General features: G+C 33.9%; 6 protein-coding genes and 1 long non-coding RNA gene across 16 annotated transcripts in view; 4 read left to right on the plus strand and 3 right to left on the minus strand.

Moving 5' to 3' along the window:
* The first annotated feature begins 1,748 nt into the window (after positions 1–1,748).
* On the plus strand, positions 1,749–5,766 carry LOC112695625 (uncharacterized). Of its 8 annotated transcripts, none has more exons than XM_072196603.1 (6): positions 1,749–2,490; positions 3,569–3,628; positions 3,754–4,086; positions 4,612–4,762; positions 4,895–5,242; positions 5,316–5,766. In XM_072196603.1, exons 1-3 carry the CDS (start codon positions 2,254–2,256, stop codon positions 3,856–3,858), a joined length of 402 nt encoding a protein of 133 aa, XP_072052704.1. In that variant the 5' UTR covers positions 1,749–2,253; the 3' UTR covers positions 3,859–4,086; positions 4,612–4,762; positions 4,895–5,242; positions 5,316–5,766. The 8 variants fall into 8 exon arrangements, with proteins under 8 accessions (XP_072052704.1, XP_072052705.1, XP_072052710.1 ...); XM_072196604.1 differs by having other exon boundaries at positions 1,754–2,490; positions 3,754–4,385; XM_072196609.1 differs by having other exon boundaries at positions 1,760–2,490; positions 3,569–3,642; positions 3,754–4,385.
* A 19,256-nt stretch (positions 5,767–25,022) lies between these two features.
* Positions 25,023–26,424, minus strand: LOC140173559 (uncharacterized). Its single transcript, XR_011862837.1, has 2 exons — positions 25,480–26,424; positions 25,023–25,371 (listed from the first exon to the last, which is right to left on the minus strand). It is a non-coding gene; the product is annotated as an uncharacterized lncRNA (long non-coding RNA).
* A 1,140-nt stretch (positions 26,425–27,564) lies between these two features.
* On the minus strand, positions 27,565–28,777 carry LOC112695626 (hydrophobic protein LTI6A). The gene is made up of 3 exons (XM_025748039.3): positions 28,604–28,777; positions 28,420–28,515; positions 27,565–27,997 (listed from the first exon to the last, which is right to left on the minus strand). The coding sequence occupies exons 1-2, from the start codon at positions 28,688–28,690 to the stop codon at positions 28,432–28,434; spliced, it is 171 nt and encodes a 56-aa protein (XP_025603824.1). The 5' UTR covers positions 28,691–28,777; the 3' UTR covers positions 27,565–27,997; positions 28,420–28,431.
* A 2,557-nt stretch (positions 28,778–31,334) lies between these two features.
* On the plus strand, positions 31,335–33,458 carry LOC112695627 (putative pentatricopeptide repeat-containing protein At5g52630). The gene has a single exon (XM_025748040.3). It carries the CDS (start codon positions 31,335–31,337, stop codon positions 33,456–33,458), a length of 2,124 nt encoding a protein of 707 aa, XP_025603825.1.
* Positions 33,459–41,881: 8,423 nt separating this feature from the next.
* On the plus strand, positions 41,882–46,312 carry LOC112695628 (transcription factor PIF3). Of its 2 annotated transcripts, XM_072197919.1 has the most exons (8): positions 41,882–42,964; positions 43,066–44,350; positions 44,454–44,549; positions 44,672–44,737; positions 45,118–45,183; positions 45,273–45,776; positions 45,899–46,014; positions 46,101–46,312. In XM_072197919.1, exons 1-7 carry the CDS (start codon positions 42,870–42,872, stop codon positions 46,007–46,009), a joined length of 2,223 nt encoding a protein of 740 aa, XP_072054020.1. In that variant the 5' UTR covers positions 41,882–42,869; the 3' UTR covers positions 46,010–46,014; positions 46,101–46,312. The 2 variants fall into 2 exon arrangements, with proteins under 2 accessions (XP_072054020.1, XP_025603829.1); XM_025748044.3 differs by having other exon boundaries at positions 41,920–42,964; positions 45,899–46,312.
* Positions 46,313–53,706: 7,394 nt separating this feature from the next.
* On the plus strand, positions 53,707–55,312 carry LOC112695629 (uncharacterized). The gene is made up of 2 exons (XM_025748045.3): positions 53,707–53,941; positions 54,058–55,312. The coding sequence occupies exons 1-2, from the start codon at positions 53,809–53,811 to the stop codon at positions 55,008–55,010; spliced, it is 1,086 nt and encodes a 361-aa protein (XP_025603830.1). The 5' UTR covers positions 53,707–53,808; the 3' UTR covers positions 55,011–55,312.
* A 15,003-nt stretch (positions 55,313–70,315) lies between these two features.
* Positions 70,316–72,089, minus strand: part of LOC112695630 (pectin acetylesterase 12) — a 3,707-nt gene continuing 1,933 nt past the window's right edge. For both annotated transcript variants that reach the window (XM_025748048.3, XM_025748047.3), the window contains 4 exons: positions 71,422–71,499; positions 71,134–71,239; positions 70,913–71,058; positions 70,316–70,838 (listed from right to left, as the gene is read on the minus strand). In XM_025748048.3, the coding sequence (XP_025603833.1) occupies positions 70,728–70,838; positions 70,913–71,058; positions 71,134–71,239; positions 71,422–71,499 (441 nt within the window). In that variant the 3' untranslated portion in view covers positions 70,316–70,727. The remainder of the gene's footprint in view (positions 70,839–70,912; positions 71,059–71,133; positions 71,240–71,421; positions 71,500–72,089) is intronic.

A 72,089-nucleotide genomic window follows, 5' to 3' on the forward strand; every position in this document is an offset into this window, starting at 1 on the left:
TGCCCATCTCCACAGAACCCTAGTAGACCAAGGAAGCTCGGCGGACATTCTTTTCAAGCCTGCTTTCGACAAGCTAGGGTTAGATGAGAAAGAGTTAAGAGCCTACCCCGACACCCTATATGGATTAGGGGACACGCCAATAAAACCACTGGGATTTTTGCCCCTCCACACCACTTTTGGAAAAGGGAAAAAATCAAAGACTCTGAGCATAGACTTCATAGTCATAGATGTAGGGTCAGCATACAATGCTTTGATCGGCAGAGCTACCCTTAATCGACTCGGAGCAGTGGTATCCACTCCCCACCTCTGCATGAAATTCCCGACCTCAGCGGGAATAGCAACGGTAAGGGGAGATCAAAAGTTGGCAAGAAAATGCTACAACGAAAGCCTAAATCTGAGAGGAAAGGGCAAAGAAGTTCACACAATAGAGCTCGGCGGCGCAAGGGCCAGAGAAGAGCTGCGACCACAACCGGGAGGAAGAACCGAGGAGATACAGGTCGGTAACGAGGAAGGAAAAAACACTTATATAGGAGCCAACCTAGGGGAAACTCTAAAACAAGGGCTGGCTGAACTCCTAAAAGATAATTCCGGCCTCTTCGCACTACAACAAATATGGCCTTTAGCAACGCCAAATTTCGCAACGCCTTAAAACCGTTCTCTTAGATAGGTTTAGACAACGGTTTTTTAAAGTGTTACTGTTAAATTCAGTTTTTCATCAATTTCTAGCAATAAAATAAAATCGTTCTCTTTGATTATTTTAAAGAACGGTTTTATAACCGTTACCATGATTTGGCTTTAAACAACGGTTTTTTATTGTTGTTTAAAGAATTGTACAAAAGAAACGCATTAAAACCGTTGCCAAAATGCTACACTTTAAAACCGTTCCATTAGATGGTCTTAGACACCGGTTTTTATAGTGTTGTTGTTAAAGTTCATTTTTTCATTATGCTATAGTAACAAAATAAAACCGTTCTCTTTGACTATTTTAAAGAACGGTTTTACAACCATTACAACAATTATTTATGAAACAACTATTTTCTAATATTATTTAAATAATTGTACAAATTAAACAATACTAATAAAAATAATTTCAAATAAGTATATAAATTGAAACTATTTTTTCTATAAATACTGAATTTATAAAATACTCAAAAACTATTGTTATAGATAAATAACAAATATTATTTTTAAAAAATAAAACTAAAATAAATTTATTATAAATATTATATATTATTATAAATATATAAAAAATATTATATTTTGAACACATAATAATATATAAAAAATATTATATTTTGAACACATAATAATATATAAAAAATATTATATTTTGAACACATAAGGCTAAAATAAATTTATAATAAATATTATATATTTTTATTATAAATATATAATAAATATTAATATAAAGAAATAAAATTAAAATAATTTTAAAATAAATATTATATATCTATTATTGATTATTATATAGCAAATATTATTTTTGAAAAAAATAAAATTAAAATAAATTTATAATAAATATTATATATTTTTATTATAAATAATTATTTTGTTATAACAAATATATATTTTTTGTTAGAAATAATTATTTGAATTTTAGCAATAGATTGATAAATAATATTTTTAAATAATTTTAATATAATATATTAGATTTTTTTGGTGATTATAGTATATTAGATTTTAAAATTATTATTCTATCCATCCATTTTTATCAATATATCTATTTTATCTATATCCTCTTATAAAATCTCTCATTCCTAACTAAATTCCCAAATTAAATAAAAAACCCTAATTTCCAAAATTTAAAACCCTAAACACCCCCCCCACTGAGCACACAACCCCCACTCATAAACGTAACACATACACACACACGGACAAGAGAGGAGGAAGGAGAAGAGGACGCCGCCGGCGGGTTAGGTGCCGCCGTCGCCGTCGTTGCCAAGCCCGAAGGAGAAAGAGAGTCCGCAAAGGGAGAGTGAGGGACGGAGAAGAGAAGCCGCGCTAACCCCCCAACGCCACTGCGTCGTCGCCTCCGTTGAGCGGTCGCCATCATCGTGCGAGAAAGGAGAAGGAGCCGTCGAGGGGTCGCTGAGCCGCTGCCGTCGCCGTCGCGTTCGTTTCTGTCACAGAAGCTTCCATTTCCGTCACTTTCATGTTGCGGAGAGAAAGAACTACGCATGAGTCAGGGGCCAGGGAAAGGGAGCCACCGCCGTTGCATCCTGGCTACGCCGCCGTTCAATTCGTTGTTTCATCATGGCCATGGAGAGGAACGTGAATGGAAAAGGAAACAGGGAAGCTGCTACTTGGGATTTGAGGAAAACGGCTCTGTTCTGCCTCGCCTCTAGGTTCTGCAAGTTGCCGGAGTCCTCAGCCGCCGGGAACCAGCACTGGAGCTACCCAGAATCACTACTGCTGCTGCCATGGGAGCTGGTATTGGAACCACTGATGGAGCTGCTGTGTTTAGTGATTTTCGCGAGTTGTGACATCGAGGTAGGGAATATTTTATTAAATTAAATATTTTAAACTTTGAATGCTTGAAAAGTTTACTGGATTATTACGAATAGTTGAATGCTTCATATGTAATGGATTTTGGTTGTAGATTAAATGTGTGACTGGTTGTGCCTCTTGTTGATTTTACGATAGTAAGGTAGAACATGTTGATATGTGTATGCTGTAGTCTGCAAGAGTGTGTTGCGTGAGTACCATACGACTTTACAAGCAAAATCTCTGCAGATTTCTGGTGACTTTTGTGAGGTAATGAACATTGCCAGCATTACAAATCCAACATCATTCAAAGATGAGGTTTCTAGGTGGTTTATAAATGTGAGACATTCTTTGCCTTTGAGCTAGCTTTGGGGTTGAGTTAAAATAGGTTATAGATTTCCTGTCTCTTGGCAATTTGTCCATCAATTGTTGTTACTTTTACGTTTACAGTTGAGTTAAAGACTCCTGATATTATTCTTAATTTCTACTATTTACTTTGTTGTTGTCAAATGATGGCCTTATTCTGAGCTGTTTTATTAGTGCTGATTTGATTTTAGTGAGTTCATATGGGTTGATGTTGCTGTTTAGTGCTGCTTTATCCTTGTTAATGGCTGATTTCATGCCTTGTTTTGATTGAGCAATGATGATGATGGCCTTATTCTGAGCTGTTTTATTAGTGCTGATTTGATTTTAGTGAGTTCATATGGGTTGATTTTGCTGTTTAGTGCTGCTTTATCCTTGTTAATGGCTGATTCCATGCCTTGTTTTGATTGAGCAGTGATGCTGATGGCCTTATTCTGAGCTGTTTTATTAGTGCTGATTTGATTTTAGTGAGTTCATATGGGTTGATTTTGCTGTTTGTTTAAATTCAGAAACGTCCTATTTACTGCCATAATGTTGCCGAAATTTCTAAAAATTTGTGTGTTAATTGAATTTCAATTTGTGAATTGAATTTGGTAATTTGTTGCTTTAGTTTAATTTCTAAAAGTTACACGAGCATTCAATATGTTTGAATTGGGAATAAGACTAAAAAAATGATGAATTTTATGTTTTGTTAACTCTTGAGATATGTTTAAATTGGCAGATATCAAGTGAAGAAGCTATAGAAACTGCAAAGCAACTAATGCTTAAAGAAGGCCTGTTTGTAAGTTCCCTAATGTATGTGTATTAGTATTCTGTTGTGACACTAGTAATTTATTAACTTTATTGTTGATGCTGAACCTGTTGATTTTGAGAATAATGGAATTCTCTGGCTCCCTCCTGAACCAGAAGATGCAGAAGACGAGCGAGAAACTTTTTTGGTTGATGAAGATGATGAAGACAATGACGGGAATGGGAATGCCATTGGTGAGTGGGGATATCTGTGCAATTTAAACAGTTTTGGAAGTGGAGAGCATCGCCACAAGGGTAGGACAAGTGAGGAGCAGAAGAACAAGGATAGGACAAGTGAGGAGCATCGACGGCTGCAGATTCTCGAACCAAAATCAAGGGTTGATATCGGTTCTTTTCCCTAGGTCTCCACGTAGGGTTGATATCAATTCAATTTCAGTTTCCAGCAAAGGTTAAAAATATCTCTGCTTAGGGTTTTAGCACTTTACAAAGGTACTCTCCCAGGCTCCAATTCTCTTCTTTTTCTTCTTCACTGTGCTGCTCTTGTTTATATTTTTTTAATCTCCACCTTGTTCTTTCTTCATCTTTCGATTCAATTTATTGTTGTTTATATTTTTTAATCTCCGCACTTGACAAGTTGAGAATTATCTTGCTATGCTACCTATGATATTGATATATCTCTTTTCGTTTTGATTTTCAATCTGCTGGTTTTATTTCATTGGTTATTGCAAGGGTTTGATCAAGGAGCTTGAAATTTGATTGATAAATAGCTCTCTGAAACTAATAGTTAGGTAATGAAGCGTTAAAAATGGCTGGCTTTTGAATTTATGTTATTGATTAGGACAAGAACAATGAAATGATTTTATATAGTTTGAGTGTAACAAGCTGAAGTAAATAATTTTTCTTTCTGCACTTCTTTGTTTTTCGTCTCATATGTGTCGACAATCTGGTTTTTTGTTGTTGAAATACCATATATAGAACATAATAATAATAATCAAGGTTTACGGTTTACTTCAGGTTCCAACGATGGCTTTCTTTGGTTGAATTGGGAATTTACTCAGAAATGCTGCAAACAAGCAGATCAGTTCAGAATTGCTCCCATCCCCATCTATTCTCCAGGAAATACGGTGCATGTCATCTGCTCCAAACTCAAAACTGTTCATTGGAGGTGCATTGAAGTTTGAAATACCTTATAAGTTGCATCCATCATGTTTTATTTTTGGTGTAATGTAGCTGATACTAATAATATAATAGATATTGATATATGTATAGATACATATTAACATTTCCTTTGTTGCAGGTATTTCATATTCTACTGATGAGTAAGGTTTGAGGGAGGCATTTCAAGATATGGAGAAGTTGTTGATGGTACATACAATTACTCATTTTTTCCTATGCAGACTCGATCCATGGCAGGGAAACCCTTTTGTTTGAGGAGACTCGGAAAAAGCAGCATTGTTCTTATTCTGAAGAGTTTGCAACCCCCGAGAGAGCTTGAATGAACAAGACTCAGAATTTATAGGAAGAAATGCTGATTCTGGTTCAAACTTGAGGCCTCAGAATTTATAGGAAGCAGCATTGTTCCAAAAATATGATGAAGAAATGTCCCTCTTAGACAGAATTAGTGCACAGAAACTTGAGGAAACAGGTAACAATACATCATCCATAATTATTAAATTTAGAGTTTAATTCATTAACATAGTTGCCTAATCCATCTTCAGAGTATTTAAGATCCATGGAAGCCTCTCCAAGATCAATTTCAGAGCGTATTTGCATCAAGTGTGAAGAAGAAAGCATGTGATATAGGTCACAATAACCCATATGGTGAACTAGAGGCCGCTTATGTTGCTGGAATTATTGGGTGATTGTGTTGTGGATGTTGGAGCTATGTTGCAATAGCTACTATTATTATTCTCCATCTGGTTGAAGCTGCTGCAGGTTCCATCACTGACTACTGGAGAGGATGCTACTAATGTTGGCAACAATTGATGAAGAGTGAGGGTCTCTTGGCCGGAATTAGTCTATCACATTATAATAAAGCTTCCAGTTTAGTGTTTCAATAAACACTCTCACATTCTTTTGTTATTATATTTTTTGCAAACTTAGATGATATTGTGGATCTTACAACAATTTTTATAAATTTGATGGGAAATGTTCAATTTTTTTTCTTTAGTGACTTCATTCAAATAGTTTAGATTATTTATTGACATTAAATAATCTAAAAGAAATTGAAATTAAGTTCATTCACGAGAAAACTATTGTAAATAAAAAATTATATATCACAAAAAAATCGTTGTTAATAGTTACAAAAGACAATGGTGTTAAAACCGTTGCCAAAACACGACACCAAAGGTAACGCTTTAAAATCGTTGTTTTAGATGACTATAAAATGGCAATGGTATTAAAACCGTTGCTGAAAACGACATCAACAGTAACGCTTTAAAACCGTTGTCCTAGATGGCTATAAACTGGCAACGGTTTTAAAACCGTTGCCAAAACCTGGAGCCAACGGTAACGGTTTAAAACCGTTGGCTATGTGAATAATAAAACCACAACAGTTTAAAACCGTTGCCTATCCAGTTACGATTTTAAACCGTTGTCATGTTAATAGGAACGGTTAGAAACCGTTGCTTGTTGAGTAATGGATCAAAACCGTTGTCTAAAATTTTTCGTCAAAACCGTTGTCTATGCCACTAACTGTGGCAACGGTTTTTCTGTTACCGTTGCCTTAGGTAAAAAACCGTTGGCTTTGAGCATTGGCAACGGCCGCATATACCACAGGTCAAAAACCGTTGCCAAAGCGTTGCCTAAAGTTTTGGGAACGGTTTTTCAATCTACGACAACGGTTTTTTACCGTTGTGAAAAGCCTTGTTTGTTGTAGTGTCGCCTGGAAGGCCTCTGACATGCCTGGGATTGACCCCGAGCTCATGTCCCACAAGCTCTCGGTCTACCCAGGGTCCCGACCTGTACAACAAAGAAGACGCAAGCTCGGCCCAGAACGAGCCCTAATAGTAGAAGAGCAAGTACAGGCGCTCTTGGAAGCCGGCTTTATCAGAGAAGTCAAGTACCCAACATGGCTAGCCAATGTAGTGCTAGTCAAAAAACAGAATGGCAAATGGAGAATGTGTGTCGACTATACCGACTTAAATAAGGCATGTCCCAAGGACCCTTATCCCTTGCCAAGTATTGATACCCTAGTGGATTCCAGCTCGGGGTACCAATACTTATCGTTCATGGACGCCTACTCGGGATATAATCAAATCCCGATGTATGAGCCAGACCAGGAGAAAACGTCATTCATCACACCCAGAGCTAATTTCTGCTACGTGGTCATGCCATTCGGATTGAAGAATGCAGGAGCCACATATCAAAGGTTGATGAATAAAGTGTTTTCCCCTCACCTAGAGACCCTAATGGAAGTATACGTCGACGACATGCTGGTAAAAACCCAGAAGGAAGTCGACCTCTTGTCTAACCTCTCACAAGTCTTTGATACCATAAGGCTGCATGGGATGAGACTAAATCCCGCAAAGTGCGCCTTCGCGGTGGAGGCAGGAAAGTTTCTAGGGTTTATGCTAACATAAAGAGGGATTGAAGCGAATCCCGATAAGTGTAGAGCCATCCTAGAAATGAGAAGTCCAACTTGTTTGAGAGAAGTCCAGCAGCTCAATGGCCGACTTGCAGCCCTCTCCAGATTTTTGGCAGGATCAGCGCTAAAATCCCTCCCACTATTTTCCTTATTAAGAAAGGGACGCCAATTCGAATGGACTCCGGAATGCGAGGAGGCGTTCCAAGAGTTCAAAAAGTTTTTAAGCCAACCTCCTATCCTAACCCGACCAGTACCGGGGAAAGACCTCGTTCTGTACTTATCCGTAGCAAACGGGGCTGTCTCGTCAGCCCTGATAAAAGAAGACGAGGTTGGACAACATCCAGTCTACTTCATCAGTAAGGTTCTACAAGGCCCTGAACTAAGGTACCACAAACTAGAAAAGTTTGCCTACTCCTTAGTAATAGCCTCACGAAGGCTACGACCTTACTTTCAAGCTCACAGAATAAGAGTTCGTACGAACCAACCCATGAAGCAAATCCTCCAAAAGACGGATGTTGCAGGGAGAATGGTCCAATGGGCAATAGAGCTCTCCGAGTTCGATTTGAGATATGAAACTCGGACAGCAATTAAAGCCCAGTGCCTCGCCGACTTCGTGGCAGAATACGTAGGGGATCAAGAGGAAAAACCGACTACATGGGAACTCTATGTAGACGGATCCTCCAACAAAACGGGAAGCGGCGCATGCATAATATTGGTAGATGAAAGTGGAACCCAGATAGAGGTCTCCTTAAAATTTGAATTTCCGGCTTCAAATAATCAGGCAGAATATGAAGCCTTGATCGCTGGACTAAAGTTGGCAGAAGAAATCGGTGCTACAAAGGTGATGATATACAGCGACTCACAGGTGGTGACCTCCCAAATAAGCGGAAAATATCAGGCAAAGGACCCTAATATGAAGAGGTACTTGGAAAAAACTTTGGAACACCTTGGGCGCTTTGCAGAAACCGAGGTCAAACACATAACTCGGGATCTAAATAGCAGAGCGGATGCCCTATCCAAGTTAGCAAGTACCAAACCAGGAGGGAACAACAGAAGCCTGATTCAAGAAACCCTCCAAGAGCCCTCGGTAGAAAAAACAGAAGATAAGCAAGAGGTACTGGAGGTAATCGGTCTAGACCTCGGATGGATGAACCCCCTAGTCGAATACATGAAATTCGACATCCTCCCTGAAGAGGAAAAAGAAGCTAAAAAGATCCGAAGGGAAGCACAACACTACACCTTGGTGAGAAATATCCTCTACAGAAGGGGGATATCGACACCATTGTTAAAATGCGTACCGACCTCAAGAACCGCCGAAGTATTGGAGGAAGTACATAGTGGGATCTGCGGAAATCATCGCGGAGCAAGGTCACTAGCCAGGAAAGTAATCCGAGCTGGATTCTACTGGCCGACCTTGCAGAAAGACGCCACAGAATTTGTGAAAAAGTGTCAACCATGTCAGATACATGCAAATTTCCACGTAGCTCCACCAGAAGAGCTCATCAGTATCACTTCTCCATGGCGTTTTGCAAAATGGGGAATAGATTTGTTAGGTCCTTTTCCCCAAGCGCCAGGACAAGTCAAATACCTGATAGTGGGGATAGATTACTTCACAAAGTGGATAGAAGCAGAACCATTGGCCACCATCACCGCTCAAAGAAGTCGCAGGTTCCTCTACAAAAATATCATCACAAGATATGGGATACCTTATTCCATTACTATAGACAATGGAACCCAATTCACCGACGCCACCTTTAGAAGCTTAGTAGCCAGTATGAAAATCAAACATCAGTTCACCTCGGTAGAGCACCCACAAGCCAATGGGCAAGCCGAGGCAGCTAACAAAGTCATACTGGCAGGACTAAAGAAGAGACTGCACGAGGCAAAAGGAGCTTGGGCTGAAGAGCTCCCTCAGGTGCTATGGGCTTATAGGACAACCCCCCAATCCGCCACGGGAGAAACACCTTTCCGACTAGTCTATGGCGTAGAAGCCATGATACCAATAGAAATCAATGAGCAAAGCCCAAGAGTAATTCTCCATGACGAGGTCGGAAACGTACGAGGACACAAAGAGGAGCTCGACTTGCTCCCCAAAGTCCGAGAAGATGCCCAGATAAGAGAAGCGGCATTGAAACAAAGGATGACTACAAGGTACAACAAAAAAGTCATTCGAAGAACATTTGCCCCGGATGACTTGGTCTTAATCAGAAACGACATTGAAGTCAACAAATCAGGAGAAGGAAAGCTCGCCGCAAATTGGAAGGGACCATACAAAGTCAATGAAGTTTTAGGAAAAGGTTATTATAAAGTAACCGACCTGAACGGCACTGAGTTACCAAGGTCGTGGCATGCTTGTAATATGAAAAGGTACTACAGTTAAAAGCGAACTCTACTCCTTGATGTACTCTTTTCCCAACTTCATGATTTTTTCCCAAAAGGGTTTTTTCTGGAGAAGGGTTTTTAACGAGGCATCATAGTAGAGGCTAAGGGAAAATAGGCTATTAAGACCCTTAGTAGCAAGAAGGTACCTCCCAATTAATAAAGATCTTTTTCATCTACAATATCTCTTATAAAATCCTTTTTTATTTTTCTAAGTCTTTCTACTAAACGCGCCGACTTAAGCTCGACAAAACGTGAAAATCCCATGAACCGACCTAGATGGTCGTCAGGATAAAACGACGAGGTACAAGTCGGTGTAAAGAGGTTATATGAGTTGAACGTGAAAACTCGGGGACAATCCGACTCATAAGTCGGAATGAGAACCCGAGTAGAAAAGCTCGGAAATACTCCGACCCGTGAATCGGAGCGAAGAACCGAGTATAAGAGAAACGTATCGCAAAAATAACCTAAGTCATAAGAACTCGCTAAAACAAAGTTGAGTATAGGGGATAACAAAAAGAGATTGGAAAACTTAGGAAAGGTTTAAAGGCTGTCCCAAAGGTCCTTAAACAAGAAGCTCAAAAAAACAAACAAGCCAAAAGGGAAGGTTTGCAAGAAAAGATCAAGGGAACATCAAAAAATCAAAAAGCATGCATGCATAAGGCAATCCAAACCCTTATCCCAAAAGGGTATCCATTTTGTTAACTTAAAAACCCTCATCAAAAAGGGGTACTTTTAAAATATTTTGTTTACGGCCTGGGAAGGCCAGAAGAAATTGTTCAAATTACACAACTAAGAATAAATAAATAAAGAGTTTTGGGGGGCCCACAGGCCGGACCCCCAAATAGCCAAAGATCATTTTTTCACAGCAGACGGGTCACCACCACCAGAATCGGGAGGAGCGCCACCAGAAGCATCCATGGGAGATGAAGAGATCGGAGGAACCATTGAAGTACTTGGAGCATCTTTAGAGCGAGGAGGAGACTCAATAATCCTCTGCCCCCGAGTCTTGAACTCTGATTCAGAAACAATTACGGGGGCAGGAGGATCTACGATGGCACCATCAATGACAACTTTGTCAGGATGTAAAGGAGAAAGATCCAAGTCAGGAGCAATAACTCTGACCTGCTCCAGGAAGATCCTCCAAGACTCCTCGGCACCATCGGCAATGGAGTCCTCCAACTCCTCATATGCTTTCCGAGAATTCAACAGGTCAGTCTTCATAAACACAAGATCTTTGAATAAGCTTTGATAGCTGGCCTGCGCCGTTTTCCTCAAATCCATCTCCATGTTGCATTGGGCCTGCAAAGCCTTCCCTTTCTCCCGGAGGGTATCTCTCTCCTCCCTCAGCTTCGCAATTTCCTTCCTCAACTCTCCCTCATGCTCTTGATATGCGCGAAGCCTTCCTTCCAGCTCCTCGACCCTCGAGGTCGTCCCTAAAGAGCTGAGAGGGGCCCTCTCAAAGATATCCAAGAGCTTGCCACAGACCCCCGCCGCTTTGAGACTCTCCTCGATCATAGTGGTAAGGTGGCCCCGAACAGACATATCATCCATGCCTATACGAGCATGAGGATAGATATTCTTTCGGACGAATGCAAGAGCATCCGCTTTAACCTCCCCAGAAGAGCCAGACTCTAAGGTCTTGCGCTTCTTGGGATCAGGAGAAGGTCGGACGACGGAGGGCGGCTGAGAGGGAGCTGAAGAAGAAATCACCATGGGATTAGAAAGAGTCCCAACATTCCGAGGAGGAGGAGGAGGAGAGATAACCCTGGCACCACCAGACCGAGCGCGAGACTTAGCTTTAGCCTCCTGGACCCTCTGGAAAGATTCTTGAGCGTTTGTCTTTGCCATTTCTGAAAAAGAAAACAATAGCTAAAGAATCAAACAAGTCGGAATGATCAGTTAACAAGTCGGGAATCTAACAGACCAGGAAAAACTACCTAGCTGTGATTGGATAAAGGTCGGAGACCCTTGGAGAAACTTTTTAGTATCCAAATATGGGGCCCTCCCCCACACTTCTCGGAGGAACCCCACGACGGCAGCCTCTACTTCATCCAGGTCATCCAGACCATATTTCTCACAAGGGGAGGCCTCCAGCCAGTATAAAGGAAAGCGAGGAGAAGAATTATCATCCAGAAAAAAGGGGTGATGACCCTCTACATCTTGCACTTTGAAAAAGAAATTTTTAAAGTCATGAAAAGATTCATCAAAAAGGGTAAAAATCCTCCGACCTTGTATGGCTCGGAAGGAAACCCATTGTTGTTTATTGTTCAGCCCACTAAAAGGCTTGGTCATATGAAAAAGATGGAAAAAGATTTTCAGAGAAGTCGGGAAATCCAGAGCATGGCTAATAAATTGGTAAATTTTCAAGAAACCCCAAGAGTTGGGATGAAGCTGGGTAGGGGCAACCCGACAATGCTGCAAAACAGACATCTCAAAATCTGAAAAGGGCAGAAAGACGCCCAGACGGGTGATCATGCACTCATACATAAAGAAGAAATGGGGAGCCATTTCGTTGGCTCTCCCATGACAAACTCGGTCCTCTGAACCGGGAACAAGCAACTCATATTTAGGCTCGTCCTCCTCCGAAGTACAAATCCTGTGGTGAGTACGAAGATGAGTAATAAACTCAGCGTCGACCAAGGGTTCCTCCCCTAAGACCGTGACATCAACCCACTGAGAAAGAACATCTACGGAAGCCATTTTCTTTTTTCTTATGAAAGGTGACAGAAACCTACAAAAAGAAAAAAGAAAAGAAAAATAAAAAAACACGGTCTCTAAAGGGAGAAGATACGAAGCCAAAATCTACAGACCAACCTATCTACCCACAAAACAAAAGCATGCAAACACAAGGCATGTCGTGAAAGAAGAAAAACTAACCTTTATCCGAAAGTGAAGGTTGGAAGAAGCAGAAGTCTCCAAACGAAAGAATGCAGCACGAACAAAGAAAGAAGAAATTTGAAAGATTGCAGAAACGGAAAAATGAAAGAGAGGGAAAGTATTTATAAACATGCTAAGGGGCATAATGGTAAAAACGGAGCAGTCATTAATGAGAGTGCACCGTTACCAAAGCCATCAATCCCTAAGCGCATCCCTAACGGACACGACGCTTGAATAGACGTAACTGTCAGAAACAAAAGGTCGCGAAAATCACGTCGGTTTAAAAACCCGTATTTTCTCCAAGAAAGTCGGCTACGAACCCGAGTTAAATACTTGAACCCAAGCCCTAAAGAGATCTTGGGTTCAAGTAGGGGCACTGTTCCTACCCTGGCCCAATGATAAAAGCCCAGGCCCAAATAAAAGGCCTAATCCGAAGGATTAAGCCTAGCTAAGCACCGACCTTCATATAAGAAGTCGGTGTCGACTACGACTTACGCTAAAGAAGTCGGACATGAGATTAGCTGGCAGATAAACACTCATTCAAATGAGTAACCGCCCCTAAAATCTCTCTATCCGCTTCATCAAGCCATATCTTAACCTCTCTAAGATAAAGGGACGGTTAACACCCAAAAGATACGGCACTACTCCAACGGTGGTTATTGGCTCACCACTATAAATACACTAACACCTCTCAGGTACCACCCCCTCTCCTCGTACAAACAAGTCGGACGGAGTCACCCGAGTTGCACATTCATTCGGAAATCTCTTCCTCCACACCTTTGGGCCAACCAACGTCATCCATTCTATTAATCTCCGGTTACCCACCGTAACAATAACCTTTCTATACTCACTTGCTATAGTTCATTCCTAACTTAAAAAAAAAAAAACCTTGTTTTCAGTGAATATTTGCTGATTATTAATAAAAAACTTTTGTACTGTGGTCAGACCATGTTTTTTCTTTTACGCGCGCACGTATAATAAGATGGTAAAATGAATGTGGATCAAATGGAAGTATGGACCTTCACAAAAGATGTAATTTCTTATTGGACTTTGAGTTGGGCCTTGCAGAGTAGTATTGGACTATTGGTTATCATGTCACGTCTTAATAAGCTTTGCCTAACTACCACAGTATAACCAAGTCTAGCCCGATTGATAAAATAAAAAATCCAATCAAGAAGAGTTGTTCCTGAACAAAAAATAAAATAAAAATCATGAAGAGTTGTTGGAGGAACAACCGGCCAACCACGCAGCTAAAACGTAGCTCAATTGGTTAAACTATATATCTCTTAATATGCTGCACTAAAGTTCAAACTGTAGAGTGCATCAAATGTTAAATATAAACCCTCAAATGTTGTGTAAGTGAGTGTTTAGTATAGGTGTGTTGTGATTCCTGTTTCCTAAAATTGGGAGTTCCAATTTACTTAACTAAAAAAAAAATCTGCCAATCAACGATAGTTCAGATGGCATATGCTCGAGAGAGAGAGAGCGAGAGAGCGCTATCATCAACCAAAAAAAAAAAAAAAAAAAAAGAAGAGAGAACACATAATTTATATTTATCTCTAAAATTTTTTTTGTATGCTTCATGCATGACAAATAAAATTAAAATATTTTATTTATTTCAAATGTATACTTGATTCAATGAATAATTGGATACAATGTGGTTCTGAAAAGTAGGAAAACAACCAAAAGAGAAGAAATATAAAGAAATTAAAGAGAACTCCTATTTGAGAACTCTTCTACTGAAGTTATTTCAACAGAAACAATTTGTTGTGGACTTGTGGTGAAGTCTCGATCTACAAGCGTCTTTATTTATATTAATAAGTTTCTTGCCTTGCAAATTTACCAAATAAGAGAAGCAGTCCGTGAACATTTCTTCTTCCCTGTCTTTCAGGTCAAAGAGTTCCAGCCACCACTCTATAGTTCCTTTGAATCAGAATTCATCACTAGTGCGTGTCTAAGAAATCATTATTCATAAAATATATTTATTTTTAAAAATTTAATCCTAATTTACTCACAATATAAAACAGTATATATGTGTATTCAATTATGTAATATTACGTTAATAAATATAATTATTTTTTATATTAATCACGTATATAATTATTTAAAATAAGAACAGATATAATTGACGATGGTGTAAAGTAAAATATTTTACCTTGTGAGTACTTAAAAAAACCTCTATTTTTAATGCAATTCTGTTTTGTGTTATGAGATCGAATTGAACAAGTATGTATCTCCAACATTGTTAACGTGAGAGTGCTTTCGCGATTATTTATCGAAAATTTAAATAAAAGTGATATATATATATATATATATATATATATATATATATTTGATACACAGCTAAGTACATAAATAAATGATATTATGATATGTACTTTGTTAATAGCTAGAAATTTGATTTCATATGATATATATGCAATCCGAGTATTCAATTCCTTGCGAGAAGGGGCGGAGCTTGAACATCATTTTTGGAGGAGCAAAAATTTATTAGATAAAAAAAATAATTATTTAAATAATTTGGGTATAAATCCACTTTTAGAGTATTTTTCAAAATCTCATTTCAAATAATTAAAATTAAACTTACTATTAAATTCAATAATTTAAAAATTGTATCGTATTTTTTCATAAATTATTAGAATTGTAAAACTATCAATTAGAATTAACAATATTAAAGTTATATATATTTTTTAAATATTAGTCTTTTTCTTAAAAAAGTATTAATTTTTTATTATTACAGTGGTAAAAAATTTGAAATATATAAACTATTAAAATATTTAAAGTTATAATTAAAATAATAAATATTAAAAATTATAATAATTATCGAATATTTAAATGTCTTTATTTAGCAAAAAAATTGATAAAGAATAAATAAGATTAAGTTCAGTAGATAAAAAAAGTTTACAAAATTAAGAATTTAAAAAGTTTATGCGTTAAGTTTAAAGAATTAAAATAATTGTTAAGATAATGAATAAATATTATTAGATTATTTTTTTATATTGAATATTATTAAATTATTATTCAATTGTTTGTGTGATTTGTTCTGTTTAGTATGTAGGAATATAATTGAAATTGGCCCAATAAAAAATAAAACAAGACTAAATGACATCTAGCCCACACACATAATTATGGTCCAAGACTTATTTACTACTATCACAAATATTTTTATCAGAAAAGCAAGCATAAGGAAAGAAAGAAAGTGAGCCCATATCCATAGTCAAGCCCAAATAGTGATCCATTCCCAAACTCATTCTCTTAAGTACAAACTAATGAAATTTAATTTTATTTCATTTGAACCAATTCACTTTACATCACCAAAATCAAAACTCTCTTTTCTCTTTTCTCTTTTCTCTTTTCTCTCTTCTCTTTCACATCAAGTGAACTCTTTGAATTAAGAAAAAAGAAAAAAATTATGTAATTAGGACAAAATCAAAGATTAAAAAAAAAGAAGATTTCCAATTTCAAGTAAGAAGAGAAGGTCAAGAAGGTTAGGACAAAAGACAATATCACAAAAAAGAAGTTTTGCATTCGTGCTTAATTGAATCTCGACAAAAAAAAATCATCTCTTTGTACATATAGAAGTAGAAAATTAAAAATGTTGAAGATGATGGTACTCTACTGTGAATCAACGCTCAATAATTTGATTTGGAGCCGAAGCAAAAATACACGGTTCTAATTCAAGAGGCAAGATGAAAAAGGTTGAAAGAGAATATTGAAGGTATAGTTGCATGTTTGATTTGGTCAGTACTTCTACCTTTTCTCTCCTCTGTCACGCCGATGCTACTACTGGTTCTTGGAGAAGAAGACTAACAAGTGCTGAAACAAGATTCAATTTTATGAAACTTCACTCCTCTATTAAAAGGGGTGAACGGTCAAGGATTGAATAAAGGAGATAGAGCATTACGTTTGGATTTTCATAGTTCAGTGAGCTATTTATTCTTCTTTTTCATGGATTTCATTGAGTATCTCTTTTTTTCAGTCTAGCCTTTCTGTATTTCAATAGTACGGTAAAAGGTAAAATGGTGAGATTTTTAAGGAAAAGCCATTGAGTGAAAAAAGGCAAAGAGTTAGACTTAGAGAAAAAGTTATAGTTATTTCAAAAAAAATTTATAATTTTTTTGTTTTATTGCCATGATCCTAAGAAGATTTTCTTATGATGGTTTCAGTGGCTAAGAGAATGGGAGGTTGAATCTTAGCCCCCTTTTTCTTGATTACACTTTCTGGTCTTTGAGGAGACTTTTCTGTTTTTGTCTCGTCCCAAGCCACGAGACTTTTTACTTTTGTCTCGTCACTTAGCACGAGATATTTTTTATTTTAGCTCACATGTAGTAGAAACAGAAATGAAGAAGCAGAGAGAGAAGATTACACCCAGATATATCCTGGTTCAGCTGCTAAGTGCAATGCAGCCTACATCCAGTCTCCATCACAACAATGATGGAATTTCACTATAATCATCCAAATTACAAAGTGTAAAGTGATAACCCAACTTACAAGGGGATTCCCACAGAATCATGAAACACAACATAGATGAACAAAGGAACTCTAAGGACATCTATGGTTTTTTTCTTTTAATTTTGCACTCTCTGCCTTTTTCTGCTCTATGGCTTTTTCATACAAACCTCACTGTTTGCCTTTTTCCATGAGACTCAAGACATGACAAAATTAAACAGAAAAATTACAAAACAGAATACATTGAAGGAGAAGAAAATCTGTAAGTTTAGGTAGCTATGAGACTTCTGTGCCTTGCACTCTCACTTTCTTTCCTTGAATCAAACCGTGACTGTTCACCCCTTTTATAGAGAAGAGAAGCCTTCACAGTTGAAACAAAACCAAGCTTAACTTCCTTTCCTTCAAAACAGAACCGGTTCGGCCATAGGGAGAGAAGAGGAAACTCATGCAAAACCCAACATGCAAGTACCTCTAGTTCTTTCTTGGTCATCACTCTTCATCAATCCGAGCGCTCCATCCTTGGCTTGCTCTCCAAGATGGATTTCTGGCCCTTGATGCTTCATGATGATGATGACTTCATCTGCTCCAATCTCTGCCTCTTCCATCACTTCGCCACTCTAGCTACTTCCTGTGGTGGTTGAGCAGAATTAGAGACAAGCCATGCCTCTAAGAATCTCCTCCTTGCTGGCCGAATCTCCTTCTTTCTTTTTGAGTATGAAGGATCCGAGATTACCTCACCCAATCTTACCACTTTTGGTGATAATCTCAGTCACAGCATACTTTTCTTTTGTTATGTTTTCTTGCCATCATGATGGTCTTTAGGCGAGCCTTCTCTTCCTTTTGGTAGCTCATTTTTGCTTCCATGGTTTTCTGGGTATTGTCCGAAGAGAAGAAAGAGATGAGAGAGAAGAAACAATCTTGGAAGAAAAGCAATTTAATGAAGTAAACAAAATCAATTGAGAAAATGTTGCTTTTACTTCCCTTAGGTGGAGTAGCGTGAAGCATAATGATTCCCATCAAATCAAAGTCAAATTCTCTCTCATGTTTTCAATGCTAGCAAATTAAATTTGAAATCCATCTCTTAACAAGAAATGGAATCCGTTAGAAAGCATGGAGCCAATTTGCTTTCTTTCATTATGTATCGGACCAAGCATTGGATCTTTGGTTTGATATGGGATTAATGTTGAAGTTCAATAAAAATTGGCCCATTTATAACATTTGCTTTCCTGATGAATTTGATTTCAGATCAAGCATAGAAAACTTTCATCAAAATTAAATATGGGCTTGGTTGCAACAACATTGAGCTTGGCCCATTAATACAACAATTCAGCCACATAATAGAAAACATGTAGCAAGGCTGATTGTTGGTTTTAATTTGGGCTAGCAACATTTTATTTTCCGGCCCAATTAAAAACCTGCATCACAAAATTATTAATTAACATATGTTAAGTGAAAATCAATTTAATAATTTTGTAATTAAATATTTCAATAATGTTTGTTCATCATCAAAATTAAATTAGAGTTTTCCAAACTCATCAATCTCCCCCTTGATGATAAATATTATTAAAATTGAAATGGAAAGAAATTTAAAGATTGAGTAAAGAATACTCCCTTTGAATTTGAATTTCTCCTCCTTTCTAATTGTCACATAGCTCCCCTTTAATATATATTGTTTTTACTAAGGGAAGCACTAACCTGTAACAATTTTAATCAAGTTTCAAATAACAATGTTATTTAGCATATTTATTACATGATGCTAAATGCTTGATTTATGAGCAGAGTTGAATGATAATCAAAATTCATTTGTTATCAATAATTTGATTTTCTGCTCAATCCATAAAAACAATCAACCAAAATATTTTTGAAAAATAAATTGCTATTCAATATGTTTTAAAAACATTTTCCAATCAACAAATCAGAGCAAAGTAATTATGGTAAGGAAAATATTTTTAATCAAGATTGATCCTTTCAAACCATAGCAATTTTCAAACTTCATGTTTATATTACAGTGTAAAGGAACTGCCAAGGACAATTCAAAACAGCAATCATTTTATCAAGGTAAGTCAAATTCAACACAGTAAACATTTTACCAAGATAAAATTAAATTTCAAACTTCAAAGCTTCAATCATCAACTCAAAACAGCAAGCATCAATCAGATGCGTTATTAACATCAAACACATAACAAAATATTGAAACTTAAAACGAGGGAGGTCATGAATCCAAACAAGAATTTCATCCCTGTTTTGTTAATTTCAATTTTCAGCACTTTCTCCCCCTTTTGGCATCAAGGGGCATAGCAAAATAAATGAAAACAACATACAAAATGCAAAGTATTTATTTTTCACCAAAACACAATGGTGCAGTCAGCACACATGCATTTGAGCAAATGACAATCAAAGCTCAACTCGAAATCAATCTACTAACACAAAATGCTCAAAACAGAGCCAGATCAAAGCATAAAACAGAGCAAAACAGGTCTGCAAAACAGCACAACAAATCAATGAAACATAACAGTTTCAATTCAGCCTGAAACATAACAGTTTCAATTTAGCCTTTCTTTTTTTTCCTCCCCCTTTTGTCATCAAGGAAGGACCCTGCAAAAAATGAGGAAAAAACAATGCAGTCCATACTAATTCAAGACAAGTGAAAATAGTTCCTAGAATCAAGGGATGGAGGAAGGATAAAGATTTGATTTGACAACTTCCAAAAAGTATAATTTAAAAAAATGAGAAACGGGTCAGAGTGAGGTCAAAGAGATTTGGTGGGGCCCAAAATAATTAACTTCAGTTCAGTCTCCCCCTGTATCATGGCCCGTTCAACACATCCTGAAATTTGTCTCCTGCTTTCCTACGAGACAAAACCAAACATAATTAGAATTTCACAGATTTTCAACAGAACTTAAATCAAACATTCCCAAACTTTTTCTTAGAGAGCAGAATCTATCTTCATAGAGGGGTTTTGTAAAAATGTCAGCAAGTTGATCTTCAGATTTTACAAATTGAATATCAATAGTACCCTTTTGCACATGTTCTCTAATAAAATGATATTTGATTTCAATGTGCTTTGTTCTTGAGTGCAAAACAGAATTTTTTGAAATATTTATAGCACTCATGTTATCACAAAATAATGGTATACTATTGATTTTTAATTTGTAATCTTCCAACTGTGTTTTTAACCAAATTAATTGAGAGCAACATGCAGAAACGGATATGTATTCAGCTTCAGCTATGGATAGAGCTACTGTGGCTTATTTTTTGCTTGACCACATGTTGAGTGAGCTTCTAAGGAAGCAACACATGCTGGAGGTGCTCCTTCTATCCACTCTATCTCTAGCATAATCTGCATCACAAAATCTTACTGCACAAAAATCATCAGATTTTGGATACCACAAACCATAATCACATGTTCCCTTAATATATCTAATGATGCGTTTAACAGCCGAAAGATGAGATTCTTTTGGGTGAGATTGAAATCTTGAACATACACTCACACTTTGAACAATATCCGGTCTAGAGGAGGTAAGATACATTAATGAACCAATCATTCCCCTATACCGTGTTTCATCCACATCTTTGCCATTATCATCCTTTTCAAGTTTATTGTTTGGATGCATTGGTGTTCCCGTTGGTTTAGAATTTTCTAGGCCAAATTTTTTGATAAGTTCTTTTGCATACTTTTCTTGGTGAATAAAAGTACCATTAGGAGTTTGTTTAATTTGGAGGCCAAGAAAGAAAGTAAGCTCTCCCATTAAACTCATCTCAAACTCACTAGTCATGAGTTTTCCAAACTCTTCACACAAGGATTCATTGGCCGAACCAAACACAATGTCATCCACATAAATTTGAACTAGAAGAATATAATCATTAGATACTTTAATAAATAAAGTCATGTCTGTGGTACCCTTTTGAAATTGATTTTCTAATAGGAAGGCACTAAGCCTTTCATACCAAGCTCTTGGAGCTTGCCTAAGGCCATAAAGAGCCTTTGAAAGTTTGAAAACATGATTTGGAAAATCTTTATGTTCAAAACTGGGGGGTTGGGCCACATACACTTCTCTATCAATAAAGCCATTAAGGAAAGCACATTTGACATCCATTTGAAACATTTTGAAACCCTTATGGGCAGCATAGGCAAGAAGCAACCTAATTGCTTCCATTCTAGCTACCGGAGCAAAAGACGCATCAAAATCTATTCCCTCTTCTTGATCGTAACCTCGGGCCACTAATCTAGCCTTATTACGAACAACTTGTCCATCCTCACCAAGTTTATTTTTAAACACCCACTTAGTACCCGTAACTTTCTTACCATCCGGATGAGGTACTAATGTCCAAACCTCATTTTTGTCGAATTGAGTGAGTTCCTCTTGCATGGCCTTGACTCATGATGGATCTTCAAGAGCTTTCTTCACATTATTGGGCTCCATTTGTGACAAAAATGCAAAGTTGCTTGGTTCGGATTGTCTTTTGGTTGAGGATCTTGTTGTCACTCCTTGGGAGGGATCACCAATTATGAAGTCATGAGGATAACCCCTCATAGACTTCCATTCTCTAGGCTTCCTTTGTGGTGTTGAGCTTTGATGAGTTTCTGTTGGTCTTACTGTTTCACTTTCTCGTGCTATCTTAGGAGACAAAATGGAAATGTCTCCTCCAATCTGACGAGACAATTCTGGACTAGCAGATTCTTCAATTTGGGCAGACTTGGGATTTTCTTTGCTTGTTCCAGCTCCTTCACAATCTGAATCACTCTCTATCATAGTACTGGGAATTAAGTTAGAATCACAAAAAGTAACATGTATGGATTCCTCTATGGTTCTATGTTCTTTAAGGTAAATTCTATAGGCTTTGCTAGTGGTGGAATATCCAACAAACATTCCTTCATAAGATTTTGGATCAAACTTACCAAGATTTTCTTTGTTATTAAGCATAAAACATTTGCATCCAAAAACATGAAAGTACTTAAGATTTGGAGGGGTTCCTTTCCATAGCTCATAAGGAGTTCTTTTCAACCCTTTTCTAATTATTGTCCTATTCAAAATATAACATGCTGTATTTACAGCTTCAGCCCATAGAAATTTAGGAACTTCATTCTCACATAACATAGCCCTAGTCATTTCTTGAAGGCTTCTATTCCTTCTTTCAACAACCCCATTTTGTTGAGGTGTTCTAGGGCATGAAAAATTATGAGAAATTCCAAAGTCATCACAGAATTTTTCAAAGTCTTGGTTTTCAAATTCTTTTCCGTGATCACTTCTCAAATGAGCTACTTTTAAATCTTTTTCATTTTGAATTTTCTTGCAAAGGGTTGAGAAAGCATGGAAAGCATCATTTTTATGAGCAAGAAAAAATGCCCAACCAAATCTAGAGTAATCATCTACCACTACCAAACCATAGTGTTTACCTCCTAGACTTTGTGTTCTAGTTGGACCAAAACGATCAATGTGTAACATCTCTAATGGCCTTTTGGTTGAAATTCCATCTTTTGGTTTAAAAGAGGATTTGACTTGTTTGCCTAATTGACAAGCATCACAAGTAAGATCCTTATCAAATTTAATTTTAGGAATTTCTCTAACCAGATTTTTCTTCACTAGCTTAGAAATTTAGTACATGCTAGCATGACCCAACTTTCTATGCCATAGCCATTTTTCAGATTCAAGAGATGTAAAACATGTTACATTTTGTTCTTTCAAGTCCTCAAGAGTTAATCCATACACATTGTTGCATCTCTTAGCTTCAAAAAGAATATCCCCAGTTTTTTCACAAACAACCAAGCATACAAATTTTCTAAAAATTACTTCAAATCCTAAATCACACAATTGACTTACACTAAGTAAATTATGTTTCAAACCATTGACAAGAAGAACATCATTTATACAAGATGAAAGGTTTTTACCAACTTTTCCAACAGCCACTATCTTTCCTTTTCCATCATCACTGAAAGTGACAAGTCCTCCATCATATTCATCAAGCTTTATGAAGAAGGTTGTCTTTCCAATCATATGCCTAGAGCATCCGCTGTCCATGTACCACATATTTTCCTTCCTCTTGGATGCTAGGCATACGTACAAAGTAAGCTCAAGTGACCTTAGGTATCCAAATTTTCTTGGATCCTTTCACGTTAAACCATCTCTTATGTCCCAAATCATTGTAATAAAAAACAACCTTGTAAACTTTATCACCAATCATTCTTTCACCAAAGAAACATTGAACAGGAAAATGACCACTTCGGTTACACAATCTACAAAACCTTGGAGTTGCTGTTTTGTTAAAGTAGGTGGGATCTTGAAACCTTGTGTCATTGGATGAAGAAGCTTTATCTTTAAAAGAAGGTTTCCTATCAGATTTATAAAACCCCAAACCAGCTTTATCAAAGAGTGGTTTTTGACTAGCCAAAATTTGATTTAGATTTTCAGAACTTTGAGTAAATTTGGCTAGTTGACCCTTTTTAGCAACTCTTCATTTTCTTTAAAACAGTTTACATATGCAACTACAGAGTGATCACTTTCACAGCTTCTAAGTTGAGCTTTCATCTGCTTATTTTCTTCCACAAGATCACAAGCAGTTTCAGCCTCCCTTAGCTTTTCTTTGAGAAAATCATTTTCATCTTTAAGAATGAAAATTTATTGTTCAAGATCTTGATTATCAGTCAGAAAACATCTTATTTTTTCAGAAAGGTGATATATCATAAGATGAAGGTCTTCAGTGTCAGGGTTTTGAAAAAATACCTGATCTATATGATTTGCCATGAGGCAAGGCTGTGACTTGGTCTCAGATTCTTCATCACTGTCTGAGTCATTTTTCAAGTCTTCCCATGATGCCATCAGACCCTTATTCTTTCCTCCTTTTTTCTTCTCCTCCCTTTTTAACTTAGGACAATCAGATTTGTAATGCCCTATTTCCTTGCAGTTGAAACAAGTCACTTTGCTAAGGTCTTTCTTCATTTTTCTTGAGCTGCCGCCTTTGCCTTTGAACTTTACCATTTTTCTAGATTTTTTGGCAAACAACACAAATTCATTTTCAGAGGAGTTATCACTGGATTCATCATCCAGAGGGTTAGTTACAGAAGAAAATGCAATTCCTTTTTTTTGACTCTTTTTTCAAATAAGTGTTTTCAAAAGCAAGAAGGTTTCCTCTCAAATCATCAAGTGTCATGGAATCAAGATTACTACTCTCAGAAATAATTAAAGCTTTTGTTTCCCACTCTTTAGTGAGACATCTCTGCACTCTTCTCACAAGCACAGAATCAGAATGTGTTACTCCCATAGCATCCAAGCCAACAGTGATGGTGTTGAACCGTTCGAATAGTTCATCAATGGATTCTCCTTCCTTCATTGTAAACATTTCATATTCCCTGTTTAACATGTCTATCTGAGTCTTCTTTACAATGGTGGTTCCTTCATAAGTGATTTGTAATTTATCCCAGATTTTCTTTGTCGTTGTGCATCGTGATACCCGTCGGTACTCCTCGAAGTTGATAGCACAGTTGAGTAGATTTATGGCCTTGGCATTTAGCTCCACTTTCTTCCTATCTTCTTCGGTCCAGCTTGCTTCTAGTTTAAGAGTGACTACTCCTTCAGCACTTGTGTTAGTAGGAAACTGTGGTCCTTATAGGATGATCTTCCAAAGCCTGTAGTCTACTGCTTGCACAAAGATCTTCATTCTCTCCTTCCAATAGGTATAGTTTTTTCCATTGAAAAGAGGCGGTCTGTTGCTTGACTGCCCTTCTGTGAGATTGTATGATACCAGATTTGAGCCACTACTTTCTGCCATGAGGATCTTTTCTCCAAGCTGCAAAGCTTGATCTCTTTGAGACCAAGCTCTAATACCAATTGATGGTTTCAGTGGCTAAGAGAAGGGGGGTTGAATCTTAGCCCCTTTTTCTTGATTACACTTTCTGGTCTTTGAGGAGACTTTTCTGTTTTTGTCTCATCCCAAGCCACGAGACTTTTTACTTTTGTCTCGTCACTTGGCACGAGATATTTTTTATTTTAGCTCTTGTGCAGTAGAAACAGAAATGAAGAAGCAGAGAGAGAAGATTACACCCGGATATATCCTGGTTCAGCTGCTAAGTGCAATGCAGCCTACATCCAGTCTCCATCACAACAATGATGGAATTTCACTATAATCATCCAAATTACAAATTGTAAAGTGCTAACCTAACTTACAAGGGGATTCCCACAGAATCATAAAACACAACATAGATGAACAAAGGAACTCTAAGGACATCTATGGCTTTTTTCTTTTAATTTTGCACTCTCTGCCTTTTTCCGCTCTATGACTTTTTCATACAAACCTCACTGTTTGCCTTTTTCCATGAGACTCAAGACATGACAAAATTAAACAGAAAAATTACAAAAAGAATACACTGAAGGAGAAGAAAATCTGTAAGCTTAGGTAGCTATGAGACTTCTGTGCCTTGCACTCTCACTTTCTTTCCTTGAATCAAACCGTGACTGTTCACCCCTTTTATAGAGAAGAGAAGCCTTCACAGTTGAAACAAAACCAAGGTTAACTTCCTTTCCTTCAAAACAGAACCAGTTTGGCCACAGAGAGAGAAGAGGAAACTCATGCAAAACCCAACATGCAAGTACCTCTAGTTCTTTCTTGGTCATCACTCTTCATCAATCCGAGCACTCCATCCTTGGCTTGCTCTCCAAGATGGATTTCTGGCCCTTGATGCTTCATGATGATGATGACTTCATCTTCTCTAATCTCTGCCTCTTTCATCACTTCGCCACTCTAGCTACTTCCTGTGGTGGTTGAGCAGAATCAGAGACAAGCCATGCCTCCAAGAATCTCCTCCTTGTTGGCGAATCTCCTTCTTTCTTTTTGAGTATGAAGGATCCGAGATTACCTCACCAAATCTTACCACTTTTGGTGATAATTTCAGTCACAGCATACTTTTCTTTTGTTATGTTTTCTTGCCATCATGATGGTCTTTAGGCGAGCCTTCTCTTCCTTTTGGTAGCTCATTTTTGCTTCCATGATTTCCTGGGTATTGTCCGAAGAGAAGAAAGAGATGAGAGAGAAGAAACAATCTTGGAAGAAAAATAATTTAATGAAGTAAACAAAATCAATTGAGAAAATGTTGCTTTTACTTCCCTTAGGTGGAGTAGCGTGAAGCCTAATGATTCCCATCAAATCAAAGTCAAATTCTCTCTCATGTTCCCAATGCTAGCATATTAAATTTGAAATCCATCTCTTAACAAGAAATGGAATCCGTTAGAAAGCATGGAGCCAATTTGCTTTCTTTCATTATGTATCAGACCAAGCATTGGATCTTTGGTTTGATATGGGCTTAATGTTGAAGTTCAATAAAAACTAGCCCATTTATAACATTTGCTTTCCTGATGAATTTGGTTTCGGATCAAGCATAGGAAACTTTCATCAAAATTAAATATGGGCTTGGTTGCAACAACATTGAGCTTGGCCCATTAATACAACAATTCAGCCACATAATAGGAAACATGTAGCAAGGCTGATTGTTGGTTTTAATTTGGGCTAGCAACATTTTATTTTCCGGCCCAATTAAAAACCTGCATCACAAAATTATTAATTAACATATGTTAAGTGAAAATCAATTTAATAATTTTGTAATTAAATATTTCAATAATGTTTGTTCATCATCAAAATTAAATTAGAGTTTTTCAAACTCATCATCTTATAAGTTGGGTTAACACTTTGCTGTTGAAAAGTTAAGGAGAGCTCCTAGTCAAGTCTAGTTTGGGTTAGAAACTGAATTTGTCTTAGATAGGATTGGTGAATATAATTCTGTTGAAAAATAGTGAAATTCCATCACTGTTGTGATGGAGACTGGTCTTTGTTTCTGGTTCTACATTATAAGACCACTTGCACGTAACTCTGTTTTGACTCATACCGCGTCAAGAAACAAAATTATAGTCTCTCCTATTTTCAGCTCATTGTATCTCAACTAAACTCAACATTAAAAAGTAAAAATTAGTCATTAATATTTAAAAAGGAAAAATCTAGGAACCAACAACTTTTGTATTTTCTGGTCAGCACTTAACCATCAAAACAAAAGTGATAGATCTCCCACCATTAGATACTATTAGATGTAATCTCACACTATTAAAAATACTATTGATGGCCAATTAATGGTTACAAAACACCAAAATTATTGGCCCCTAACATTCCTCTTTTAAAAATGTAGACTAACATTTTTCATTTTAAAAAGGTTTTGTGGTTTTATATTTATTTAATTAAATGTTTTAGTTATTCAAAATTTTATTTAAGTTCATCTCATCTATTAATCTAATACATTGTATATTATTACAATTGAGTATAGATTTAAACCCAATTCTCTAAGATATTTGAGTTGAAAAAACCAAAAATATCAATCAATTGAGTAACTAATACTACATGTAAGAAAAGTACTAAGTTTTTTCCAAAAATTTTGGGGGACTATGACCCCGAAAGGAAGTTATACGAGAGTAGTTAAATTAAATAAACGGCTTCTTTGGTTATTTTCAAGAAAAAGACCGATATAAATGATACTAAAATCCATGATGGTGTTATCTGTTATTATCATTGCATGGTCCACCTTAACCTGTTTCTGTTTTGCATTGGCTATGGTTGCGGGACATGGCCAAAGCATAAATCATGTGAGCTCTAACAACTAACTATAATAAGGTGTAATGAGAATAAATGAATAATAATTGATAAATAAATCAATTTTATTAATTTGAAAATAATAATTGATAACTATTAGAACATTTTGACATGAATGAATACATTACTAATTAGGATTGAGGTCTAATACAAGTAAACGAAATTATTGACCCTGACTAGCAAGTACTATCTTTCAATTCATTCGGTTGTCCAAACTCCAAACAAGTATATTAGAGACCACATCAAGTCCCACTCTTGGTTGTTACATACAACAAAATAAAGCACGGAAAATAATAATAATTAATTAACACGTCACTAAAAAAGGGATATTGACAGTGATACACTGAGAATAAAACAAAAGAAGAAAAAAGAATCACTTTTTAATTAACCCGTGAAAGATAAAACGGCTACAGAAAAACAGGAATATCTGAACTGAAACACGCGGAATGCACTTGAGAACTATACTGTTCATTGGGCCACCTGTCAAAACATGAATTCATCTTCATAAGGTGAGTAAAATGTCCTACCTTGTAAGCAACTTCTTGTTAAAGGAACTTAATTATATATATTATTGACAAAATAGAAAGCAAAGTTGGTTACAAGTGGCCCATGAGTCACCTAATCAACATTATTTAGCATCAAATTAGTGGGAGTTATTGGACCTACATGTCCCTTTCCCATTTCTACTTTATATCAGAATCATATTCTAGTGACTGACGTGATTCTGAATTTCATTATTCTAAGGTAATAGCTTTTGCCTTCAATTATTTCTAAGCTACAATTTTATGTTATAGACAGGCTTAGCATATAATTAATTGAAATCTATGATAATTTTATTAAATAAAATAAGCAAGTAAAAAAATTGAAAAAAAAAAAGGGATCGAAAAGAAATTATTACGTACCAAAGATGATGATCACTTGGTGATAGCATAAACAGCATAAATAATTCCAGGGAGATATCCAAAAAGGGTGAGTACCAAACAGATCCAGAACTCTACCTGCACAAGTAATTAACAAGAGAGTTAATTAAAGTAATGATTAAGAAGAGAGAAAGTGATAAAAAGGAAGGTAATTAAGAAAACGTACGTGGCAGCCATACTTGAGGAAGACCCCAAGAGGAGGAAGGATGATGGCGAGGAGGATGTCTATGCAGGTGGCTGTGCCTTCCGCCATTTTTGATTAAACTTAAGTTACAATAACTGCTTCTGCTGCTTGTATTTGAGAAGATTTCGTATTTGATAGTGCTATCTCTGAATGTGGAGGTTCCATATTTATAGCATGAAGCAGACAACGGATTAATTCAAGGCCGTTATCATGCACGTGGCACCTTTACTTTCGCAAATGCATATTTTAACAATAAATTATTGAAAAATTATAGATAGACAATAAAAATATTAAACAATATAAATAATAGGTATATTGAATATTTATTTTATTAAGTGTACAGATATTTATTTTAATATTAAGATTTAAGTGAATAATTTAAAATTATAGTGTATTTTTATTTGATTAATAATTATTTATGTTGTTCAAAATAATCATTATTTATCTAGTACTCTCTTAAATTATTATATTATTTTACAACAAATTATATTTTCTCTAAGGATTTTTTTTCAATAAATTTTTAAATAAATATTTATATAATCAATTGTGTATAAATTAATATTCAATAATTATTTATATTAAAATTTATCAATAATTTTGATATTTTATTTTATACTTTTTAATAACTATTATTATGATTCTTTAATAATCAATAGTCATTATCATTGTTATATAATCTACAACAGATTGTATTATGATGCTAAACATGTTATTTTTTAAACTATTTTTTAATAAAAGTATTATGTAATAACCATACATAAATTAATATTTAATAATTATTAATGTTAAACTTTGTCGGTAATATTCTAATATTTCATTTCATATATTTTTAGTTATTATTATTATAATACTTTTTTATATTTCGGAGATTCAATGAATCAATCATTAATAATTAATAATCAAGAATTCAATAATTCTAATTCTACAACAGATTATATTTTTATGCTAAATATATTGACGTGTTACACACTATTTTTTTAGAAAAATATTATGTAATCAATCATATATAAATTAATATTTAATAATTAATTATATTGAGATTTGTTAATAATTTTAATATTTTATTTCATTTCTTTTAGTAATTATCATTATTCTTTCTTATATTTTTCGTAAAATAATAATTATAATATTTATTTTATATTCTTTTAAAAATTAATACGATTTTTTTATATTTATGTAAATGTTATATATAATATTTTATTTTACTATTCATAATTCAAAAAGTCCTATAAATGCATGAATCTAATGATTTTAAGTAATCGTGTAATGTTTTTTTATAAGTGTATTAAAATTAAACTTATTTAATTAAGCATCTTCTTTTGTAAAGTTTTTCAATTTATTAAATTCCATGACTTAATTTGAGTTGTATTAGATTCGTAAAGCTTGAATCTTTTTCAAAGTTAGTTTACTTATTGGTTTTGAGAATATATTGGAAATTATCTTTTTTTCATCCAACAAAATAGTAGATAAATAAGGATTAAAAGTTTCCTAGCAAATCCTAAATCTTTAGTAAAATAATTGGTTAAATATTTGAACCTAGCATTAAAGTAGGACAAATTTCATCTTAGGAGAGAAAACTTGTAAACAAAATAATGAAAGGCTCGCTTTTGTATTTTGTAATGGATTCTTGAAATGATAGAAACAGTGCAACAGCTAAGACGTGGCTCGTACGATTAAGACCGATCCAAATACAATAAAACAAAAAACAGAATAACACGGATCTCGTGTTTATTTTTAACGATATCTCTATCTCCGGCGTTAAGATACATAGATATTGGTAACATCTCATTTCTATCTACAAAACTTTGCAAGATTTCAATTTATTTAAGGAGTTTACATTTATCTTCCCGGCCAATTAAATGTGTTCAGCTGCAAGATTTTTAGAAGGTTTTGATACAACATACGACATGTCGAAAATTAATTATCTATCTAAAATATATAAAAAAAATAAAATAATAAATTATTATTTTTAATTATTATTTAATTATATTAATTAAAATTTTTTAATATATTTTTTAATTTAACAATATATTTTATTTTATATTTTTTAAATATTAATAACTAAAAATAATAAATTTTGAGAACTCTTTCAATATTTTTAATTTTTGAAAAAAGCGAAAGAGATAAATAGGGGGAACGCGCAAGGCTTTTTGGTCGGCCGGCATTAAAGGAAGGAAGGAAGGAAGTAACTGGAGTCGAGAATGGAGGAATTGGTTTAACCTGACCCCATCACGTCATTCACGTGTGGGTGGCTGGGCTGGCTGCCACTGCCTCCTTCCATGTGCATGCATATATTGACATATGGAATTTATTCTCTCGTATTATTACTCGGCATGGTGCAATGTGCACAAGTATAAATTAAAGTCTTCCTAAGAAAGCAATGATCTGGGAGAAAGCGAATGAACTTAACTAATTAGCTTCCCATCTCCTCCACATGCACCCAGCCAGCCACCCCCGGCCGACACGTTCACTTCACATGATGCCATGCTGTTTAAACTTTAAACCACCTTAATCCCCCTTTCATTCTTTGCTTTTGCTTTACGATAATTAATTAATTAATTAATTAACAAAGGGGTAGCCAGTAGCCTGTAGCCACTTCTCTATTTGGGCCTTGGCGAGGCCCAAATCATAAGTCCTGGCCCAACAACAAAACAAAGAAAATTAGTTGGTTAGTGGTTCTTCTAAGTTACTAGCCTTGTATCTCTTTTATGAAATGAAACTTGGGTTTCTACTAATAAGACAGTATGTTATTAGCAGAAGAAGCAAATTTGCAGTGCAATTCCATGAATATCATCACTCAGCAGATCAGCTGAATTCCGTCATCAACAATGCTTCCCAATTCAAGAACCTCAAACACGCCACGCAAATCCACACCCAAATCATCACAGCCAACTACGCCTCCCACCCTATACTCTTCAACAACCTCCTCCTCCTGTACGCCAAATGCGGTTCCATCCACCACTCCCTCCTCTTCTTTACCTCAACCCCACGCGCCTCCATCAACGTCGTCACTTTCACCACCCTCATCACCTACCTCTCGCGTTTTAACAACCCATTCCTTGCCATCTCGTACTTCAACCGCATGAGATGCACCGGCATTTATCCCAACAATTACACATTCTCTGCCGTCTTGCCCGCTTGCGCCCACACAAACCTTGTTACCCACGGTCAACAACTGCATGCTTTGGTTTATAAACATGGATTTGACACTGATACCTTTGTGGCTAGTGCCTTGCTTGACATGTACGCTAAGTGTGGCTCTATGTCTTTGGCACAGAAGGTGTTCGATGAAATGCCCCATAGAAACCTTGTCTCTTGGAACTCTTTGATTGTTGGGTTTTTGAAAAATAACTTGTATCATCGTGCTATTGGGATTTTCAGGGAGGTTGTCCGCCAGGCCTCGCTTCCTCCTGATCAGGTTAGCTTTTCGGGTGTGTTTGCTGCTTGTGCTGCTGTGGTTGACATGGATTTCGGCAAGCAGGTGCATGGGAATGGTTTGAAGCGTGGTTTACTTGTATTGGTTTATGTGAAGAACTCGTTGGTGGACATGTACAGTAAATGCAGGTTGTTTGATGATGCGGCCAAGTTGTTCCATGCTGATGGAGAGAAAGATGTTGTTACCTGGAATGTAATGATCATGGGATGTGTACACAGTGAACACTTTGAGGAAGCTTGCAGCTATTTCAGGGCCATGAAGAGGGAAGGCTTCTTGCCAGATGAAGCTTCGTATTCCTCTGTTCTTCATGCTTGTGCTAGCATTGCTGCTTTAACTCAAGGAACCTTGATCCACAACCAGATATTAAAGCTTGGACATGTAAAAAATGCATGTGTATCGAGCTCACTGGTAATGATGTATGGCAAATGTGGGAACTTGTTTGATGCTTATCGGGTATTTGAAGAAACTGAGCATCGCAATGTGGTTTGTTGGACAGCTATGATAGCGGTTTGCCACCAACATGGCTGCGCAAATGAAGCAATTGGGTTATTTGAGGACATGCTCAAAGAGGGAATTGTGCCTGAGCACATCACTTTTGTTTCTGTGCTGTCAGCTTGCAGCCATACTGGACAGGTTGAAGATGGATTTAGGTACTTCAATTCCATGAATAACATCCATAATATAGAACCTGGGCTTGAACATTATGCTTGCATGGTTGATCTGCTTGGTCGTGTTGGGCGGTTGGATGAAGCATGGAAGTTCATTGAATCAATGCCAATCAAGCCTGACTCATCAACTTGGGGGGCTTTGCTTGGAGCATGCGGAAAGTACGGCAATCTTGAAATGGGCAGGGAGGTTGCGGACAAGCTATTCGAGTTGGAACCAGATAATCCAGGAAACTATGTGCTTCTTTCTAATATCTATTTACGACATGGGATGTTGGAAAAAGCTAATGAGGTCAGGCAATTGATGGGGATCAAGGGGGTAAGGAAAGAGATTGGATGTAGCTGGATTGATGTTAAGAACAAGACCTTTATATTCACTGTGAATGATAGGTCACATTCAAGGACCGATGAGATCTATGAAATGTTACAGAAGCTAAAGGAATTGGTAAAGAAGAGAGGATATGCTGCTGAGACACAGTTTGCAACCAACAGTGCAGAAGGGTCTGAAGAGCAGAGTTTGTGGTATCACAGTGAGAAATTAGCTCTTGCATTTGGTCTTCTGGTCCTCCCAGCTGGATCTCCTGTAAGGATAAAGAAGAATTTGAGGACTTGTGGTGATTGTCATACTGTTATGAAGTTTGCTTCGGAGATTTTTCAGAGAGAGATTATCGTAAGAGATATCAATAGGTTTCATCGATTCACTAATGGCTTGTGCTCGTGTAGAGATTATTGGTGACTGAAAGTTGAAACATATGTTAACCATATGAACAGAACTGCTTAATTCAGGGGGATTCTAGTGTGCTCCGTTTTCACTTAGTTTCAAGAATAATACTGAAGTTATAATGATTTCTTTGATGTTTTAAGTTCTTCGCATGTCGTTGACAAGTGGCACCGGGAACCAACAGTCATCCTTTTCTGACAGAGATGCATGGCCAATCTTTTTCATGTCTTAATTCAAATGTTTATAATTGTAAGGAAAGCTTCCTTTTAACGTAACGAAATCAACCGAGATGAATTATTTTTAGTTTTTTACGTGATATGTTTTACAACGCTCTCTCCCATTGACCCACCATACACCTATTCTAATTTAAACTAAATTCGATTGTGGCTATGTTGTTACAGGATTCAGGATTTATAGTTGAAGGGTTATTGTTTATAGTTGAAGGGTTATTGTTTCAAGGGCATCTGCAAAGAAATGACAATCAAATATGGAAGTGTCGAAAACATCAGAAACCATTCACACGTACAATGATACGAAATACATGCATAACCATTGACAATTAGTAGAATGCAATTTTCGCAACCAAACGCTGGAGTTCCCTGTCCACTCCCAAAGAAGGAAGAACAACGTGCTTGATTTAAGAGTCTGGTTCTTGGAGAATATGAAATTTTCTTAACCAAAGATGTACTGGTTAGTGCTAGGCACGCCTTGTAAAGATCTTCCATTGGATCAAATTAGGAGTCTTGCAACCTATGGAGAGCCTTATATTTTCTAAGTAACAAATTAAAAACAGCTGGCGCTGCTTGGTAAAGGTACTCATGCAGCATGCTACTTCTTGTATGTTTCTTTCAACTAACCAAATTAACCATGTTTATCTTAACCTGCTTTTATGTCAGGTGATCAAGTTGCATTGCTGGACTGCATACATCTAGCATATAAAAAAAAATCATTTCTTATTGTTATGTTTCCACCTAAGGAGAATTAAAAATTATATTTGTATACTAAAATTAATCGTTGTATATTTATATATAAATATATATTATTTAATTTATTTTTAATATATATTTTATATAAATGACTAATTTTAATATACATGTAATAGGATTAAATTAGAATTTTGTTATTCTTGGTTGGTTTATTTATTTCTTACGTTTGGTGTAACTGTTGATTAACGACCCACCAATACTTCTGACTGTAGTAGCGTGACAGCTCAGAAAATCTTTTCAGATTTTTCTTCCTATGTTTTTCCTCGTGGATCGTTGATAGTATGGCATTGTACTAGGTGTCCTGACCAGCTTCTGTCATTTGTTTTGAATTGAGTTATTTAATATTTATTTGCTTTTGATTGCAATCATCAAAGCGTTATGGGCACGCAGGAAAATATATATAACAACGTGCATACGGGCACTTCATCCTTTTAAAAATGACAGTTTTTTAGCATTTTATTACATAATTGCTACCATGCTGATGTTTCTCTCTTCAGTCTTCAGTAATGCATGGCATTCCTTTTCTTATATATACTTTATGCACAAGAATACATGTATTATTTTTTATTTTGGTTGATAAAAAAGTTTAGCACCCTGTACCTTAGACATTCTTGAGCGATTAATACAGTAGATAGAGAACTATATTGGTCTTATCAGCATTATTAGTTCCTAAGCATGTTATTACTATACTATTATATCTCTCCAGTAATGATGTGTGTGTGTATATATATATGTAAGGAGACAACCGGAATATTTGTTTAGTTGTTTCATAGCACCATAGATTAGAGTGCTGATAAGTGATAGCACCTGCTCAGTTCTGTGTTGTTGGCTGCGCATGCAAGGATTTAAGATTTAGTATTTAAAAAATCCGTGGTTGTTACATGGGAATGGCTGTCATGTGCAGAACTGCAAAGAAGCAGACATAAATTGTCTGCAGAAATTGTAAAGCAGTAACTTGGTATTTAAGTCCAATTTATTAGGGTCAAAGACTAGTGTCTAGTAGACTACAATACATTATCAGCTTCTCCTCCTCTTTAATCATTCAGCCAACCAATCCATTTATTAACATTATCCTCTATCATGATTCATAAGATTATGACAATTTTTCTTTTAATTTCTTTTTACCTCTAATTTTTTTTTTTGGTGACTTTTTTACCTCTAATTTGTATCTCTCTTATTGTTGCTTGGATATTCGAGAGTTTGGAAAAACAATTTCTTATGTATTTTACTGAAAGGGGTGGCTGGCGGGTTATATTCATATAGTGAGTTAGAATAGATGGGTAATTTCTAGAGGTTGTGTCTTTGCATGGTCTTTTAATATTCCATCAAAGACAGAATATGTGTTCAAATAGTGAGTCAAAATGAAAAAATAGAAAAAATAAAAAGTGAAAGAACAGAATAGAATAACTTTTTTTGCTTCTCATTATAATCTTACTTTTACATGCCCAAAAGAATATTCCTTTTAATTTTTTTAGAAATACTGATTGAAGGGATAAAGTATTTAGTACTTTTACCCTTTACTTGTGGGAGTAATAGAGTTTAGGTATAACTCAAGTATATTCTTAAAAGAAAATGTTATGTAAGTAACTAATAAGTTTTTAATCAGCTGCAATAATTACAATAAAAACTTTTAAAGATTTTCTTTAATAGATAATTAAATACTTATTTAAGAGAATGTATTATTTTATTTTTATTAATTTTTTAACATAAATTATATATTATTTTATTCTTTTCACACAAAAACCTCTTCATCATAGAATTATCTAACATTTTATACTTTTCAAATTTCAAGTGTCCCATTTGCTTCTTTTTAGCTGTGTAAGCAATGACATGAAGAATCAAAACAATTATTAGCTGTTGGTTGGATTCAAATTCAGATAAAGCAAGCATTGGCGAGCTAATTGTTCTATCATCTATGTGCATGCTTATTAATGCAAAGATGAGAAAAAACAAGAAGGAATATTGAATTTGATGGCACTAAATGATGAGCTAATAATAACAGATGAGCATGCAGCACATGCACATTCAACCATGATGTAGGAATATTATATTTAATTATTTACATGATGATGATGATATTAGCAGAATGTTGTTGTAGTGTATCTATGTTGATGGAAAAACATGTTCTGACATTGTGGGTGTGGAAGTACAAGTGATTTGATGAAAATGAGGAGCCAGAAAAAGAAGAGAAGAGAGTGGCAGAGGGCAGTGGCGCATATATCCATCCATCCGAGTTGGAAAGGAGAGAAAATAGAGTCACGTGAATTTCAACCATGCACGTGAAATCCACGCCGAATGATCAGAGTTTCTTTCTTCAACTCAACACCGTCTCCGTCCCTATCTAATCTTTGCATTTGCATATGCTTCAAGGGTGCCAAGTGCCCTACAAAATGTGGGCCCACATGGGCTTGGGGCTCAGGATGCCTCCAAGTGGACGCTGCCCATCTCTCATGGGCTCCACCCACTCCTCTTGTAGTCTTCATCTACCCCATTTTGATTTGCCGCAAAAACTAGCATCTTTTCCCCCCCTTTTTTTTTTCTTTTTTGCCCTTTTTCTATTAAGGACGAATTTTAAAAAAATTTATAAATGTATGTAAATGATGGAATTATGCTCTTCTGAAAACTTTTTGAATCACTCTTATTCGGACGTCCTTCGACGCCTTCTTAACTTATTGTTTTATGTCAATAAATATCACTTACATAAGTTAACTAACCTTGTAATGATATGATAAAAGAAGTTATTATTATTTTGGTTTCTAATACTAAATTTTAATTTAATGTTTAATATTTTAAACATTTTAGTTTAGTACTAATAAATTTTAACTAAATTTAATATTATTTTATAAATAAATTTGACACGAACAATTAATATATTTAAAAGTCAATATAATAGTCGATTTCAGTATGTAAATAAAATTAATTAACTAATAATTACTAATATAAAATTTTTTTATTAATTATTTGAGTCAAATTTAATAATAAAATAATATTAAATTCGTTTGACATTTTTTTAAACTGAAATAACACGTTTAAAAAATTAAGGATCAAATTAAGATTTAACATAAACGATATCAAAATAATAATTTATCCAAAGAAGCTATCAGTCGTCAAACTTAGCTATTTGACAATTTTTCGAAGAAAAAGAAAAAATAAAAGTAAAAACTCATTTCTAATTATTTTTGTGTGAAGTTGATATTTAAAAATAATTAGATAATTTAATATATTTTATTAAATTATTATTTAAAAATTTTTAATTATTAATTTTATATAAAAATAAATATAGATAATTTTTTACTTTTTCTTAGATTAAGCTTAATTAAATTTTTTGGATGTAATTCTTTTTTAAATCCTGTTATATTTATGCACCGAATCGTTTTTTTTTTTAAGATAAAACATATAATAAATATTAGTTGCTCTCCTTTAATTTTAAAGGACATGCAAATATACAAATACTTAAGTTGACATATATCTCATTGACTTATACTTAGTTTATTCCCTAATTCAGATCTATATATTAATGATCCCTTCTTGGCAGGCTTCTTTAATTTGTTTAGGTGGTCCTACTTTATCTCATATTTTAAAGTTGAAAGTGTCCGCATAGCTGAAATGGAGTTAAGATGATATATTAGCATGTTTTTTAATACACTGTATTTGAATTTAAATTTTGTTCTTGCTGAATTTGGTCGGTGTATAGTTTGTCCGTCGATGAATATCTTTAAATTTCTCGTTAGAATGAGTTATACGTCGGTAAGGAGAGAACAAGGGGTGGATACTTGCAAAAGACATTCCGACGCTTAAGCCGGTAAGTGTTTAAGAGGTATAAGAATAATTCTATGAATATAGAATGTAAGACATGAAATAGAAATTATCATGTGTTGTGTGTAATAATTCTATGAACATAGACTGTAAGACATGATATAGAACTTATTATGTTACTCCCTGAGATTAGATATAGAAGATTCTTTTTATAGACATAGAATTGATGAATGATATTCATGTTATGACCGTTTGGTCATTAAGATTGAAATGATGGTCATTAAATTGGTAATGAAAGTGTCAGTTACAAGAAAAAAATGAATGATAATTAACGCTGAGTTATAATTCATGATACATAATAAAGACCGAGTTATAAGATGACGGATCAAGTTTAAATTTTGACAAGACTAAGTGGTAGATAAAAACTCTTTAAAAATATTGGGTATGTAAGTGTATAGTATGGATAAATATATAATATAATGTCCAGAATTAAAATTTGCCTATTAGACAATTATTAGTATTATAATATGGTACGCAATTATCAAAACTTTCTCTAACATTGTAGTATTTGATATTTAATCATGTCCTTAATTTTAAATGATTGTGTTCGGACCTTTTTTTTAACAACAAATCAAAAGCTCATCACAAAAGGGAAAAAAAAGAGAGACAATGACGAAAAAGGACACCAGAGCCTCCATGATTATTGCAAAGCTTGAATTGCTTACAATATATTAACAAGGATTGAGATACATAAATGTCAATGATTTTATTAATTTCTTAAGCCCCGGTTTTTGAAATTTAAACCAAATCTTTGTTATTATTATTTAATAAAACTTATCCGTGCAAAGATGGGCCAACCGTCCATACAGGTTATAATTATGCACACATGATTTTGCTGTGTTACGTTGAATTATAGATAGATAGAGAGATAGATGCACTCACACAAAACAATGAACCCACCACAATTATTAACGCCAAACCTTTACCAAACTAATTACAAAGATAATATATACAAAAGAGTGAACCATGAAATTGTAAGCATCATCAACGAAACATGCACTCTCCGATCCTTCTTTCTTTCTTTCTTTCTTTCTTTCATTCTTTCTTTCTTTCAAGTACATTGAGTAGGGACGTAGACGCTTCTCATCCAATTCTGGTCATGGCACTATGCCAAATCTACTCGCCATTTAGGGCAATAACCTAACAAAACAACCACAGAAATTATGAAGAAAGATTCTTGCATGTTCATGGGGAAAAAGAAAATTTAATTTTCTTTATGGACAACATATTTATTATTATAAAAATGCTATTCGTACATCAAAATCAGTTACTAAAATCAGCCACCAATATATTTGTATACAAATACATGAGAAGTTTAATTTATTTTCAATATATATTTGTATTTTAGTATGTATTTTATACTAGTAACTGACTTTAGTAACTGATTTTGATGTACACGTAGCATAATTTTTTTTTTTTTTGAACAAAGGGAACTCAACCTAATAAAGTAGAGTAGAAAGGAAAGCACAACAAAACAAGACATAAACACAAATAACAATGTATAATCCGTTGTCATCTCCGACATTGCCATCAACAACCAAACGGATCAACTCGACACCATTCCCTATAATTCAAGAAGGACATAATCTTAACACCTTCAACATTTGTCTCTACTCTCTGGAAAACTCTGCTGTTCCGCTCTAACCAAATGTTCTAAATAACTGCACAGAATCCTATCAGTCATTTCTTTTGCTTAGACTTGTCACCTGGTACTTCAGTTCAACTCTCATAAAACTCTTTAACGGTCCCCGAAGCAGTCCAAACTCTATCAGCACGCGTCAACCAAGCACACCATACTTGCCACGTAAATTCACAGGCAAAAAATAAATGATGAACTGATTCTATGTCCTTTTTGCACAACACACATATATTGTCATTTTGATTAATAATGCCGAATCTACTCAGCCTTTCCTTCGTGTTGACCCTTCCTACTAAAACAAACCATGCAAATAGTTCAACTCTTGGAGGAACCAATCCTCTCCAAATGGAATTAGTGAAACTGTAGTTTGTGATGACCTCTGAAAGAGTCTCTTTCTGCAATACCTGCACAAAAGAATTAGTAGAAAAAACACATTGTTTGTCAAATTTTCATACAACTGAATCCGCTCTATCAACCGATAATCTTACAACACATAACCAGTCGCGAAGCTGATTGAGCAACTCCACCTCCCATTGGAAGAGTTTCCTCCTCCACTGAAAGTTTCATACCCACTTTAACCCATCCCAAAATTCATAGTCCCCTATTACCAATCCTTGTTGATTTGAAACAGAGAAGAGTCTCGGAAAATAATCTTTTAATAATCAACCTTGTAACCAAGTATCCTCCCAAAAACGAGTGCTTCTGCCGTTTTCCACTTCCATGGACAACCCACGAATCATCATATCTCTTACCTGGTGCTCCTTAATATTCAACTGGCAAATATCTTTCCACGGACCTCCTTTTGATGGCAAACGGTGGTTTAACAGCATTACAGTTGGGTCCAACTGATTACAAGAGCATACAACCTTCTTTAAAAGCGGGTAGTCCTCCTTTGAGAAGCGCCACCACCACTTGAATAGAAGTGACGCATTTCTGATTAACGCATCTTCCACCCCCAAGCCACCTAGTTTTTTGGGGGGCTTGAACTACCTCCCATTTCACTAGTGGTATCTCATTTTTTCCATCTTCTTTACTCCATATAAGAACATTCTCTGCAGTCCAATTATCTTTTCTACAACCGCCTTTGGTATCTTATACAAGTTTAAGTAGTAAATTGACAGGCTATTGAGGACAGATTTTATGAGTACCAACTTACCCGCTTTGTTAAGAAATTTAGCTTTTCATAAGCTCAGCTTGTCTTTTACCTTGTCTATGATTGGTTTCCAGATCTTCACCAACCGAGGATTAGCGCCAAAAAAAATTTCTAAGTACCTGACAGGTAACATCGCTTCAGCACATCCCAACAAATCACACATATTCAAGACCCATTCCTTCTCACAGTTAACTGGAATTAGGCTCGACTTCTCAAAGTTGATACCCAGGCCAGACATCAACTCAAAATAATGCAGAAGTCTCTTATAAATCACCAGTGTCTCCGCTTCCTGTGAACAAAATAAGATCGTATCATTCGCAAATTGAAAATGTAACAATTCTACGTTGTCCCTTCACAAAACTCTTATTATTATATTATTCAATCCTCTCCCATTTATTATATGATATTAATTCTTTTTGTACCTAAAAGGACACAAATTTTAGTTTTTTAATTATACCGTATTAATAAAGAATTATATAATAAAAGGTACAAATTCACAATCAAATCTTCTAATAATTTTTAAATAAAAATAATTATAAGTAAAATTTTAGCACACTAAAAATGTTTGAAAAATAAAAGATAAGCTTCTGTTAATTTTGGAACAGTAAAAATTTAGGTACAGACACAGTCAACTTCACATGAAATTAATAATAGAGAGTTGTTAGATAAAAATTTAGTTAAATCAATTAAATTATTTAACAACTGTCAATTATCAATTTCACGGCTGCACCTCAATTTTCACCGTTTGAAATTTGGGTTCTCTAACTACGCATCTAAAACTAGAGAATATTTTTTATTTTATCAACTATTTAGATTTAATAGAGTTTAAGATTTTAAACACATGTACAAGCTTTATGGGATGTAGTTTCTTCCGCAAGAATCAGAAGAGGCTAATCCAAAATTTTGAAGTGAGGAAAGGGCCCGCAGAAAAAACCAAGCGAGGTTAGTAAGGGGTTAACACTTAACCATGGTTAGAAAGCAACCTGAATCAATTCCATTTCTAATTCTCTCTCCTCTTCTCTTCTCTCCTCTCTGACTCTGCATTTGGTCGTGTTGACGAGTGATGATCACTATTTACTCCTCAATTTTCTTCTCCAACTATTTCGCTTCCTTCTTCCTTTGTTTCTCTCCCAATATTTTGGTTTCCTCTTCTTCTGAGCTCTCACACACTCAAGAACTCTCAAATTAGAACTCTTCCTTTGGACTAAGAAATTTTTGTTCTTTACACCAAATTTTGTTACTTTTTTTATACCCAGTTGAGGATTTTTACGCGCACCTTACTGGGTGCTCTCTGCTCTGAAGCTTCACTTGTTATTGGAGTTTTCAGAACCGGACGCTGATTAGTGTTTAATATACTAGTATAATATATAATAATAATGATAATAAGATCGAATCTTTTTAAATTGTTGACATGGTCCTTACTTTATTTGACAAGTTTTGTGGATGATATAGCCATTAAAAGAATTTGTTTGACTGATCCTCTTCTCTATTATTAATTTTGTATTATATATATAGCTTTTGTTTCCTGATAAGGACTGTGCCCATTAAAAAGAAAGATTATATTTGGGGCAAAAAATTATCACTGTTGTTTCTATTTATCTTTTCATATTTTTATAGTCATAATTAGCGTAGGTTGTTTCTCACAGTGTAGTAGTGGGGCTTGCGTCAAGCTTTCATGTATTATTATTTGGGTTGTCGAAGGTGGTTCCCAGTTATCATAGTATAGTATTATGTCGGAAGCCACAATCACAATATTATTATTAGTGTCTCAGTTCCTTGGTTCTTAAAACTTAACAGTCCCCCCCTTTTTTTACATCACAATCCTTCAATTCATGATGCCTTTGCATGAGTTGTACCGCAAGGCCAAGGAGAAGCTTGATTGTTCTAAAGAGATCAATAGCACAAGTGCAACTGATCATTCAACCGCGTAAGTTCAATTAAGTTATGTTCATGTCTGAATTGCACTTGATTAGATGTTTGTTGTTCACCCTTTTGGTTTGTATTTGTGTTTTGTTGAATTGAATGCAGACCAGAGAGTGATTTCTATGAACTTGTTTGGGAAAATGGTCAGATTTCAATGCAGGGTCAGTCAAGTAGTAGAGGTAGAAAGAGTCCAACTTGTAAGAGTTTAACATCTCATTGTCCCAAGGGTCTTCAACATAGGGATGTAGTGGGATATGGTAATGGTACCAATAATGTTAATATGATGAGGATGGGGAAGTTTGGGGATTCAGAAAGTGGACTGAATGAGATTAGAATGCCGGCTCCATCTGCTGAAGACGAAGACGTGATACATTGGTTGAATTATGGAATGGATGAATCTTTGCCACATGACTATGGTTCTGATTTCATACATGAACTCTCTGGGGTCACCATGCATGAAATCCCTCCCTTAAATAACCTCTCTTTGTTGGACAAAAGAAGCAATTCCAATCAGTTACTTAGGGACTCTCACAAGAACTATGCACGCCATGCTTTTGGTTCAGAACAAGGGATCCTTAACAAGGACTTTTCGGTTATGGCTAAAGGAGAGATTGAGATCCCTAGACCCAAACCTAGTACAAGTCAATTTTGCCAACCATCATCATATCAATGTCAAGGATCATTTGCATCTGTTAGGTCCAAAGCATCAGAGATAACAGAGAATAATGGTAGTAACCCTACTCATCAAGTACCTTGTGGGGAACTGGCTCAGATTTTCCCATCTGCTTCAAGTGGTTTTTCTGGGTTAAAGTTGGATAAGCAAGATCAGGTTATGTGCAGCAGTAGTTCCACTATAATGAACTTCTCCCATTTCGCTAGACCTGCTGCTATTGTGAAGGCTAATCTTCAGAACATTGGGTTGTCTTCATCAAGATCAGATGGTATTGAAAACAAAAATAACGATGCTTCTGCGACCGCAAGCAATCCTCCTGAATTAACAAAAGCTGGTTTTAGTGGCGAACATCCGAAACAATCCGCTGTGCACGAGCTGAAGATTGTGGAGCCTTCTAAGGCTGATTTGAAGCAATTGGAGCCCTCTAAGGCTGATTTGAAGCAATTGGAGCCAAAATCTCTTGAAGTGAATGCTACTGTTTTGAGGCAATCTGATCCTGCTCGAAAAGAAGATGTGTCAAAGATTTATCAAAGTTCCAATCTACTTCTTTGTGAAAGTACCAATAAAGGAGAGGAAGCTGTTGTAAAAAATATGGAGCCTGCAGTAGCCTCTTCATCCGTTTGCTCTGGCAATGGCGCAGAGAGAATTTCGGGCAACCCAAACCAAAGTTTGAAGCGAAAAAGACAAGAAACAGAGGACTCTGAGTGCCACAGTGAAGTTAATGTTCTAGAATTGCACTTCCATACATGTTTACTTATTATCTTACCTATGTTGACAGTTACTCTCTATTAACCAAAAATTAAATTTCTTTTACTTATAGGATGTTGAGGAAGAATCAGTGGGTGTTAAAAAGGCAGGTCCAACACGAGGTGTTAAGAGAAGTCGTTCAGCCGAAGTGCATAATCTATCTGAAAGGGTGAGTGAAGGCCATATGCCAATTGTGTACTGTTGCAAATAAACAACAAATTTTCCATCTGTAGCATATGTTTTGTTGCTTGTGATCTGTATGATTATCATTGTGATCTTTTACTTATACAGAGGCGAAGAGACAGGATCAATGAGAAGATGCGTGCATTGCAAGATCTCATACCAAACTGCAATAAGGTTTAATCTTTCATTTTCACTTTTGTTATGCGGACCAGAGAATTTTCATAAGCATAATAGAATATTTATTATCACTAAGAATTTTAACTTAAAGCAAAAATATTATAGAATGACAGCAATAGATGTCAATATTTGAGCTTCACTTTTGTTTGGAAGGTTCAGTTCTCAAATTGAATATCAAGCATGCCCTCTCACTAAAATACATAAAAAAGAAGAAGCTAAAGTTCAATACCTTGAACATAAACTAATCGCAGTGATCAATGTCTTTTGCTTACCACCAAAGCTTTTTAATTTTTCATAGATGCTATCATGTGGTTACCAATATGTAAAATCTCTTCTAGTTTCCTTATAAATGGTTTAGCTGACTTTTTTTGTATCAGGTGGACAAAGCTTCAATGCTGGACGAGGCAATCGAGTATCTCAAAACACTTCAACTCCAAGTTCAAGTACTCTTTCTCTCCCCTTCAACTCCAGCTTTTCAGATTATACATGATTTAGTGATAGCATAAGATTGATTCAGATCTTTTTTATGCAGATTATGTCAATGGGAGCTGGTTTGTATATGCCTCCAATGATGTTACCTGCAGGAATGCAGCACATGCATCCACCAATGGCTTCCTTTTCTCCGATGGGCGTTGGCATGCAGATGGGGTTGGGAATGGGTTATGGAATGGGTATGCCTGACATGAATGGTGGACCTTCTAGATTCCCAATGATTCAGGTGCCCCAAATGCACAGAACTCATCCTCCGGCCGCACCTATGCCCGGACCCTCTGCATTACATGGGATGGGAAGATCAAATCCTCCAGTGTTTGGCCTGCCTAGCCAGGGACTTCCAATTCCAACTATGCCGCGTGCTCCAATGTTTTCTTATCCAGGAGAGCCTGTTGCAAACTCACCAGCCTTACAACCAAATGCTTGTGGAACAGCAGGACTTACGGAAACTGAGAATCCAGCTTCAGCATCTAACCAAAAGGATCCAATGCCAATTATGCAGAACACCAATGGTTGTAACTCGACGAGTCAGACTACAAAACAGGTGTCTTTACTGAAAGATTTCTTGTGGTCTTATACACATATTTCTTGGAAAGTGATTTTCCTGAATATTGTTTGTTGTCTGTCATACAATTATTGATGTTTGTAATTGTTTTTGCTTGGTAGTGTGAAGCAGCAGCAGCTGGCAGGATTGAACCCTCTGCCTCTCAGGCTAACGACGGCAGAGCTGTGGATGCCACGAGAAAAGATAACCTTGTGACTGATAAATTCGACTAGTAAGCGTGAGTGATGACTATAAATATGTCCCTTCATGTTGAATTTTTACTTAGAATTTTTACTATAAGCATCTCTGCAAGTTCTAATGCAGAGCGCACAGAACAGAGGATTGAGGTTGAGCCATCACAATAACACCTTTGGGAAGCACAGATATTTCAGTCTCTTTGAACAAACCATATTACATGTTACATGTACATCCTCTTGTGGCCTAAACATATTCAACTATCTTTCTAATGTTCCACTCAGATATCTTATTATTATTCTTTGGCTTTAATGAAATAATATCTACATGTTTTTTGGTAAGAGACCATGGCAAATATGTTAACCCCACTTCCCAGTTCTCACTAGTTATAGAAACAGGAGAAAAGTGGCAGCATCATAATCTCTCTCTCTCTCTCTCATATTAAGACATGGACTATGTCATGTCAAGACCCAAATAATATATGGGCTTGGAAATCCTTCATTAACAAAGCCAAGCCCATCCTTGAAATCTATTGTTGATTGGAAAATTTACCATATATTATGTCCACTTATATATGAACTATGAAGTAAGATGGATATATGAAGAGTATGGAAACGGTAGTATAGATATTCTTGACTTGGAATCAATAATCATAAAAGATGACAACGAAAACAATCAATTAGATTATGAGATTATGTGTAGAAAGGTCATAGTCATGGATGATCAAGGGACATAAAGTAGTAGCTGGCTAAAAATATGTATCGAGTTTGTATTATAAAGTAACTATATGAGTGCTAGATCCAAGGATCATTGTCCAATGTGTGGCACTACTAGTTGTTCTTTTCTTGAGTTTGATTAGACCTTTGTAATGAAATTGTGTTGTGGATTTTTGCCAAGGCTCAAATAAAAGTTTGAGATCAGATTGATTGAGAAGACATAATCACTGTAACAAAATGGCCAATTAGAATCTCAAATAGTTCATGTGGAGGCATAAGCTCTCTCCCAAAATTAAAAGTAATAATGTAATTGTAGTGATAAAGTTGACTATCATTTTCCCACTACAAAGCTAAAGGTGAAATTGTAATTATTCAAATATGGGGTACAAAGGAACATTTCAACCAGACAAACCTTTTTATAATTGATGGGATTATACGCCAAGATATTAATAAAACTATTATTTTGCCTTGTTATTCAAGCTGATTCTTCCTCTCTCAATCAACACTTTCCGGATGGATTATCTTAATTGAACTCCATAGATTAACTTAATTGAACCCTTAATCTTCCATATCAGGTAACTAAAGCAACTTCATGAAAGAGACATTCATGTTTATGTCATCATCTTTTGTTGCCTTGACAAGACAAGCGACAATTAAGTTTGTTTCAAATAAAATAAAAACATATGAAATGTGCATGTGCTTGTGTTTCCAATCAGTCTTAATGGACCAACTTAGCAAGGTCTTCATAAATTCTGTTCCATTCCCTCATGATACTAAGAATTTGTTAATAATCACTTAACTACAATCATAGGTTTCATTTATTCACAAAGTTGTGTAAGAATTTTTTGCACTGATTAATTTGTAACATGAGCTAGGGACAGTTTAAGAATTCACTAGGCTATGAAAAATGGTAGTTTTTGTTTATAGATTTGACAGAGAAAAGGACCAAGATTTTCCAAATTAACTTGAAAATGGTCAGTGGTTACAACTATTTCTACAGTTCCACATGTTTATTTTAATCAATATTTCCAAATGGCTAACTATTGCATACAATGAAATAATGAATTATAACAATTTGCTTTTCATTTTCTTCTTGTCGATTAGTTGTCCCTTGCTGAATTAGATTAAGAAAAATTAAAGCTATGGTTTGGAGAGGATAATGCAGAAGGGCATCTAAATTTTTTCAAGGGCAAATGGATTATGTCTCCCTCTATTTCAAAAATGCTCATTATGATGATCATCCAAACATCACTTATCTTCATGAATTTCACTTCGCATACATATTTATTTCCCATCAACATTATGGTTATAAGTCTTTAAGCTTTTCAAATCACACCTTTATTTTGCTTTACTTGGATGCCATCCTTTACAATTGTTAAAATGATGACAATTGTGTCTACTTCAACGTGGAAACTCAGATGTAGTCGACTTCACGTGAAGTTGATATCTGAGAGCTGTCAGATGATTTAACTGATTTGACTAAATTTTCATCTAACAACTTTCAGATATCAACTTCACGTGAAGTCGTCTTCATCTGAGTTTTCATCCTACTTCAATTCGTATCAATTGTTATTATTATTTATATTCATCAAGTTGGCAACCATTGCAATTTTTATATGAAGATAATTTAGTTTTACAAATGATACTTCATTCAACTTTATCTAGACAAATAAATACTACCAATTGAAGTGTTCTTATTTATGGTTGTTACCAATAACACACTAGCTTTTGTAATAGATTTGTTTGCTGTGTCTTAATTAAAACACTAGAATAATTTTTTAAAGGTATTATTAGCAGGTGTTGTAATATGTCAATTCAAGGGTATGAATAATAATGAAAATAGTGATTTTCTGCTAACTAGGACCATGGAGCCTGTTAGTTGATGTGAGAGAGGGGGGCTCCTTAGCAAGGACAAGATTATTGCTATTTCTATTCATTTTCAACTATAGTAATCAATGATTTCCAGAACAACTTCGAAGAAAAATCCCACCATTTTTCATTTTGCATTATGCATTGGACCTTAATAATAATAATAATAAGCTTAATTTTATTATGTGTGGCCTACCCAGATTAATTTCATGTATATATATATATATATATATATATATATATATATATTCCCATTAGAACAATAATAATGCCACTTTTTCTTATATATATATGATATGATATGATATGATATGATATGTATAGTCCTTCATTGCAGAATAAACTTATGGGGGACCATAAGGTTTATTATTATTTTCAATTTGCTAATATTTGCGTAGAAATTCAACCTTCTTAAAAGAATAGTGCCAGCTCAGCAGCTTATTTTGAGACAAAATAGAGAGCAAAAATGATCAAGTGATTTTGGATTAGATTTGTCTCAACTATTGTCTGACTCTAATTAACTTGGCATGCCTATTGGTTCCTATCTTCTGTGACTATATAGGATAACATATATATACCAAAGTATTAGAAAGGAAAATTAATTAAGCATGAGATACCATGAACCAATCCTTCCATACACAAATTTATATTCTAACAAGATTTAAGGCGCCACCCTAGCTTCTCTCCTGGCACCGCATTTTTGTTTGTTATTTGCTAAACATTTTAACAAGTTTTTATGTTATTTCAAATAAAATAATTTGTTCCAATCATTTGTAGTCAGAGAATGGCTGCCACAAACAAAGACATCAATTTTCAATTTTAATTTTTCAGGATACAAAATTAAGATGATGATATGAAGAAGAAAACAATGGTTCAATTATATAGCTGACCACCTTTAATTTAATTTAATTATTTTGCTGTGAATATCCAAAGGACAACGAGGCCGACATATATTATAGACGTGTAAATGCAGCAAAAGCAATGTAGCCGTATAATAATAATTAATTTTAAGAATGCTTTGGAGTTTGACTTCTCTCTAAACAGCTCATATGGGAAAAAATAATAAGAATTAAATTAATTAATTAATTAAATATATAAGATAAACTTAGAAGCGCATTATGAGGTATGGAGATTACAGGCATCTTATATTCTATAATTTATAATTAAATTTTACATGATGGGTTGAATTAGAACATGGCTTAGGCCATTGGAATCACAATGTCAGAACAAAGAGACAGGCTATCACAAGAAAGACACCAATATTAATTAATATCGTTTATATTAATTAATTAACTTTTCTTTTTCTCAGTTTAGAACGTGTCCATGATAATGAAGTATGCACTTGATGACAAATTACGAGTTTGGCTGCTTCTATGTCATGAATAACCTGCAGAGAATATTGTACAATTTGTGCCATCTTGGAAGGACAAACCAAACGTTTAATTTATTTTATTATATATGTTACGTTGTACAATGCACTATATATACAATTTGGTGGGTACTCCCATGAAGATATTATAATTGTCTTCATGTGATGATTTTTCTTTTTGACCCTTAGATGATGGAGTGTAGGGTTAGATTTTGATATGTTATAAAAGTGTTGTTTTTATTTGAAGTGTGGCCAAATCAATAAATCACACTTTTATACAAAGCATCTTCATAAAAAGATGTTTTTTGCATCTTCATTTGAGTAGCTCCCATACAATTTTTATTCTTATTATTATTTTATTTCAGTTTCCAATTCGAAAAACCTTATAGTTATAGAGAGAATATTATTTTATTTCAGTTTCCAATATATTATACTTTAAAGAGAATTGCCGATTAAAGTTGACTTTTTAGCATGAAAAGTCATAAAGGTCATGAAGGAATGACATACATAGAGAGGGTTGCTTTAGTGATTTGCTTGTTGTCCCTAGAGAAAGTTAAAGGAATAATATATTGGCCCCTCTCCCTTACCCAAAAATTCGTTAATGAAGCATGTTCTTATCTTAATTGCCATAAAATTTTTATCTTTGTCTCGTAATCATTTGCCTATTTTATGTTGTGTGCCTATGCAATGCCTAGCTACCACCTATATCAATTATGTCTAATCATTTTTGGTCTCCCATCCTGTCCTAGTAGTATTTTCAAAGTGCCAAACCCTTTTTATTTAATTTTCTCATATAGTTGGATCTTGTTCATGTTCTTTGTTATGCTTAATTATAACTATTAATTGTGTAGCCTAAGCTAATTTAATGTATGCCTAGTTATAAGAGTAGATTTAATTTGCGGCCAATTGTATACGTAAAATAGTTTAAATATATTGTTGAACAATCATATGGCTGCAAACATCTGAAAATGATGCGAATGCATGGATCACATAGATGCTGGTTAATTTGGTAAAGGAAAAGTAGATGGACCAACTAATAATCAGCTAAGAAATTAATTATAATTAGTTTTATTAATTTATAATTTAATTTGTTTTTTAAATTATTGTTGACCACGTTCAAAACATGAGGGAAGATACGCTAGTGTTAGGAGGAGAATCACGGAACAGGTGTTTTGATTAGTCATTAGTTGGTTCCATATAATTAATTATGTTTTATTAATGCGTAACAAATGAAACATAGAAATCCAAAATCATCCAATTTACAAGAAAAAGAAACATCCATGTGCCTATCAATAGCAACATCCGGTTAAAGTCACCGGTGCCTCTGGTTTACCAGTTGGCTGATTCTTGGCTTATATAGAGTTGGTTCCCTAGCATTGTTGTTTAGTAAAATATTAAAGTCGAGGGTGAGTTCACTACTCTTGTTTAATCTTTGTCACACATTTACATTACTATTTATAAAATTTATATATATTAAAAATAATAAAATTTTTTAGTAATTTTTTTTAATAACTAAAAAATAAATTTTATTTGATGCAGTATAAACTAATTTTATGCGTATATTTAATTGTTACATTATGATATATTAGCAAAAATAACTATATTTTACTTTGACTAGGTAACTAATCATTTAAAAAAAATAGACATATAATAATTGAATGATGGTGTAAAATGTTTTACACTATTAGTACAGTAAAATTAAATTTCTACAAAAATATAAAAAATTTGCTTTTTATGTTTTCACATAAAATACTAAATAGTTTTTTTCTATTTAATAGTTTCTTTGTTAAGTACTAGATGATGTATTATTAGAAACTGTATCATTAATTACTCAATTGATCTTTTTAATTTTTTTTAACATGAGTTAAACATTTTATGATTTAATTTTGTGAATGTAATCCTTTAAAGGTCAAGTTTGTTAATTAATCACCTCATCATCAGCCACTCTTAATCCCATTATTTAGGTACATGGTTAAGCCTGAATAATAATTATGTAAAAAAATATTTTTGAGAGAATTTAACATTATAAAGTGATGGATTATATATGATATTATTAACAAGAAAACTGGAAGATGTCAAACATCTGTTTATAAAAAAAATGTATTAAAAAAAGAAAAAAGAATCATATTGTGATAAACATTCATAAATGTACATGAGGCAATGTTTTGATCAATGATTAAGATTTCCATTGAAATAATCTACTACTTAAAAAAGCTAAATCCTTATTGAAAACTGCTTGCATTATTATGGCACTATGATATGCATATAAACATACAATACTGATGCCGTTAATTTGTATGATTAAGTAAATAAAGGTATTATAGTATTAAATCAAAGTCGTAGAAGTCCACATTTAATTAAAAAGGCACGTAATTTTCAGATTGCAAAAATGATGAATCATTTGGATAGTTGGTTGAAATGAGCTTAATAATTAATTAACTTGCTGGATGGGTCGGATGAGATGTGAAGATTAATTTTGTATGTTTATCCAAAGAATGAAACCTTTTCCAAATGATAACGGTTTTGAAAGAAATGATCCCTAGAAGCCAAAAAGAAGAGGAGGTGAATTTTGTAGCAAAAGTTAATCTTTGTCAAGAATAGGAAAAATGGTGTAGAGTTTTGAAAATATAAAGTATTATCATGAAAGGAAACTCAAAAGAAAGAACCTTCTGTTATTATCTTGAATTTATTGCATCATACTTTCTTTGAAACACATTGCCACTCTCAGCCCTTTACTTATCTCCTCCGCAAGAAATTCATTTCTCCCCTCTCTCAAACCTTAATTATTTCATTTCTCTACTTCATAATAATACTAATCATCATCACCATCATCTTCAAAGAGGACACTGAGACAGAAAGTGTTTGACAGATAAAACATGAACAAAGACATTGTTTTCAAAAATATTAAATTAGTATATTTTGTATCTATCTTAATAGAAAAGATATAAAAACACTAACAAAAAATTTAACTTATCTTTTATTTTATTTTTTTATTATTTTTATTAATTTTTTAAATAAAAAATAAAAATAAATTAAATTTATATAATTTATTCTATTTTATCACTAAATACGGCCCAAGTTCCAATAATCCAACTTCAATTCGTTCGTTCTTGACCCTCTCTCTTAGTCATCATATAGGAATGGAGCCATATTATGTTACTTCAACATTCATCTTGTCAATTATATTATTCAGTGAAACAACCAACATGTATAATCCGTTAACAAATCACTTCTCTAAAATAGAAAGAAGTATATATATGATTATATTATATTTCTAAAGATTTGAATCTTTTAAATTTTAAATTTTATTTTAAAGGGTAAAGTGTGATCTCTCGCCATTTATTTCATAAGTAGAACTAAAGAAAATATGAGAGAGAAATCATTCAAAGATAAAAGATCACACTCTACCTTCTAAAATAAAAATTCAAAATTTAGCGAATCAAAATTCATAGTTATATGATCTACTTGAATACCAGTTTGCAAACAAGTAAGTAAATAATTTCTTGGAAATCAAAGCTTAATTGATTAAAAGGAAGAAGGTAAGGTGGGTGAAAAGTGAAAAGGTTAATTATTTGTAGTAGGGAGGTTTAGTTTAGTGATGAAAAGAAGTAGCAGATATATAAATATATTTATAAAGATATAGCTATCAATAAGATTCGATTCACTGTATTGTATGAGGAGAAGGGCATGGAGGGTTTCTTGTGGGACATTCCATGCATATACAAGTCAAAGTATATATGTGTATATATATATCCATTCCATTTCATTGAATCAGGGCCGTTGAAATTGTGGAATGTCCCGTGAGTGAGAAAGTGAGATATATAAATTCCATAATAGCAGTCTCCATTCACCCCCCTCCCCTTCATTCTCTCTCTATCTCCAAATGGGAAGGCACTCTTGCTGCTACAAGCAGAAGCTTCGCAAGGGCCTTTGGTCTCCCGAGGAAGACGAGAAGCTCTTGAATTACATCACTAAGCATGGCCATGGATGTTGGAGCTCCGTTCCCAAACTAGCCGGTATATATATATATATATATATATATATATATATATATATGTAATTAATTAATTACATACATACATACATATCATGTATAGTTCTTTACATGACATTGACATTGACATTGATACAGGTCTGCAAAGGTGCGGGAAGAGCTGCAGATTAAGGTGGATAAATTACCTGCGGCCGGATTTAAAGAGAGGAGCATTCTCTGAGCAGGAAGAGAAGTTGATAATTGAGCTGCATGCACTTCTTGGTAACAGGTGGTCACAGATTGCTGCACAGTTACCTGGCAGAACTGACAATGAGATCAAGAATCTTTGGAATTCCTGCCTCAAGAAGAAGCTCAGGCAAAGAGGGATTGACCCTAACACTCACCAACCTCTCTCTTCATCCAACAACAACAACGACAACAACCACCATCAACCACCAACCACCACCACTGACCACCCAAATTCATCATCCATCGACAACAAGGAATCATCATCAACACTCTTCCTAGATACACCTACTACTACTACTACTACTACTACTTCTTCTCATGATATCGTGGGCTACCTCTCCTTCACCAACAACAACTATGGAACAACACCAACCTCTCTTTGTACTTCTTCATCTTCAGACCTCAATTCCGCTATGTTCACTTCACTTTTCCCACCACAGATCATCAAGCCGACTGCTACAACCACTGAACCCCTCAATTGGGAAAGCAGCAGCTTCATTGATAGCACCAGCACCATAGCTTGGGGGCAAGAATCCACTGCTATAGAGGCGGCACAAAAAGTAGATGACATAAATAAGTGGTCTGAATATCTTAACAGCAACATCAACCCCTTCTTCCTCGCCAACAACAACAACACAATCACACTGCCTTCTCCTTCTATCTACACCACCAACGACGACATCGTCAAACCAGAAACTTTCATAAATGTAGATGAATCCAGTACCATCGCCTCCTGGCACCAAACCACCACCAGTAACGCCTCAACCCACCACCAACACCAACCACCTTTTCAGCAGCCCTCAGATTTATACACCAAAGATCTCCACACTAGATTTTCACTGGCCTTTGGACAAACCATGTAAAAACTAATGCTATTAAGGCAAGGCGGTGCCCACATTTTCCATTCTCAACAAACCTAGGGTCACAAAATTTGTCGCCACCTCCATCTGACCCGCAACCTCTGTGTGCTGTAAATCCTTTTCTTTTTTTTTTTTAATTTTGTTTCTGATATTGTAAATGTGTCTGATACAAAAGAGGAGAAGAGAGAGAGAGTTATTATTATTATTATTATTATTATTATTATTATTATTATTATTATTATTATGTTACAGCAGTATAATATTATTTGTGATTGATTCAATTATGAAATTAAGGTTCTTGTGCAGTCAATATATCAAAGTCATCACAGATATTGAAAGCGTTATGTACCTTCAAGTTTCAGTACTACTGCAACTGTTGCTATCAAAGTCACGATGCGTGCGTTTATGTGCAACGAACTCAATACCCCCAAATCCTACCTGTTAGTTTTATTGTTACTTATTACTTCCATATATATAGTATATACTATGCTGAATTTTCACCTACAATATAGAATAGTACAAAAGAAAAAATCTACAGGGTCGTCTATAACATAAATCAACAGGATGGTAAAAAATTATTTTTTTTTTATAATAAATTTTCTGTTTTTTAATTAGTTAACTCTAGTTGACTAGATTCCTAGTTAGTTTTCTAGTAAAATTAATAAAAAAAAATTAAAAAATACAGAGAAGATTATAATGGAGTGAATTTTGTGGGTGGTGATGTAGGTAGTGTTTGTTTTCCAAAATGAGTGGCTATCGGTGTATTCTACGAAGAAAGGTTGTCTTAACTTTTTAGAGAATGGAAGGAGACGAGAGCTGAGATCGCATCCATCAAAACCCACAAAAAGAATATCAAAATTCAAATGGAAGAATATGGCCGGCTATCGTGTCTTTCTCTCCCTTCTTATTTTCATCTTTCAAAACACTTATTTTGTTCTTTTATATGCCACTTCACCTATGTCAAATCAAAACACTTACTTCTAATCAAGGTTCTAATGTTAGAATATAATTAGCATCAATTAGTATTATTTAGTATATTTGAATATTTATTATAAGAGATTACGTTTTTATTATTACGATTCTTTTAGTACCTATAAATATCTTTTTATATTGTATCATGTTACACAATTTGAATGCACTCAATAATACATAAATCTTTTCTCCAGTCTAGTATCTTGTTTCTAACATAATATCAGAGCCATTGTATCTTCCTTGAAGAGGATATATTGTTTTCCTTGCAGTGAAACCACCACCGTAGTTTTTAGCATTTTTTCTATGCCATTTTTCCTTTCCTTTTGTCACTCCATTGATACTTTTTCACCTCACCGACGATTAGTCTGTTAGTCGAATGATCAAACACCATTGTCATCCGCTACTTACCTATTCTTAAGAAGAAATCATATAGTTTTTGCTCTCTTTCGGCAGTTCCGTTTGTATTATCTCGTGGCAGTTCCATTTGCACTTCCTTCCGGCAGTTCCAACTACGCTTCTTTCTGGCAGTTTCATCTGCACTTCCTTCATACAAGCGGCAGTTTCGTCTACGCTTCCTTCAAACAAGCGACAGTTTTGCCTGCGCTTCCTCCATCTGCGCTTCTTTTTGACAGTTCCGTCTGCACCCGTTTTATCAGTTTATGCAGTTTTTTTTCTCTTTATTTCGTTGTTTTAAATAAGTTTCAAACTCAAGTTGTCACTTGAGTTTGAAGGGGATGTTAGAATATAATTAGGATCAATTAGTATTATTTAGTATATTTGAATATTTATTATAGGAGATTACGTCTTTATTATTACGATTCTCTTAGTATTTATAAATACCCTTCTATATTGTATCATTTGATACAAATTGAATAGACAACTTGAGTACACAACTTGAATATACTCAATAATACACAAATCCCTTCTCCAGTCTAGTCTCTTGTTTCTAACACTGAAATCAGTTGGAATCGGCCAGTCAAACCACAAACCAATGATAAATATAATTTGAACAAAAGTTAAAATCGAAAATTTAAAAAATCGAAATTAGACCGTTAAATCGGTTAAAATCGATCAACCAAATCGAATTGGAATCTAACCAATTTTTTTATTTTATCAAAAACGGCACTGTACTCGTCCATAACAGCAAAGCCAAAATGCGCAGCTCCATCCTAACACTCTCTTTCATCTCGAGCTTTTTCTTCTTCTCACCATCATCGAGTTGCTCCCTCGCCGCGGTCGCAACTTCGAATTTTGAAGCCATCGTCGCAGCTTTCTTTCTTCTCCATCGTGCAGCCACCGTTTGAACTTCGAAAGTCAAAATCATCGTCGTCGGTCTCGTTTCCAACCACCGTCACGCAGTCACTGTTCTGTTGGTGCCAACTCTATTCCACCGCGTCAGCCATTATCTTGTTAGCCATTGTCCCCGCCAGCTCTGTTCTGTTCTAGCTTCTAGTCTTAGGAATTTTTTTAAACAATAATTGTTGAATAATTGTTGTTAGTTAATCTGTGAATTTTGTTGTTGTTATTAGGTTGAATAATTATTGAATAACTTTAACTGTTGAGATTATTATTGTCATTATTGTGGTTTAGGATTATTGATGATGTTTTTGATTCTGTTATATGTAGTTCCTATCTTTTTGAACAATATAATCATATTAGTTTGGCATGTTATTTTTTGTTTTAAATCACTGGTATTTATTTTAGATTGAAATGAATAGTGCTCAATTACAAGTTATGACATTTGCTAATCAATACTAAGCTGAGATTTTGTGCTCTTTCTTGAATTAAAATGGCTATAGACTCTTATACATATTTTTGTTATATTTTACCTTGTTGAATTATAGTGATAGAAACTCTTTTTTGTTATATTTTACTTTGTTGAATTACAGTGATAGAAACTCTAAAAGATTATGATCAGTTGCTTAATCTTATCCTAGATGAAGCTTTAGAGTTTCTAAAAGGTAACTAATAAGTGGATCTTGTTTCTTTATTTATGAATTTAACGATTTATTGTGTATATACTTATGAAGCTTTGACTTTTTTATCATGCTAATGGCTTCACTTGTAATGTAACTTTTGCATTATTGCATCTTATAATGAAGTTTGATTGGGGCAAAGAATATGTGCATCTAGTAAAATTTTTTACCCTTATTTTAAATGAAGGAGTAAACACCTAATTTGGTCCTTATCCATTTTCAAATAGGACAAGGCGACCTCTGTCAATAAATTACACCTGATTTGGCCTTTGTCTCTGATAAAAGTGAGCTAAGACGGCCCCTCCATTATAACCCCTCACCAAAACTGACAAAAACGTGGTATTTACTTGCTCATAGTTAAGTGCCATGTTGGCTTAGGGAGAATGGAGAGGGGTCGATTTGTTTCCCTCTATTTTTCAAAAATGACGCAATTTCTGGATTCGCCCAGAAACAAAACTTAATTTTGGTGGGTGATTGCACCCTAATCCTCTCCCTACTCTCTGGTCTGTGAAATTGGAGACAAACCTTAGAATAAGATGAATTTGGAAATTGGAGGTGATAACTCGAGTTGCAACATGGACTCAAGTGAAAGCGTTGGGATTCGGAAGAAGAAGAGATTGTTCTTCCCAAAGTGCTATTGTGGGTCTCATGCTATTCTATTCATGTCTAGAACTGAAAAGATACAGATAGATTATTTTTTTATTGTCCTTATTTCAAGGTATGCTTGGTTTAATAATGTCTAGGTTTAATTTTGTATTCACTGTTCGTTTCACAGACTTAATTCATATTGTAGACTACAGAAGTTCATTGCTTATTCTTTGTGTGGCTAGATGATTATATTGATTCCTTTAATGAGTATGCTGGAAAGACAATGTTAAAAGAGATATTGTTGCAAAAGCAGAATCCATTTAAAAGACAGAGCGATGCAGTGGATGACAAAGTGAAAGAGTTAGAGGATAGGTTGATTGGATTAGAGAACGAATTAGAGAAGTGTAGATTAAAAATGAGTGAAAGTACATGTCTGGATTTTGGATGTGATTTTTTTGTATTTTTTGGTGGGGTTGTGATTGCTTGCTTGTTCAGGTTAACTTTGTAAAAAAATTGATGTCCTAACGTTAGTTACTTGGGGTTGTTTGTAACTGGATAAAATTATGTATTTGAACACTATTGAAGATAAATGAAAATGACTTCCTGTAATCTTTTTTAATAGTTTATTCCATGAATTAAATGGGCAAAAAAATTTGTGTATGAAATATTTGTAAATATAATCTGCTAGTTGTGTAGCAATCTATAGGTCCACCAATATCAAATAAGGTACAGAAGTTCATATATATACTTATGCTGATATTGCAAAAACAAACCATAGGTTTATAGTTTAGACAGCATTGCATGGACAATAACATGGCCCTAAATCAAAAGACTAAAATATTTGTCCCTAAACCAAAAGACTTAAACATTTATTCTTAAATCAAAAAATTAAAACATAATCTTGAAGAAGCTAAATAAATCGTCAAAAGACCAAAATAAGTAGCCAAAATACCAAAAGAACAAAACACACTTCTATAATTCCTATATCATTATCACAGCTTTTTCGGAGGCCTGAGTCTTAGAAGCCTAAAGTCTGGTATTGACACAAATTTCAGAAGCTTTGATGCAGTTGTTGAATTTGTAGCAGTCATCGTCTCGGTACATATTGTGTTTCCTGTGGTTTTTGGAGTTGTTGTACCAACTACTGGTCCAGTGCATTAATTCTGTGAGTTGTGAGATCCAAATTGTTGAGCTTGTGAGGACTGAGATTTGAACCATAAAATTAGTCTTGAAGCTGGTATAGTTAATAACCAAAATAATGAATATACTACTTCCTCAATTTAGGATGCAGATTGTGACAATGAAATTTTTTCACTCTAAACTTGGGCTGCTGTTTCAGGTCTTGTAGACAACTTAAGAAATTTTTTCTTAACTTTTCTTACCTTGGTCTATATTCCATAATCTATTTAGGCTTTAAATAAGGTTGAGTAAGTAGCCACTTCACCAATTTTGATATTATCCAATGCCTATTTACTAGGTTGAAACTATAATACCTAGCACAACTGTGTTTATTCACCAGGGTCTTTACTTGATAACTACCTTCTACACTGTTCCAAGAAGTCAGGATCAACCTTGGGCACTACTCACCTGCACATACTACCCTAACCCTTTTTTTCATTATTGAGATATACCACATCCTTTCTCTCAAACACAAAATAATATTTCAGAATATTCTTGAAACTCTCCATTGTAACGAATATTTGTCCAACCTTAATTCAACCTCTCCATACTCTGTCTCCTCATTGAATGCGTTAAATGCAGTCCTTTCTTCATCATCTTCTGATACTAAACTGTTAAATGACTCACTTTCATACTCATATGGCTTCTCATAATCAGAATCTAACTCAATTCTATTTCTATCTTTTGTTGCACCCACCAAATTTTTTTCTAAAGCATTTTCAGGCCCATCACCACTGCATATGTCAAACGCATCACCCCATCCAAATTCACACTACCTCCTTCATTCTTTTCAGGTCTAAAAACATATGTCCTACTCCTTCCAAAATACTCCTTTAATTTTTTTTTTATGTCCTATGAGAAAGAGTTGGGCCACTCTTACTTAGGCCATTCTTATCTACAATTTTTTTGCCAGCCTTATCATCTTTCACCTCAGCATTTACGCTCAAAATAGCTATTTTTCTTAGTGCACCTATCATTCTCTTCTTCTTCAACATCTCATTTTTTCTTTGTTCCTCACTATTATCTGCATCTTCATATCCAGGAGGAGGAGGCTTGTAAAACTTATCTTCATTTGTTTTATATCCATCACCTGAAGATAATGAGTCACTCAAAATAACATTCTCAACTTGCTGCTCATTATCCACAACTTCAGGTACACTAACTAGATTATTAAAGTAGATGTGAATTTCATTAGTTTTCTTATTTTTACTTTTGTTATTCCTCATTTTATTTATCTCAGCATCGCCCTTCATTACATGCAAACCAGACTCAAAGTTAGGGGCCATGTTATCAAATCAATATGTGATCTTGTAATTTGTGTAACCAAGCTCTCTCAGTAAAGCTTCCAAATCGAAGAAGTTCACCAAATCAATATCAAGAGGTGTTCATTTCTTCACTTTTTCATTAATATAATCCATTTTACCTTGTGAATTTCTCTTAAAAAAATTTTCATAATGAAAAATAGAAACTACTTTAAACTCATCCATATGCAAATATGCACATCTAATCAAATTTCATTTCAACACACTAATATCCAACTATGACAGTGATATAAATCAATCACAAGCAACTTTATTTAGGTAACAAATTAATTAGCCAACTTTAGAACACTATTTACGCAAAAAAATACTATTGACGCAAAAAAAAACATATTCAGTGAACACTCCAACATCAACATGCAATTGGGAGAGAATAGTGCAATTGGGAGAAAATAGTGAATACTACTAAATTTTAAAACCATAAAACTTTACACCAACTTGGATGGTGACAATAGTTACCTCCACTCAATGAGGTCAATGACATTGTCAATTTCGCAGTTACAGTTGTCATTTGGGACCCTGTCAGCGGTCTTGTCAGCAACATACTCAGCACAACTGCCAGATGCTTCGTTGAACATTTTTTATTTTGGGTGAAGAAGAGGACAAGAATTTGGTATTTCTGTAATTAAGGATTAGGGCTTGGGGGTTATATATGACCTTACAACATTTTGTTTCAATAGAAAACCAGAAACGACGTCGTTTTTGGAGAATAGAGGGGGACAAATCGACCCTTGTCCATTCTCCCTAAGTCAATGTGGCACTTAACTCTGAATAACCCTCCACATCAGAGTCAGTGAATACCACGTAAGACTTTTTCGTCCACTTTGATGAGAGGTTATAATGGAAGGGCTGCCTTGGTTCACTTTTGTCATGGACAAGGGTCGGGTCAGGTGTAATTTATTGACAGGAGTCGCCTTATTCTATTTGAAAATGGATAGAAACCGAATTGAATGTTTACTCTAAATAAAATAGTTAAGAGTATGATTTATCATTTATCTTGTTGTCAATAAATTTCTTCATTAGATTTATTATTTCATCATCACATTAAGATAGATCAATTTTTTGTGACAAATTTTTGAAAATTAAAAAAGGAAATATTTACTGATTCATGAAAGTGACAGCTGAATGAATAATGAGCTATTAACTAGCATATTTTAATTTTAATTTTAATTTTTCTGCAATTATAATAAAACTCTATAATATAAATATCTCAAGACTGTCACTTTACTTAAATAAGAGGTTCATTTGAAATAATTCTTTGCAGAATTAGCACAGAATTTTTTTGTGCTAAAAGCTAAATAATATAAATATTAAATTTAAAAATATTTGACTTTGTTCTCACTTTAATTAAGTGGGAATTACTTATTTTTATTGAATCCATCATCTTTTACATGTTTTGTTTCAAATTTATCAAGTCAAACAACAAAATTAAGATTTTTATACAAATATTAATTTAACTATAATTATGTTTTAGTGTATTTATTTATATTTTATTTATTATTTTATTATAAAATAATTATTTTAATTGAACTACAATTAAATTGATTAAATTAATAAATTAATAAATCAATAATTAAAACGGTTGAATACCTAATTCGATTTTCAAAATCTTACCTCTAATATATATCCTCAACTCTTAACTGAACCCATTTAAGTACTATATGATGAATTCAATGAAGAAACAACTATAGCCAGGAAACGAAACAAACGAAATTACGAAAAGGTTTCGCTCGCTCAAAATTTGACTTTTTTTTAATATTTTATTAATTTAGTTTTTAAAGTGAAAACATATTTGCAGTTATTTTATGAAAAAATTGATATTTAAAAATGGTTAAATAATTTAATAAGTTTGACTAAATTATTATCTAATAAATTTTAACTATTAATTTTATATAAAAATAACTGTATGTCAGTTTTTGTCTTAAATAACTTTTTTTTAATTATAATAATTATATTTGATAAATAAAAGTTATTTTTAATAATAGTGTCTAATTAAAAGGATGGATGAAATTCAAAGTTAATTAAAAGTGAACAACTAATGAATAGTAAAAACAAATCTAAAAAGATTATATATAAAATGATTAAAAGAGATATATGTATTAACAATTTTACTGTAAACACTATACATAATAAAACACAATAACATCGTTTGATTCATATAACTGACGATTATTTAATAGGACAAAGTTTTTGTTATTGTTGTTAATAGAGATAAATATATAATGAAAAATAAAAATAAGTATTTAATATTTAAAAATAAATTAATATAAATTTTTTTAAAATATTTATTAAATTTATTATATATTTTTTAAATGCAAACCCCATTAAAAGAAAATTTTACCAAAAAGTGATGACACACTAATCATTAGGTAGCAGCTTTTCTTCGGTTACCGTTATCTTAACCGAACAATTAAAAAACTGAATTGGATCCGGTCCGCAGCTAATTACGAGACAATTATGCAATTACAGTTATTGAATGCCTGTTAATTATAGATTATTACCGAACCCTAAACAAATAAAAAATAGTATCTATTTTTTCCCTCTTCTTATCACATACAGTAACCAATAATAGGTGTTTTTATTCGTTGGGTAACAATATGATTGTGAGTTGAGTTAATTAATTAATGTCCTTAGTGTGGACCTAAAGTCTCTACTTTCTCTAGAAAATGGGTCCCTTAAATGGCATCTACTGACTACTGCATGTACTGATGACGGTGAGGTGAGGTACCAACGTCAACAAAATGAGTGTGTGTTGGTGTGTTTCTCCACTTGAAAATCACGAAAAATTAAAATATCTGAAATATAATATTCTTATTATTAAGATAATATAATATAATACATAAATTAAATTGTGGATGACAAGTGATAACGATCTCAAGTCACAACCATAAGTCCATAACCGTATCTACGTACGTAGGTATATAAATTTTTTTTAAGTATATCGATATATTTCAGTAATATTTAACTGTAAATTTTAATTATAAAAAATATATAATATAATATATGTAATTAAAATTAACAGTTAAAAATTACTAAAATATTAATATATTGATATATTTAAAAACTTTTTAAGTGTATAATCACAATTTAACTACTTTGATGACAAAATACAAGTGTATATAGTCATTGAATTGCATGGAAACCCAAAACAAAAGGTTTGTTTAAAAATCAAGTTAGTTTGATCTAGTGATTAGTTTATTAATTCGTTTAAATAAGTATGAAGAATTTAAATGTTGTTTTGTAGATATAGTAATTTATTGGTCAATTACAAATTTTTAAATAAAGTTTACTCCTTAATCTGTCAGGTTGAAAGATATTGAAAAAAATTAAAAAAGAAAACTTACATAGAAACATATATAGATATACAATTCATATATATCTCGCAACATATATGCACAAGGTGAATATGTAAACTACAGTTCATATCTACATGGTCTAGGTATATAATTAAGAATATATAAGCTAAGTAATTATTTTAATATGAGAGCGGGGGATTATGAAAGAATATTTCAATTCATTCGTCAGCTAGGATAGTGATACATCCAATCCTCCTTATACTCTTATTCTTTCCAATTACATGACAAATGATTCAAATTTTACAACCCATCTAACCAATAGCCACCCGATAATTCCAAGTATAAACTAAGCTTCCTTTCCTTCTTATTACATTATACTTAGTTTATCAGAGAGGTCCCTATCATTCTCATATATTCGAATATTTTAACAAGTTAGAATTTACTTACTATTCATACAAAGAGACAAAATTCTAAAGCCATTGGTACTATCTTATTTCATTATTTCTTCCAAATTAAACACTATTATTTGTTGGTATTCACATTCACAACTTTTTTAATTTTTTGTTTATATGGTTAACTAAAAGTATTCACACCACTTATATAACGTCCATGTGCAGAGAGAGAGAGACATTGAATACAACTTTTCTTAGTCGTTTAAACTTATTTATTTTATTTTTCCTGATCATATAGCTAGTCATTGCTTAATTTGTTTAATTAATTTGCGGGCAATATGTTCAGAATCTGCTTGCATGTGAAACTAATTATTGGGGTGGCCCTACAATAATCAGTGTATAGAACAGAACAAAAATCCCCGGTAGGATGTATAATAGGGTGGTGGCTAAGCAATCCCAAATTTGATCCTCAAGAATTATAAATTAATTAGCATTAGAAAAGTTGCGTGTTTGGAATTCTTTGCTTTCTTATGATTGATGAATAAATTAAAACTACTTATGTTATTGTATATATGTAATATAATATAAGCACAAGCAAGGGGAAGTAAGTGCTAAACAAATGTGGTTGATTGTGATGATAAAGATGAATATATAAAATGATTATGATAATGATTGAACTGATAGTAATGAATGATTTTGATAAAGATTTGGCGTGGCTGTAATTTATGCTTAGTTTTAAGAAAGTAAAAGCCAAAGATATATATAATTAATAAGACTATCACTGTATATACTAATACAAGGCACATCACAATCATGTTATTTTATTTTAATTTGCATGCACAGCACAAACGTCAATGTCATACTCGTTATAAAAGTTGACAACTTCTTCCACATACTAATTAAACAGAATACTAACGCTGAATTATATATATGAATGAAGGTTTCGGATTCTAATGGTCTTCCTTCTCCAAGAATAATTGAGAATATGTTAAGATGAATTTGGCCTGGTGCTTTCTGATTTTCGTATCAAGATCTATAACCCAAGTTAATTTTACTCTCATTTCTTTCATCTCAAAATGTGATAGGCCTCATCAGCCTAGCTATCACGAGTTTAATTTTGACCAATTGAATTATGTAATATCATATTTAAAATGGCAAATAAGGTGATAACAACAAGATTGAAATAGATTATCCTTGGACTTATTAATCTAGGCCTAGTGTAACATTTTGTACTTGGTCTTCAAGTTTAGATAATATTATTATACACAAGAGGTATAGTGCATTCTATATGCCCCCACCAAGAACGGAAATGTTGGGTTCATTGCCATCGTTTCGACAAAATTATATGATAAAATATTATTACTAGACTAAAATATGTTATTATATTACTAGATTAAAAAAATTAAATTAAAATTAAATTGATGATTAAAAATAACAAATTTTGATAATATTTGTCAAAAAAAAAAAGTAAATCAGTAAAAAATATTGTTATATAAACAATTATATTATTTTAGTTAGTTTTTATTTTTAATTTTAAATATTATATTATTATTATATTAAAATTTTAAAATACTTTTATAAATAATTATAAAAATATAGATATATTTTTTTGTTTATTTTTATTAAAAAATAAAATAATATTTTTTATTATTGTTATAAAAATATTATTTTATAATAGAAAGAAGCAATAGCGAGAAGGGAGAATGGCGAGCAGCTGCCACTTGTGGCGACTGATGAGCAAAGCCGCGAAGAAGCTCCAGTTGGAGATTATTATGGAGAGATGAACAATTTGAGATTTAGTGTCTCTCTGCGCCTTTTTTTCATATGACAATTGGGTTTTTTTTTCTCTCTGTTTTATTTTATTTTATTGTTTTTGATTATTAGATTAAAATAATTTTAACTTTAAATTTTTTATCATAAAAATATATTTTTATTAAAACAATAAAAAAAGTTATTTAATTTTTTAACAAAAATAATCAAAATAATAATTTTTTATAATTATTTATAAAAATATTTTAGTATTTATCTATAAAGTATAGACATTGAAATGAACACAAAACAACATACACATATGAATTTTAATTTTTTGTATGACATGAAGATAATATATATATATATATATATATATATATATATATATAATACAAAATATTTTTTAAATAGATTATAATAATGTTTTAAATTTTTATTAATATTAAAATATAAATGAATATTTTAATAGTTTTAATTTTTTTTAATTATATGAAGTATCTAAAATAAATTTTTTGCATTAATAAATAATAACATAATATTTATAAATTCATTTTAAAGATATAAGTTAAAAGTGAGGTTAAACACGATTAACACATAATAGTATTTAGATGTATTTAAATATATATAGAAAAATATTTTTTATTTTTAAGATACAAAAAATACGAGTATTAGCCAAATATTATATCTAAAATATATCTAACACGCAAACACATTAACTCAACGAAATATTTATATTTTATAGGTTATTCATAGTGCTATATAATAACTTTGTAAAAAAGATAAAAAAATAAGTATTGACTAAGATAATATAATTTTTGTGATAATATTTTACTGGTTATTTTTTTATATATCAATACGTATTCATAGTTAAATAACGAACTAAACACCTCTTAACAAAGTTTACCATATATTAAAACATAATAAAATTTTTCCCATCTTCTATGGAAGGTTAAGAATACGGAGTATATCTCTCCTCTAGACTCTAGTGATATTTTTGAGTATTACTCTTTTTTAGTATGTCTTTATTTTATACATGGAAAAATAAGGATGGATTGATCAGGCATGTGGACTGCTGGGATGCCAACAAGCTTCTCTACTGGTTAGATACTTGGGAGTTTCTCTAGGTGCGAATCCGCGATTGGTGAAGACTTGGAAACCAATCATTGATAAGGTGGAACAGAAGTTGAGTTTGTGGAAAGCCAAGGTTTTGAATAAATCAGGTAAGCTGGTCCTTATAAAATCGGTGCTGAATAGTCTCCCCATCTATTACCTTAGTCTATACAAGATGCCGAAGGCGGTAGCGGACAAGCTGATCGCTTTACAACGGAACTTTATGTGGTGCAAGGATAACGGGAACTATGGTATACCTATGGTAAAGTGGGAGTTAGTTCAGGCTCCAAAAAAGGTTGGGGGCTTGGGGGTTGGTGATGCAGTGCTGAGAAACACAGCGCTTCTGTTTAAGTGGTGGTGGAGGTTTTCAAAGGAGGATTGCCCGCTGTGGAAGAAGATTGTCTGTTCGTGTAATAAGTTGAACCCGGATGTCGTGTTAGCAACTCAGCCTTTACCAGTAAAGGGTGGCCCTTGGAAGGACATATGTCAGCTGAATATAAAAGAACCGCGGATTCGAGATAAAGTGGTAAGTGGACTGGCAATGGAAGTAGGCAATGGTTTGCAGACTCGATTTTGGGAAGATAACTGGGTTCAAGGTGGTACTCTTAAAGGAAGTTATCCGAGACTCTACTCTATTTCCAGTCAGCAAGGGCTTGTCATCGGGGAGTGTGGTTTTTGGGATGGGCTTGATTGGATTTGGAATTTTCAATGGAGGAGGGTGCTGTTCCAATGGGAGCTGGAGCTTGTCAATCAACTGCATGAGAGGTTAAGGCCAGTGAGGTTGTCATCAGGTAGGGAGGACAGTGTGGTGTGGAAGTTTGAAAATAAAGGTATTTTCTCTACTAGTTCTGTGATCCAGGCTATACAAGCGGAGACATTATCAGTTGAGATAACGAGTTATAGCTTCACGAGTTCCATTTGGAAAGGTTTCGTCCCTCCGAGGATTGAGCTCTTTGGGTTGTTTGTGCTAGTGGGTAGAGTTAACACCAAGGAGCGGCTGACTAAACTAGGAGTCAACATTCTGGGGGATAGTATGTGTGTACTGTGTACCAAGGAATTAGAATCTGTTGAGCATTTATTCCTTAGGTGTGAGGTAACATGGCAGGTGTGGTGCAAGTGGCTGAGGTTACTAGGAAGGGAGTGGGTGATTCCCGGAACTGTTAAAGAAATGTTTGAGAGTTGGCATGGAATGCATAATAGACAACAGGGGCAGAAGATGTGGATGACAGTGTTCTTTGCAGTGATTTGGAACATCTGGTTGGAACGGAATGCACGAATCTTCAAGAATGTAAGAGCAAGCCTGGAGGTCATACACACAAGGACGTTGATGAGCTACACGGAATGGAGTGGTGGTGATCCTGGGGAGGATGAGAGTACTGGGGATAGTAGGGGTTGGTTGATTTGTTGGTAGCTGGTTCTGTGTCTTCTTCTTTCTTTTATTTGCTCCACTTTAATGTGTTGAGCTTCCTTTGTTTCAAAAAAAAAAAAATCTCATCTTTTATTTTATTTTTTTAAAACTTGCACTAGCCAGGCTATTTATAGTGATTAAAAACATTCTTCAAAATTTTGCACTATATCAAAACAATCAGAATTTTCCTAAAAAAATGTTGAAGTGAGTTGCTTAGAGATATATGAATCCTCTAAAATAAAAAAGTTGCTAAAGTAGTAAAATAAAGATATTATTAATTTATAATTTTTAAAAAATATATATCTCATTATTTTAATTTTTATTTTATCACTTTACTAATTTTTTTTTTTTAGAAGATCTTCATCCATCAATTTATTATAACTGATTGAATGAAGGCGTGGGAAGACTATAATTTTAACTCTATGTGTTAGGTAACAGAAGAGTAAGTAAGCTAAGGGAGGGTGGAAGTGGATGAACAAAATTGATACAAATTATAAAGGAATTAACATGTTTATCTTAATGTCTACATCTACTAATACAACAAACATAAATACTTCGTTATAAAATATGACAAAGAAAAAAGTGATGATAACTTTACTTAAAACAATCTTGACCAACTATCTTTGTTCAAACTTCTACCACTTGTATATGAAGCCACAATTTGATTATCTTGCTTCTAAATTGATTTGGATTTTCTTCACACTTTTATCATGCATATATATACTACCAAAATTATAATTAATGTTTGTGAGAAAATTAACAAAATTTGTGGGAATTTTATCTGGAGACATAAACAAGGACAACTCACCTTGTTAGCTGGGACAGAATCTATAAACTCAAAAAAGAAGTTGATCTGATCTTGGCCAATGGAGATACAGAGACATGAATGATATGTGCCTCAAATAATTACTAAATAATATTTAGAATTTTTCGTACTACCAACATTTGAAACCCGTAGTATTAAACACTGCGTACCATTCTTATGAAACTGGCTTGAAACCTCATTCAAAATAAAAAAGCCTTAGGTAGCGTTTGTTTTGAGATACTGAGACAGAGATTGAGAGAATGAAACTCAGTATTATGTTTGTTGGTTTAGAGACTGGTATTAAAATTTCTGTCTCTATTTTCAAAACTTCAGTATTTCGGTACTTCCAAAAAAAAAAAGGATATAGGAGATTAAAATTTTAAGAGATAGAGACTAAAACTTTAATAACATTTTATACTTAAAATACCCTCATTTCAATTAATTAATTCTAACTTTATCTTTTATGCAAATTAAATTAGAGTTTCATTCTTGTTTGAATTTCTGTCTCCCATTTTGCACCAAACAAAATATTGAGATTTATTGACACAAATTCTTTGAAGTACATACAAATGTGAAAATACTCATAGTTTTTGGTCCTGTAGAGTTAGACTCTGAAATTTTCATCAACCTTTGCTTTGAGAACTCACAAGAATTGTATTCCGCTGTTCCTCCTACTAATGCCATAAAGAGCTCTTACTGATAATCCCTTACAAGTTTCTCTCGACCATATTTACATGTGGAGATATATATTCTTGCTAACATTGGTTAATACTAATATAAAGTATTTAGGACTTATTAAAATTGATTTCCAAATACTGAATGTATACATGAGATGTGTGTATGTATCATGTGGTACATGTTGTTGGCTGATTAATATTTGGGCAAGAATTGAATTGATGTAGATGATGAGAATGAAATTGGGGTCATGATCTGAATACGAGATGGTGACACGTGTTATCACAAGGGTAAGGACAATCAATCACCTTCACACCTGCGCGCTCGAAATACCAATCTCCAACAGCCACAGCAATTACCTGCATCCATCCATGCTAATTAATTAATTAATTAATGATAAGCTCAATGTATTACTGTTACATTCGTTTCTCACCTTGTTCTTGACTATTGGAGAATTTTCAGCGAACCATGTGTCCTGCCTCTCCGATTGGCAGTGAGAGAAACATGAATTGATGAACAATCCATTCTTGTATGATCTTGAGAACTCTTTTATAATGTTCAGCATGTGAATCCTGAATCCTGTTTACGCACTCAAAACTCTTAATCAAACTCTCAAGTCTCAACCTCTCTCGTAAATATATTTATATCGATCACCTTGAAGGAATTGGATTTGTGATGTAGTACATTTAGCATAGTTTAATCTGCAATCATGCCAATATCCATGTGGATCTGCTGATGGAGGCGCTATACTCGATTGGATCTGATCAAAATATATATACACATGGATCTTTCTAGAATTAATTTAACGTAATTACCCATATAAAGATGTTTTTATATTAAGCAGTGGAATCAAACATATCAAGCCATCAAACTCAGTTATCATCTTCACATATAAACAAATTCATGAATAGTAACTTTAAAGATAGATATTATATGATTTACCTGCCATGAATCATAAGCAGCATTGAGAATGAATAGCGGGGTTCTCACACTCGCAATCAAGTTCTGGGGGAAGAAGCACTTAAAAAGCAATTGAACACAGACTCAGCATAATCCTTCAAATGAAAAACGAGTTAATATTTAATTTGTTCCTTGAAATTTGAGGCTGAACTCAAATTGAGCCTTAAAATTTCAGTTGATCCAAATTGGTTCTTCAAATTTACAATCATAATTCGAATTAGTTTATGAATTGATCTTTATTAATGGTGTTTGATTTAGTATATTAATTAACGGTGATTTGAACTTCTCGTCCAGGTTCTATACAATCGAAGTTTATTAAAATTCAGATAAACTTGACAGCTATTCTTAGAACCTCAAATTTTATAATTGAACTTGTTATTATTGTTTTCGTGAGAATTTTAAGGAGCCAATTAAGTTTCGAAATACTCTAATAGATTTCAATTATATAAAATCTAGGTGAAGAATCCAAATTGTTGCTAGTTAACTTGCAAAATTAATACGACATTAACGAAGATTAACTCAAAGACTAACGCAAGTTTTAGAGTTCAACTTCAAATTAAGTCAATTATAATAATTTTAGAAATTATTTTAAGTCTAACCTTATATTCTGAGGACTAAATTGAGTATTAACTCAATAAAAAACCAATATG

The sequence above is a fragment of the Arachis hypogaea genome, chromosome 6, assembly GCF_003086295.3.
Source record: "Arachis hypogaea cultivar Tifrunner chromosome 6, arahy.Tifrunner.gnm2.J5K5, whole genome shotgun sequence".
Taxonomy (NCBI): Eukaryota; Viridiplantae; Streptophyta; class Magnoliopsida; order Fabales; family Fabaceae; genus Arachis; species Arachis hypogaea.

What these genes read in the sequence shown, in the direction of transcription:
- LOC112695625 (XM_072196603.1), top strand. Translation starts at nt 2,254, where the DNA reads ATGGCCATGGAGAGGAACGTGAATGGAAAAGGAAACAGGGAAGCTGCT. An exon ending in TCGCGAGTTGTGACATCGAG is followed by an intron (nt 2,491 to 3,568) that starts GTAGGGAATATT and finishes TTAAATTGGCAG; the next exon opens with ATATCAAGTGAAGAAGCTAT. An exon ending in TGCTTAAAGAAGGCCTGTTT is followed by an intron (nt 3,629 to 3,753) that starts GTAAGTTCCCTA and finishes CTCCTGAACCAG; the next exon opens with AAGATGCAGAAGACGAGCGA.
- LOC112695628 (XM_072197919.1), top strand. Translation starts at nt 42,870, where the DNA reads ATGATGCCTTTGCATGAGTTGTACCGCAAGGCCAAGGAGAAGCTTGAT. An exon ending in GCAACTGATCATTCAACCGC is followed by an intron (nt 42,965 to 43,065) that starts GTAAGTTCAATT and finishes AATTGAATGCAG; the next exon opens with ACCAGAGAGTGATTTCTATG. An exon ending in ACTCTGAGTGCCACAGTGAA is followed by an intron (nt 44,351 to 44,453) that starts GTTAATGTTCTA and finishes TTTTACTTATAG; the next exon opens with GATGTTGAGGAAGAATCAGT.
- LOC112695626 (XM_025748039.3), bottom strand. Translation starts at nt 28,690, where the DNA reads ATGGCGGAAGGCACAGCCACCTGCATAGACATCCTCCTCGCCATCATC. An exon ending in TCCTCAAGTATGGCTGCCAC is followed by an intron (nt 28,516 to 28,603) that starts GTACGTTTTCTT and finishes TTACTTGTGCAG; the next exon opens with GTAGAGTTCTGGATCTGTTT.
- LOC112695627 (XM_025748040.3), top strand. Translation starts at nt 31,335, where the DNA reads ATGAAACTTGGGTTTCTACTAATAAGACAGTATGTTATTAGCAGAAGA.
- LOC112695629 (XM_025748045.3), top strand. Translation starts at nt 53,809, where the DNA reads ATGGGAAGGCACTCTTGCTGCTACAAGCAGAAGCTTCGCAAGGGCCTT. An exon ending in CTCCGTTCCCAAACTAGCCG is followed by an intron (nt 53,942 to 54,057) that starts GTATATATATAT and finishes ACATTGATACAG; the next exon opens with GTCTGCAAAGGTGCGGGAAG.